At 37.7% G+C, this 60948-nt stretch overlaps 3 protein-coding genes across 6 annotated transcripts; all 3 read left to right on the forward strand.

Moving 5' to 3' along the window:
• The first annotated feature begins 2275 nt into the window (after nt 1-2275).
• On the forward strand, nt 2276-10698 carry LOC145781843 (ras-related protein Rab-28-like). 2 transcript variants are annotated; one of them, XM_082593523.1, is made up of 7 exons: nt 2276-2515; nt 3158-3254; nt 5639-5727; nt 6132-6255; nt 6835-6938; nt 8598-8675; nt 8942-10698. In XM_082593523.1, the coding sequence occupies exons 1-7, from the start codon at nt 2441-2443 to the stop codon at nt 9044-9046; spliced, it is 672 nt and encodes a 223-aa protein (XP_082449649.1). In that variant the 5' UTR covers nt 2276-2440; the 3' UTR covers nt 9047-10698. The 2 variants fall into 2 exon arrangements, with proteins under 2 accessions (XP_082449649.1, XP_082449650.1); XM_082593524.1 differs by lacking the exon at nt 8598-8675.
• A 16877-nt stretch (nt 10699-27575) lies between these two features.
• On the forward strand, nt 27576-35700 carry LOC145782070 (RING finger protein 24-like). The gene is made up of 7 exons (XM_082593805.1): nt 27576-27653; nt 28262-28326; nt 28605-28729; nt 29594-29633; nt 30187-30237; nt 30866-30945; nt 32525-35700. The coding sequence occupies exons 2-7, from the start codon at nt 28324-28326 to the stop codon at nt 32691-32693; spliced, it is 468 nt and encodes a 155-aa protein (XP_082449931.1). The 5' UTR covers nt 27576-27653; nt 28262-28323; the 3' UTR covers nt 32694-35700.
• Nucleotides 35701-52005: 16305 nt separating this feature from the next.
• Nucleotides 52006-60246, forward strand: LOC145782006 (selenide, water dikinase 1-like). Of its 3 annotated transcripts, none has more exons than XM_082593733.1 (13): nt 52006-52077; nt 52685-52787; nt 52980-53102; nt 53550-53653; nt 54401-54550; nt 54763-54875; nt 55085-55278; nt 56200-56412; nt 56604-56708; nt 56819-56940; nt 57711-57782; nt 58893-59021; nt 59743-60246. In XM_082593733.1, exons 2-13 carry the CDS (start codon nt 52715-52717, stop codon nt 59800-59802), a joined length of 1458 nt encoding a protein of 485 aa, XP_082449859.1. In that variant the 5' UTR covers nt 52006-52077; nt 52685-52714; the 3' UTR covers nt 59803-60246. The 3 variants fall into 3 exon arrangements, with proteins under 3 accessions (XP_082449859.1, XP_082449861.1, XP_082449860.1); XM_082593735.1 differs by having other exon boundaries at nt 52010-52077; nt 56819-56928; nt 59743-60245; XM_082593734.1 differs by lacking the exon at nt 52006-52077 and adding an exon at nt 52461-52557.
• The last annotated feature ends 702 nt before the right edge of the window (nt 60247-60948 follow it).

Below are 60948 nucleotides of genomic sequence, written 5' to 3' on the forward strand. Positions count from 1 at the left end.
GGGCATAGGCCTGACTGATGAGCACTTTGAAATGCTCGTATTTCTCAAAGGAAATAAACATATAAGCCACTGAGTATTTTTTTTAAATAAAACCTTGTTGGTTTTGTACTTGTGCTGTTATGTTAGCATGGATGGCTCTAACACTATATATCAAACATTGCGGTTAAACTGGACTTGCATGCAGAGCTGGCCAGGTGCAGAATTTTATGTTCAAATTTGTGAGTAACTGAAAGTAACTAGTAACTGTAATTACTAACTAGTAACGGTAACTAGTTACTTTTTAAAATCGGTAACTGTAACGGTAACTCAGTTACTATTTTGGCCAAGTAACTGTAACTGTAACTCAGTTACTTTTGAAAGTAACTTTGCCCACCTATGATAATATATATCTACAGCTTAAATGATATTCCTCTTAATTTTCTACTTTGAACAGGTATGTGTCATCCTCATTTTAACAGCACATCAATAAAAGTTTGTACACAACCTTTATATTCATAACATTATCAATAAAGGGGGCCCGAAAATAAATTGGTAACGGGCCCGAGAAATCTTGTCAACAGCCCTGCGTAGGCCTACAGTGTGCATCCAATGAGAGAGTGCGAACGACCGTAGCCCTGAAGGCGTAGGAGGTCGTCGAGTCTGCACTCTCTCATTCAAACAGTTATACGAAAGAAAGTATTGCATTTTTAAATATACTCTCGGGGTGTGCGCTTGAGCAACACATTCTAAAGACTGCTTTCTATTCAACGGCACCTAATGAATGGAATAATTTCCCAGTAACAACACTTCAACAATCGGAAACTTCACTCTGTCAATCTCGGTAACCGGCTCTGCGTCAACAGCCTCCACAAGTATGCGAAACTACCAGGAATAACCTATCAAGGCTTTGTCAGTCCGAGGATAAAGATTCAAAACCAACCAACTTTGAACCACTGACGTGGATTGGATTGTTAGATTTAAAAATAAAAGATAAAAACGTTCTGAGTTTAAGCAGTGTAAATACGAAATATTTACACATCAATTTTTTCTAAGAAAAGTGATGTTGTTAGAAAACTCTTCAAAACAGCAAGAAGCCGAAAACTGCCAAAAATAACCTACAAGTTTAAAAAAAAAGCCGGCAACATCTATTGCATTTTAACCACTTTGACTTGTTGTCAAGCTTTCAATGTTGCAAGTTTTTGTGGTGTTGTTTGCGTTGTCAACCATTGTAAAAAATTATCTAGTACTAGTTCACCACCGTCATAGTCCTAGTTCGATATGCAGTGCAGGCCTACTGATTTAACAGATCACCTTTAAAACCAAACTTCAATTAGCGCCAGGGGTACGTGGTAATGTAGCATGGATAAAATGAGACAGTGTATTGCAGTGGTGCCACGGCTTGTGTTTTAGCACAAGATCTTGTGTTTTTACTTTTGATCTTGTGTTCTTGTGCTTTCCGATCGATTTTTGGCCAAATCTTGTGTTTTTTTATTAAAGTGAAATTAATTGTTGCTATACCATGGTTTGAGTTTAGTGGAGAATTAAGGACCGGAACTAAAAGCTTTTGGTAACTACGGTAGGTTTCTGGTACCGTATGATACTTACTACTTAGGCATATTGACCAGTTTTTCTCTTTGAGTTATCATATCAAGCCTGACAAGATTAGCTAAAAACTTGATTTGAAGAGAGTACGGTATGTGCTTGTCCTCAGACTCAGAGGTTGTGTTGCTCGATGCTAGATAACAAGAGCAGAGAAAAGAGTACCGGTGCATCAGCATCAAATAATGACAGTCATTCACCAAGTCCCAAAACGAAAAAATGGTATAAATAGCCTTTTAATCGTCAATGGTTAAATGATCCTGATTTTAAAAGTTTGATACAAGAAGACAAAACTGATCGATATGTAGGCTAGCCTTTTGTGAGATTTGTGATATTAAATTAAAAACCACGAACTGAAAGAGAACAGTGAATAGTAAGCATGTATCTTCTCTAAACTGTTGATTTCAGAGTAATGTTAATCTCCAAATTGGCACAAAATGGGTCGCAAAGGTTCAATTTTGCAATCTTGTGCTTTTGTATCCAAATCTTGTGTTTTTTTTCTTAAATCTTGTGCTTTTTCCGATTTTGCTGTGGCAGCATTGATGTATTGTAGTTCAATGGATGTTAGGAATCTAGACTTTAAAATGCTACCGAACTTTCAGTCTGGTTAACTGTAAAGAAAAAGGCGTTTTGCCTGGTAGGTTATACTTGTGTCTAAAACAGCCTACAAGTAATATATTTTCTCATTCAGAATTATTTGAAACCACTAACAAAAAAAGTACCGTAATAATTAAACATATCAGTATTTAAAGGTAATATATTTTGGTGTTGGCATTCAAAAGAACTGGTTGGTCACATAGGTTGCATTTAAAAAAATTAATGCAACCATACTTTTTTGGTAAGTTCCACCAATAGAAACCATATGTCAGATTCAGAAAGTGACACAACGGAATCACGTTTAAAGTTTATTGTTGTTGGAGATGGTGCATGTGGTAAGGTAAGAGGCATACTTTTGTGAAGTTTGTTTTATTATTGTACAGCGAACATGCTACGTTCACGCTTTTCTAACTGCTCTTCCGCTGTAATGAATGTACTATTTTGCACGTTTTGTTTACCTATGTACTCCAGTCAACTGTAGGCCAGATACTTATCCTCAAGTATGAATAAATTGCGTGTGGCTTACAATAATGCATTTCGAACATTGCATAAATTACCGAGGCGTGTTAGCATTAGCAGTATTCAGACGTACCATCATATTCCTACGTTTCATGCCCTATTCCGAAATCGTATATTTAATTTTATCAACCGCTGTCAGGTCTCATCTAACAAGTGGTTAGTTGCAGTTTTTACCTCAGAGTGTTATTATGCTTCTTCTGACTATGCGTCCCACTATAACGTGACTATGTACGCATAGGTTTTGCTTATAACCTTGTGTGTTCTGTGACTTGTGTTGTGTTTATGAATATGGGCCTGTCTCTTTAGTGCCTGATGCAAATAAATAATAATTAATAAAGGCCTAAAATAGCCTGGATGAGTCTTGTACACCTAAAGTTTGAAAATAAAGTGATTAGACGTGACAACTTGTAAATTGTTTGCAGCATAGTGTTGCTTATTTTTTGACAATGGTTTACTTGTTTAGACGTCTCTTATTACTCGATACACTCAAGACCAATTTGGTAAACAGTATGACCAAACCGTTGGCTTGGATTTTTTTCTGAAACGAATTACTTTACCAGGTATGTGTTAGTTGCTGACATGGGAAGTGCTAATTGTAGTGTTTATTTGCCTGTGAGTGAAACAAAAACTACTTGATGCGCAAAACAATTTAGTACAGTAGCCCACGCACCATCTTGCACTGTTTTGATAACGTATTTCACTCAAGTTTAAACCCAAAAAAGACTATTTCAACACTTTAGGTCTTATTGTTGTCTAAAACTCGAAACATTGATTTTTGTTGTTAATTTTTCTAACAAATTTATCTTCGTAAAGCTGGTTAAAACCTTAACTGTATAGTGCATATCTTAGTCGTATTGGCAAAGTTGTCCACACAGATGCAACCTATTTCGTCCCCTGGACACTTTGTCCCCGGCCCGGATTTCGTCCCCTGCAAAGATCAAAAGAAAAAATAGAGCAAAGCCGAAGTCGCTGATCGGAGTTTCCACAAAAATTTTAATATTTTCCCCTTAAATTAATTATTGAATTTTTATGGGCCACCACAAAATAAGTGTGACTTTTTCTTTGTAATTTTGTCTAGAAGTGTTAGTTGGGAGTGAATAGACCATTTCAGTGTGGCATCTGGTGATCATTTGTAATTTGGAGGGGCTACAATCTTAATTTGATAACCCTAACCCGAAGTGAGGTTCGGTTTATCTTTATCAATTATTATTTCAAGATTCTTTAGCGTGCTCAAGTGTTTACCAACTTCGATCAGCGACTTTGGCTCTGTTGTATTTTTTTTCGGTCTTTTCAGGGGACGAAATTGGGGGAGGAAGTGTTTAGGAGACGAAATAGGTTACACCCGTCCTCACACTGTACTTCATTCTTATTTGAAACAATGATTGTTTGGCAATGATTTAAAGTATAGAAATCTCAATAAGATATTTTATAGAGTTCCATGGGTTTATGGTGGCCAGCACTTATCTCAGTTGTACAGTACTACACCCTTTCCTTTTGTATGTCTTACAAAATACTTTAGGTGTATTTCTGTAATCTACCACTTCAACTAATGGAAACAATCATTCCATAGGCCATGGGCATGAGAGGTATTCAAGTTTTTTACCTTATCTACCCTCCAAATACAATTTCAAAACTTTTTTCAACTCCATAGCCCTCCCCTCCCAAAAAAAACAAAAAGACACTGATACAAAAATTTATTACAACAAATATCCTTTTCTCATATGATATATATATGGTCAACCCACATTACGTGGCTTTGGATGTGTGCAGTGGCGTACACACGATTTTCTCAATATTGTAGCATTCAAAAAATTTTGCGAATTGAAATGAAAACGAATTGAAAAAACGCCCATTTACTAATAGCAACCAGTAAATCATTTTGTGTAAGATTAGCCTACCATGTACTCAGCTTGCATGAGAGTAATTTTTTAATTGGCAGCAACTAGTTTACTTGTTTGGATAGATTTTATATTGAAAAAAAAAGTGATAAACACTCGACGTCGCATGTAATGATTTACGTAGATGACATAGATAGCTTACTTAACCCAATAAAGCGTACGCAGGATTTTATTACTGGGGGAAAGAAGAGTTTGATGTTATCGTACTTGACATTTTTTTATCACGATTAGCCCAATGCAACTTCATAGTCTGACCAAGGTTTGAAGTAGGTAGCCGAGGCTATCTGTTGATAAAATATAAACTTTCATGGTCTTTGCGTATGTCACTGTACTTTTGGATTGAATTAATGCATATGTGAATCTGAAAAGCATGATGGTGGGCCTAAACGGATAAGTAATAACTGTAATAGTTTGATAACCGCCAATGTCTTCAGATTAAATCATAAATCGAACCTCTCTGTAAAAGTTTAAACATCGAATGCAATTTATTACAGTACTTCCAACAAAAATTATTGCACTCTGAACATATATTTATAATGAAAAAGAAGGCCTACCCTATAATAGTGCCTTGTGGGCACCATCTCACCCCCCCCCCTTCGATATTCACTAGTGGGTTTCAAGTTTTTAGTAAAAGTGCCTAAAATTTTTACAAACCATAGGTTGTGAATTCGGTTTAAAAACATCAGACTGACTCCACAATCTGTTGGGATCTCCATCTTTGACAGCATAGGTGTCTGAATGCCACTATTGAACACTGAACAGCTTTGTCGTTTCACAATTCACAAGCATTTAATTTTGGACAAGTTTTATGCTATCAACTGTTGACACACATTTTCCAAGATAGCGAGAGCGTAGTGGTATTCTTTTGTAAAATCCAACAAAATAGCATAGATTTTCTGGTTTCGCTGATTTAAAATAGTCATTCCAAATGAAGATCAACAATACGAAACGATGAATGCAGCCTAAGCAATATAATGTCAAGTTTCTGTAGCAGCTGGTCTGACTGGTTTGTGATATGATATGTGCAAACCAAAATTTTCTTTTAGGTGACAGAAATGTTACACTCCAAATTTGGGATATTGGTGGTCAAACACTTGGAGGAAAAATGCTTGATAAATACATTTATGGGGCTCAGGTGATTTTCTTGTTTGCAATTTCATTTTATTTTGCTGTATCCGTAAGTTTTGATTGGATTATTGGTGATAAAAGTTACTATTTTAAAACAGGACGATAGCCTACCTTCTGTAAGTGTGCTGGACAGTTACTATGTAAGGGTTCGTGCCTCACTTGGTACGTGCAGATGCCTTTAGTCGTATGTCAATAATTTATCAAAAGTGCTCTAATGAGTTTTACAGGAGCCTGGATTATATGCTTTACCATTAACGCAGATAGAATAATTTAGCCATAATGGAGAGGGTAATTATATGAAAGAACTTTTTAGTCACTCTGAGATTATTACTTTCAGTGAGAATGCCTATCTTGTCTGTAGAGGTTTGGTCTCGGCAATTTCAACATTTTACAACTCCACTTTGCGTTTAGGCTGTGCTATTCGTTTATGACATATCCAACAACCAGAGTTTTGAAGACGTGGATGATTGGTTCAAGACTGCGAACTCAGTTCTACAAAATGATCAACCCCATTATGCTCTTATAGGAAACAAAGGCGAGTGTGAAGACCGTGTTGTTATTTTGTCAAGTGTCGAAAAATCAACCACACCATACGTTTGAACAGTGTCTAACGATATTCATATCTGTTGCTTAAGTTAAGATTGAGAAAAAAAGAACCCTTTAAAAGATATCAAACCCACAACAACGCTTCTTATAATCGACCCGTTTGAACTGAATGAACATGCCTTGTAATACTGTATAATATAATTTTATTTGTACTGCTGAAAATTAAGTTTTGTGCGACTTTTCACATAAAATGTTGCTTTTAACATTATGGCATGTAAGTTTTCTGCTTTTTCTATCGTGAGACGGTTTTCTATTCGTATTAGATTTAACGCTTAATACACACAACGTAGTGATCAACATCAGTATACTTTTCGTCTGTGCTGGAGACACAAAATTAATTTCAGGCTTGAATTACTGCCACTCAAACCTGCTTTAACTATTTGTACCGTGTTCCAGTTTTTCTTTCTGGTTATTGCATCAATGGAGCTGGAACATGCTTTGCTGCTACTCATCAACAAATAAGGTTTCGAGGCCAGTTCAAATTATATATACTTGTTTTCTTTTCAAGGGGATTTGGAACATTTGCGAACTGTGCAGAAGAGTAAGCATGAAGCATTTGCCACCGAAAATAAAATGTCGAGCCATTTTGTATCCGCTAAGACGGGTGACTCTGTAAGTTTTTCTAACCTTGTTGTGTTCAACTGTTTTGCAATGAAGAGTTCTTAAGTGTACTGTGAACCACAAACACAACCAGCGTTCATCGTATCGAATTAACCAAAAAGGTTTTAATATTATAACTTAGCGCACGAAGCATTGTTCCTTACAGTTCGCACACAGGGAGGGCTTATTGAGTGAAATTTTGTATGCAGACGACCTGGTCTTGACAAGTAATAGTGTGGAGGGACTGGAGAGAAAGTTTGAGAAATGGAAAGAAGCATTTGAAACCAAGGGTATGAAGGTGAATCTTGAAAAAACAAAAGTGATGGTGAGTGGAGCAGAAGGAACAGTTGTTGAGAGCAAAGTAGATCCCTGTGGAATATGTGGCAAGAGAGTGATGAGCATTCAATGCAATGCAAGGAATGTGGAAAGTGGGTACATGCAAGATGTGCTAATGTCAAGAGAGCCGCAACAAGATTGGCGAAGTGTTTTGTTTGTGGGAAATGCAGTAAAGGAAGGAATGAAGTGGAAGGCCATGATGATGAGTTCTGCCATGGCATCGAAACAGTGACAGACTTCTGTTATCTGGGTGATCGGATAAATGGAAGTGGTGGATGTGAAGCAGCGGTGACAACAAGGGCAAGATTGGGCTGGGCAAAGTTCAGGGAATGTGGGGAAATGTTGTATGGCAGAAAATTCTCACTAAGGATGAAAGGGAAAGTATATCGGAGCTGTGTGCGGCCTGCAATGCTATATGGTAGCGAGACATGGATATTGAGAGAGAGTGAACTGGCAATCCTGAGAAGAACGGAAAGGTCAATGGTGAGAGCAATGTGTGGGGTGAAAACGAGAAGGGAAAAAAGGACTGAAGAATTGTTGGATATGCTAGAGATGAGAGAGACCATAGACCAACTGGCAAGGGCAAATGGAGTAAGATGGTATGGACATGTGATAAGGAGGGAGGAAGGAAGTTTTCTTAGAAAGGCACTAGATCTAAAGGTGGATGGGAAGAGGAAACGCGGTCGTCCAAGAAGAACGTGGAAACAACAAGTGAAGGATGAATTTAAAAAAGTCGGACTGAAGGAGGAAGATGCAAGGGACAGGGTGAAATGGAGAAAAGGGATTAAAACAATTGCTGCGCGGAAACAATCGGCCACCCCCACTAGTGGGGAACAAACCGACGATGGATTATGATGATGATGATGAGTTCACTTATACAGGAGCAACTCATTCGCTGTATCTGATTTGCAAAGAGTAGTGGAGCCTTCTTGATATCGTATCTTGTTTTTTTTTCGCTGAGACTTTTCGGTCATTTGTCCGAAATGACTTGAAAAAATTCGGTCATTTTTTATTTATTTCGGTCATTATTTCATCTGATGAAAATATTTCCTTTAAAGTAGCTGCTACAAACCAAAATTTGCACTTTCTGACCAGCTACAACATTAAGTTTCGCTGAGAAACGTTGTTTTTTTCGGACATTTTGACCGAATTGACTATATTTTTTTTCGGACATTTTGCTAAAAAATCGGTCAATGACCGAAAAAAAACACCAGGCCTCATTCCTTGCCCCGTATTAATCGTACGTTACAACCTGATTAAAATCATAGTTGAAACTTATTTATGTGCCATGTTATCTGGCTAGCTGCGATTCACACAGCAACGTTTTTCTTTAAGGTCAACCTTTGCTTTAAGAAGATCGCAGCTGATATTTTAAAAGTCAAACTCTCTCGGTCTCAGGTGGAAGAAGCGCAAGTATGAAACTCAACGTTATTGGAGAGATTACTTAAAATAAACTTTGCTTCGGTACCACAAACATTAAAAAAACGGCTAAACTGACCAAAAAGTGTGGTCTTCATAATTTTTTTGTTTGTGTTATTAGTTGTTTTATGTAACATCATTTTTGAACTACAATTGTTACATTTGAGATGTTAGTAATTAGTACACTACGAACTCTTTTAGTCCTCATTATTTTAAGATTACATGCGCTTAATCTTCTATTGCTGTTTTTTTTCCATCAGAGAGTTGTTACAGCGGAAATTCAAGAAACTGCCGAACCAACTACCTCGAAGCAACTCAAGAAAAGAAAGACAAAAACTAAAAGCTCTATTTGTTTGCTGCAATAGAGCCTTGTGTTTCATACTGATTGCTTAGAACACCATGAACACTTCAGTATTCTACTCTGCGCCGTGGATTGCGTAATACCTTCGCCATTTGGAGTTGGAGATTGAAACTTGTATAGTGGAAATGCAGCATTAGTGAGCGGGAGTCTGTGCTTTCTGCATAATATTGTGACGTCATTTGGCAACACTAGTATTTACATTGAAAGCCCAACTGAGATTATATTGAAACACTAGCATTGCTCCAATTGGCCATGTCAAAGCAATTTTGTATTTTATAAGACAACTTAAAAAATTGCGCTTGGAGCATGCCATCTATTTTGGGTAACATAATGTGTTTTTTTTATCCTATCAGCAAAATGTTAGCTCGACAAATGCTATGTTTAACTTTTTGATATCCGAAACATACAATCGTTTTTGACTAATAGCTTGCATGCTTTTTACTTCAAAAGGTATATCATTTTGTATTTGTATTGACTCAGATTTTGATGAAAACAGTTGAAATGCACTTTGTATGTCGAGTTTATGCCGTTTAAGACTTTACGCATTCCCTTAACTAACAACTAATGTAAAAATAATTGCCCACCCATCCTTAACGAATTTTGATAGCGAAATATAATTTTTCTACGCCTATCTTACAAGGGAGGTTTGTCATAACGAATCAAACCTCCTGTGACAAGATCGAGTTATTCTTATGAGCAAGGTCAAGCAATGCACGACCCAGGCAAAAAAATCCATCATTTTGCATTGATTCAACGTCTGCAGACGTTGAATGAATGTAAAACGACGAATTTTGCTGTCCGGGGACTTGTATGGTTCAAATGATTATGAATTATTTTTTCTGTCAACTTGTTTTTTTTTGGTTGCATTGTTTACCTTGTCCATTGTCCAATGTCCTTGAAGAGTTGCAGTTGGGCCTTTACCGATAACTTTACATCGTTAGCATAGTTTTTAATTGGGCAAATTTAGTGCATTTTCACCTTTTTTGTTTGATATAGTGTTTCACTGCAAGCATTGCAACTGGTCTAGCTGTTGTTGAATATATGTACTATCTGTAGATGAATAACCCTCTCCACAAGGAAAAAATAAAATATGATTGTGACTAACTAACTATTAAGGTTTATGACTAACTCACATTATGTTGTTCCCCACATAGGCTTCACGCTACAGATGTTGTAACAAAAATCGTACATTAATTTCAAAGCGACAACTTGTCTTCACATTTGTGCCAGGAGGAAAACTCATCGAAAACGGTTCCGCTTTGGTGCTAAATATGTTTAAAAGAGATCCACATTTTTCTTGTTATTGCCTGAGAAAATTTCTACTTATGTCCCCATGGCGATTCTCTTCTTGAAAGTATTATTGCATTTGCATCAGCTTTTTTATTAAACTTCACTGTATCGTGATAAATAATGTAGTGCTGGGAGAGGAAATTCACGAGGATTGTTATTCCACAGAAACTTGGAAAATGCGAAACTTTCATATGTTGCCATTACCCTGCATGTTGTTGCAACTTAAACGTGTATCCTTAATTTTATTCTGATGTACCGGTATTGCAATTGAGAATCTGTAAAAAAAATTATCATTTTATAACAAGACAGTACGACAGAGTAAATGTGTGTTTTGTGCATTGTTGTGTGAAAGTTTTATCAGCTTTTGACCAAGAACCAGAATGCAAGAGAACAATCTTGTCACCAATATATCTTCACCATAAGTCCACGGTAAAGCCCACCTAATTAGTAAGCTTAATTTGATCCGGTGCAAAATATGACTAAACTTTTTCTTGTAATAAAAAGAGTTTCTAAGCCTGAAACCAGGTATTTTATGTAAGCCCGACTTTCGATCGCATTTAGCTGCACTGACATCAAGCCTATTTCAGCAACTGTATCGTCATAAAAAAATCATTTGCCCCGTAATAGATGGTAAACCAGCTAGGGCTCGATTTCACACATAAAATGGCGGAAAAGATGCTTGGTCACAGCGGTAAACCATAATATCTTCGTGGGAAAGTTGTACAGTAGAATTCGCCTATGGTGACACTTCGCCTATAGTGACACCTGTTGCAGAGTGCCATTTGCGTACGCAACAGTTGAGTAGAATTCGTCTATAGTGACACTTCGGTTATGGTGACACTTTTTCCGCGGTCCCTTCGGATGTCACTATAGGCGAATTCTACTGTAACATAAAATTCCCGGATCCTTTCGTCTATATGCGATGACACCGGAAGATAAAATACTCTTCTGAAAACGTCTTTCAAGAATTGTATTTCAGCAAAAAATAGCCAACAGGTTGTCGAAAATGGGGTGCAACGCGATACGCCACTAAAACTTGTCACCACAATACAAATTGCTTGGATAAAATACGGAAATTTCGTCTAGTTAGTAAGCACAAGCAAAACAGACCAACCTTTCTAACGACGATTCTAAAATGACGAAACTGACTTGAGATATTTCAAATGCACGTAGGCTACCAGCTTCTGTGACGTAACAGGGATAAACATTTTGAAGCAATTTTCAACAGGTGTTCAAAGAAATTGTGCAATGTTTTACAAGTCTTACGAAGTATGTTGCAATCTCGGCTCATTTTTTAACAATTTCCATGACGTAAGACACCAGGTTCAGTAGACCATAACGGTTTTATATGACGTTTGATTTGGAGAACGATTGCCCGTAACAATGCTAAAACATTGAAATTGTCTGAAGAAATTGAAGGTTCACAGAAGGAAAGCTACTGAGCGCTGCCAAATCAAAATTATTGAAGGCTGTGCGATAACATTTGACTATAGCCCACCGAAGATAAAAATTGCATTGGTTTAACAGAAGTAAAATGATAATTCCAACAATCATAAAGTAAGTTTCTGGGCAGCCGATTTGTAGCAAGAATTGACAGCGATAGACACGTGTTTCGCCCATGAGGCTGGGCTCATCAGTATCGCACCCTATGTGTTCAACTGTTTTATTCGCATCAACAGCGCACGGGTACAAAGGATTGACACGGCGAGAGAGTACAAACAAACATAGCCAGGTCGAAGACTTTAAGAAACCGGCCTGCCACACCCGCGGCGGCGGGGAGCGGCGTGATTTAGGGGTGACGACGCACCCGGAGGGGTAAGTCCACCAGCTTAGGTCGCGGGGGCCAGGCTGGGGAGTCGAGGTACCTGTGGAGGGAGAGTGTGGATCGAAAACGTTACATGACCCGTCCGCAAATTTAGAATGGCGGGCCAGGGAGACAGGCTCTTTCTGCATAGCCCAGAAAGATGGCCTGCGACGGGCCAAGCGACCGTCGCGTGTGGACGCTGGAACCGCCAGTAATTGACCGCCGGGCGGCGCCCACGTCTCCTTTACGCGACCTCGGTGCAGGTACTTGACTCCTATACCCGGTCTGCCAGTAGGCAGAGCGGATAAAATTGGGGTCTACCACGAGGAAGGGAGTCAACTATTTAAGGATAATTTGGCTCTCGTGGCAGACGAAATTCAAATAAAAATGTGGAGCAGAGGCTCGATTAATTAATAGAAACAAAAAATATAGGTGGGAATGTAATACATACTCACTGGAGAAGAGTAAGCTTTGATTCGGCGAGCACGGATGTGCACTGGCCAGACATTGAGGCAGGTTCGCCCAGCTGGGTCGGGGAGCCTAGCGATCGAAACCAGAGGCACTGATAGGCTACATTACCAGGAAAAAGTAGAAAATAAAGTTGAAAATTTTGAGGCTGCATCAAGTTGATCAGGGGATCTTTTTTTTTTCGCGCAATTAGGGGATCGTGTTGATCAATGCGTTGAAAGCAGAGCGAGGTTGATCGACCGCCGCTTTACCAGTTAGTTTAACTCTTATCTTTGTGGAAAGAAAAGAGCCAACAAAACCAGCAGGTGCCCAAAATCGCAACTGCTGCTTGCTGTACTAGTGTACGAGTGCTCATCCTTGTGCTGACTGCCGGGAAGAACGCTTCTTCTTCAAATCATGAAGTAAAAGAGAAAAATAAAAAAATATTATTAACGTTCTTTCAACACATGGATTATACGTCACCCGTAAAAAGAAACGTATCAAACTTTCAGCAATCACACATTAAAACTTATGCTTCAGCAAGTCTGACTATTGTTGAGCTAACGTTCGCACAACTTTGCGTCAGTACTATAAACTGCAAATAATTTTAGCTTGAAAAATCGCTCACTTTAGCGGTATATTTTGTACTAAAAGTACTTTTTTGACTGAGTATTACAATTATTAAGTTGTCTATTTTTAGAAAAAAAATAGAATTTGAAAATATTTGGCAACCTTCTAAACTGAGCTGAATGAAATTTTAAAAATATTTGGCAACTCTCCTGGTTCTGGTCCAGTTGTTTCTGATGGTTCTTTCTTTGGTTTCACCGCAATCGCATAAATTTACCAGCAACAATAGAATGTGAAAATGTAGGCTTTGATAGTGCAGGCGCTTACTGTAACAGTTATTAGTAATTATGTAATTGTAATTATTATTAGCTTAACTGGTATTTGAGTTTTTTCTGCTGCACTTGGCCTAAGTTCAGAAAGCGAAGGTTAAAAAGCTTGCAGAATGCAGATCATTACAGTACGGTACCACAAAAGTCAGCAAAATTTGTCAAACACTCTTTGGAAACCAAACTATGGCACTGGGAAAAAATGAAAAAGTGAATTTCTAGACCCAATAACAGATCCTATAAACATTGTGGGGGCACCAAAACTTCAACAAAACACACATATCAAGAGAAAAGAAACAATGTAATAGGATGCATGTGTATATACAGTATATTTGCGACCATCCAGGTAATTGCGTCCACTTCACAAATTTGTAACTGTTTTGCAATTAAAAATGATTTGGCAGAAAAAAATTAACAGTTTATTTATCAATAATATTATCATAACTTGTGTAATTTTTATCTTTTTACTTCTTCTTCTTCGTCGTATGAGCTGTTCTTCCGGACTATATGTTTGGGCATGATGTCATCAGCCACTCGACAGTTTCGTCATCCAGGGCCTTCAGTCCAAGCGTTCCATGTGGTGGTTGATGAATTGGGCAGTCATGGACAACATGATCTACTGTCTGGTCTGTGGCGCCACACTCGCATCCCGGTGAGGGAGCCAGGCCCCATCTGCACATCTCTGAACGAAAGCGACCGACGCCGGTTCGTAGGCGGTTAAGCCCGACCCACGCAAGTCTTGCGAGGGACTGTAACTGTGTGACTTGTTTTTTGGTTTTCAAGTTATGTTTTTAGAAAACTTTTGTATTTAATAAAAGAATGGCATCCTATCCTTTAAGCAGCATAAAAATAAATATGTCAACAAGGAGTGCTTTTATCAGGGCTGTGTGTTGCTGCTGTCATCGTATTATTTATTATTTGTTTTTTTACGGATGCAACCTATTCCGTCCCTTGAATACTTCATCACCCGATTTCATCCCTTAAAAAGATTGAGAAAAAAATATGATGAAGCCAATGTCACAGATCGGAGTATCCGCAAACATTTAAAAATTTTCCCCTTAAATTATTGAATTTCTATGGGCCACCATAAAATAAGCAGGCCTCGAAATTCCGGCGGTCATGGCGGACATGACCTCCGGAAAGACTTCGAATGTCTGCCGAAGCCGACTCATTGGTCGGTCATAAATGACCGCCGCAAAATTCTTGACAAAAATAGATCTAATGCAGCAAAAAAAATTTTTTAATTTGAATTGTTACAATTGTTTGTTTAACGCGAACAAATACGGAGCTGAAACAATAATAGTACAGGCAATTGCTTTAGATCACATTAGAGTGGCGTGGTTAACGAGCTGATGGCAAAAGTAGCCATTTTTACATCATTTCAACGCCTTGCAATGTTGCCTTAAAATAAAGTTGTCTGAACTTTTCGGCAAGATATGTATTCTAATTTTAACAATGAGGATTATTGCGTTACATTGATCGTTTGTTAAAAAGAAACGTCACAAAGAAGCAAGTCTCAGCTAGGTTCCGCACGTGCTTAGGCAAATGTGGCGACCTTATTCACGCTGATACTGATAGAAATAGAATTTCTGCACATAAGGGAGGGTGTTAGACTAACACTATTGTGTTAGTTAGTTAACACTAACACTATTGAGAACGCACTGATTTATTTGCAAGCAAAAAATATGTCCGGTTGAGATATTAAATGTCCGCTGAAAGGGCCAGTCCGGTAGGACATGCTTGACCGCCGGAAAAAAGTACAAATTTCGAGGCCTGATAAGTGTTACGGTATTATACTAACCCTAATCTTAATTCGTTAACCCCAACCCGAAAGTGAGGTTCAGTTTATCAACTACCGGTATATGTTACTTCAAGATACTTAGCGTGGTCAACTTTTCGACAACTCTGATGAGCGACTTCGGCGCTTCTGCATTTTTTTCTTGATCTTTTTAAAGGAAAAATTTTGAAATGTTTGCAGCAACTCCGATTAGCAACTTCGGCTCTGTTGTAGTTTTTTTCTCGATCTTTTCAGGGGACAAAATCGGGGAACGAAGTGTTCAGGGAACGGAATAGATTGCACCCTTTTTTATGGATTGTTTTATTAGGTATGGTAAATCGCACAGAATTATTCCTCCAGAATGACAGTGGTGTTTGGACGCATTTTGGAATTAAAGCAGAGCGCTTGTAGGTTTTAAGTCGCATGCTTAAGGATTGGCAATGTCTCTCCTGTATTGTTCTCTCTCATAAAGTTGCGGTCGGCTTAAAACCTATAAGCCCCTAAAGCAGCAATCACGTGTGCTTGTAATGTTAACACTACACTACCACAAAATTATTAGGCTACACACTTAAGAGAATGAAAATATCTTTCTAATAAAAAAAAGAGTAACTGTTTAAGTTAACAAATACGATTTTGAAGAGCTGATGTACAAGTCTTCTCCCTGGTCATAAATGCTATAATGTGAATATATGTCAAAGACTGGAATCAACCAGGACATATCGACAGTCGAAAACAAAAAGTTGTAAGTGCATTTTTACACTTTGGAGTAAAAGACAAAAAACTCATTTTTTTCTTTTTTTAATTTTGTTAATGCTTTTACTTTGAGCATTAATATCTGTAAATATTAAATGAAGCACATTTCTATACTTTACTGATTGAAACAATTCTTTTTCGATAAAGTTTTCAAATAAAAGGAATAAGACCAATTTCATCTCGATATTATATTAACGTAACTGCAAACTGTTTTTTTTTTTCGTTGAGTCTTTTCGGTCATTTATCCAATATGACTTGAAAAAATTTGGTCATTTTTCATTTATTTCGGTCATTTTTTCTGATAAATATACTTCCTTTCAAGTAGCTAATACAAAAAAAAATTGCACTTCCTGACTAGCTACAACATTAAGGTTCGCTGAGAAACGTATATAGTGTTTTATCTGAGAAAAGTTAAAACAGACAAACGTTTCCTTAACGTTCATCAGCAAAATTCAAGCTTGAATCACCCGGCCGTAGACATATTTTATTGCAAACTAACACACGTTCAAAAATAACGCAAAACAAAAATACAGTACAACGGAAAGGAATAAAAACAAGTAAGAATGACCAAATAAAAAAAACACGTTACGCTCTAGTGGTTCGCAATTACAAAGTGAATTAACTCCTCAACAACTTCACCGCTCACGTTGTAGCGTGCTGGCTTCGCGTTACTGTGCCAGTGCGCGTATGCCACGTCATAATTGAATGTTTTGTATGATGCAGCATTTAACCTCAAACGCACAAGTTTACTGGTATCTGCAGTTAAACAACGCAAGCGATTTCTTGTTGGAGTTCGCAACCGAGAAAGCAAACTGAATCCACGTTGTACGGTTGCGTTCTCTGCATTAAAATTCAGCAAAGCATTAGCAATAGCTGCCAAACTTGGCCAATCTATGCCACGCTTCGTAGCTATTGTTAAAACTTTCCGCCAATTGTCACCTGGTTTGCAATCAATAATGTTAACAATTCAAGCGTAGACAGTGTGTATTGTGATTTATCGGGTGCTTTGACTGCTTTCTAATCCTTTGTGATTATAAGTGGCAAAGTACTTTATTCACAAGACCGCTTGCGTAAAATTTTCTCGGAACTTCATGGCGGACAAATGTGGCCGACGGAAGTGTGAGACCTGGCGGACAAATGTCGGTTTTTGTAGGTTAATCGCGGCCATGTTCGCGATATCCGCTTTCAGTGTCGAGGCCTGAGTTGGAAGCTGTTTTAATTGGTATTCAGGTTAAGAAATTACGAAATTGTTTTACTGAAAAATATCATCTTCTCTTTTTTCAATTTTGACAGGGTTTGAGGCTTCCCTTGCTTCCATTGAGGATACGCCCCTGAGGCTACTCAATACTTACCGAAAACGAAAAAATTCCAGCTAAATTGAAACGATTTCCCACCTGCTCATTAAAAAGTTACAAACAGTTATATTTTTGTAGGGCTTTTTGTGTCTACTCAATTGAGTACAACGTTGCAAAAACCATGACACAAAATCATTATCTATCGATGTGGAGTCAAACATTTCACAGAGGTTATCACCAGCTCCAAAGTTAACAACATATGCAATATGCTGGGATAATTTCCCGACAGACAGATCAATTTTTTCCACGACTCGAAGGAAAGATTTGAAAACACAGTGGCATTTCTAGAAAGTTGAAGTCTTTGAGTGTGTTATTTTTATGTTTGCATTTATTACAAGCAATGAGACATTGGATCAACGTACAAAGGGATACTTCGTTGTTTATCGAGGTCTGGTCAATAACATTTCGAAAGGGTTGACCACCAGCTCAAAAATTGATAATATATGCAACATGCTGAGAAAATGTCCCGATTGACAGAACAGACCGATCAATCTCTACCAAGCGGTTTGACAAGTCTACGTCTTGTATTTCCGATTGACAAAAAATCGTAGAGTGGCGCAAGAAGCTTCTTTGCAATCACTGAAATCGATGTGCGTGCGTACATATTTTTTCTGACATTTTGACCGAATTGACTATATATTTTTTCGGACATTTTGACCGAATTGACTATATTTTTTTCGGACATTTTGCTAAAAAATCGGTCAATGACCGATAAATAACCGAAAAAAAAAAACCCAGACTGCAAATATGTTACATTCGTCTTTTTTGTTTTTAAATCTTTTATGAATGACTCGGGCTATCTCATTATACAAACACAATAGAAACAAGCTGAAAATAGTAGTAGATAGCACTAAATGCATAGGTTTTGAAAATGCAAAAAAGGGAAATTTTCAAAAATGTTACTTACGACTTTTTTGTTTTCGACCGTCAATATAGGGTGAAATGTGTGGACACTGAACAGCATTTAACCAAGCAAAAGCTGTTTGTGAATACAGGGTCTGCTACTATTCGGTGAGTTCCTAACCTCTAACCCCTAACCCTAAAACAGCAATGATAATTAGGCTACAGTACCCAATAATTTAAAAAAAAGATTGAAAAAATCCCCCGTTAAGGGGTCGGATTCACCGAAACGGGCCATTCCGGTAAATACATTACACAATACACAGGCCAACAAAAAAGATAAAAAATTTTGTGTCTGCAATGTAAGATGTGATTTGGGGTATATTGAGGCTGCTGATTTCAAAAATCACATCAGATTTTATCCATCACATCAGGTTTTTGTAATTTTTGCATGATATTTTTTCTCATAATATTGGCTTTTTGGCCGAATTTTCTCTTACTGTTACCGTTTTATAAAGACCTTATGAGCCAATAGTGTTTGAAAATTTGTCATAATCAATGAAATGATTTTATTTTGTAACATTTGAAGATGTATGATGACACCATGACCATTGGAGTTCGACCGACCTATCTTCAGAAGGTGCACTAGTCAGAAGGCCCCCTAGATAGATGGTCCACTGGTCAAACAAGTCACCTAGACCATCTGGCTAGTGGACCATCTGTCTATAGTAGACCATCCAACTTATGTACCTTCTGAGAACTATCCATAAACCACCCCTTACAGGCAGGGTTACATTCACTTTCGCCTGAATGTTTAGTACTGTTACGGCCAATCTCTATACAAATCAAACGTCATATAAAACCGTTCAGGTCTACTGAATCTTACGTCATGGAATTTTTCTTAGAAATGAGCCAAAATTGCACCATCGTTCGTAAGACTTGTGTCAAACCTGTTTAAACATGAAACATTGGATCACCAGCTTTGAACACCTGTTTGAATTGCGTGACAATGTCTTTCACTATTGCGTCACAGTACTGCGTACGTGAGTTTGAGATATTGCTATCCATTCTGGTCATTCGTGAAATGGTTGCTTGAGAGTTAGTCGCACATTTAACTGTTTGCTTAGTGCTTGCTAGCTGGACAAAAATTCCGTCTTTATCCAAGTAATCTGTTCTGTAGTGACAAGTTTTAGTGGTGTACGGCGTTGCATCCCATTTTCGACAGCCAAGTGGCTAATTTTACAGAAATACAATTTTGAATAGACGTTTCAAAGGAGTGTTTCTTTTTCGGTCATTACATGCAGATGAACGGATTCGGGAATCTTATGTTACAATTTTCCCACGAAGAGATTATGGTTTACTGCTGTGACCAAGTACCACTCCACTTTTTGATATATAACATCGGGTTTATCTTTTTCGCTGAATGGGAAGATTTAAATGTGAAACTTGTCTATAACTCATTCCTATTTGAATTTTCATGTTTTCAATTTTTTTCATATTAGCAACTTGGTGTTAATTCTGTTTGTGGTGTGAATAAGTAGCAGGATGGCATCTTCAAGGAGAAAGTGTGAAATGATCCTGATGATTTTTGTTACATATGTGGCAGTTATACTGTTCCTAACCAAAGGCAAACCATAACAAGTTTTGTGAAACAAGCATATCTTGCATACTTTAAAATTCGCCTGGGTGATCAGGACAAATCATGGGCTCCACAAACTGCATGTAAAGCTTGTGTGGAAAACCTAAGACGATAGATCAACGGTGGGAAAACTGCGGCTCGCGAGCCACATGTGGCTCGACAACATAAATTTTGTGGCTCTCGTATTGAATCGTAAGATTATTATAAATATGTTATGTCGCGCTGTCAACCAAGCAGTGGCGTAGGCTACCTAGGGTATGGCAGGCATGGCTCGAGTCATGTGCACCACATTGATAGGGGCGCAAAAATCGGTTGGTAAAGATTGAAGTTTGTGACTTACACTGCCTTCAAAATCTAATTTGCGCCCAATACAATACAAAGATCAAAAAGGAGTCTCTCTTTCAATGTAGTCATTGCTAAACAATGGAATTGTGACGTTGCAAATGTATTAGTCAAAACCCAAAGCAGCTACGGTAATGTATTAGTCAAAACCCAAAGCAGCTACTTTACCCTTGGTTACAATAGTAGGAGCTTAATCCTTGCCAACAATCCCTCCTTCCTGTCACAACTTTGTTTTGATTTATTAAGTCTGAAGTGGGGATAACAACCTGATTTTTTGTACAAACGTCAAAACGATTAACTCAAATTCATAGTAGTCTACACATCTCGTAAAGGCGTTCTGGCATCATCTCGCTTGTTTTACCTATACAGAGTCTTAACACAAGGTAAATACTAAATAGTCTCTCCACACACATCGGCTCCCGGCATGCCACAAAAGCGATAATTAAGAATGAAACATCTGGGTCTGCAGGCAGGCCTGATCACAGAAAGCAAAGAAGCTATGCAAATTCAACGCAATTACAAGTCAAGAAGGCAATTGACTCACGGAACAAACCTATATTTTCTTCACCCTATCTTTTTGTTCAGTTCCAATCTATGACATCATGGCATCCTTCATGAAAGCTTCAGGCTTTCTTCATCGCGGCTGAAATCAAGACGCCTCTTTGTGCCTGCCGCACAACAACTACTTAAGAACGCAGAAGAACTTGGTTTAAGTGCGGCACACTGGACAAACCACATGTGGAACACGGAGTGGCAAAATCACACCTCCATGCTCCGTGACTTCATACCCGATGCCGATCCCCGTCCACCAGGGATGTTCCTCGCAAGGCTTGCGTGGGTCAGGCTTAACCGCCTGCGAACTGGCATAGGGCGCTTTCGTTCGGACATGCACAAGTGGGGCCTGGCTCCTTCATCAGAATGCGAGTGTGGTGCCACGGAACAGACCGCAGACCATGTCATCCACCACTGCCTAACCCACCGGCCTCCACACGGTGCGCATGGTCTGAGGGTCCTGGACAACGAGACTGCTGAGTGGCTGAAGATTTCCTGCCCTCCAATCTAGCCTGGAAAGATCGCTCATACGCCATCATCATCAGGGAAGAGACTTGTACACCAGCTCCACAAAATCTATGTTGTTTTTTTTTTTATATTTTTTTTGATGAAGTGAGATTAAACTCATGTGCTCAATGCTCATTCCTTTTCAACAGTGATCTTTCTCTTGAAGAAGACACTTGAGACTCTTGATGAAGACACACACGATATGCAGTTCCCTACACATGTTTTGGCCACATCAGGGATTCTGTTTTATCTAATTTAATGAGTAGTAAACACAATTTGTTATACAGGGTGGTCCACAAAAATGTGACATATTTTGTTTATCAGTCATTTCCATAAAAATTAATTTTACCTCTTGATTTTCAGGTTAGTTATAGAGTACAGCTATAAGTTTTATGTGTAGCAGTATGGAGCCGGGATATCAATTTTCAGTGGCTGAGCGGACAAAAATCATTGAACATTACTTTTCGACAAAATCTGTAATTTTGACCCAGAGACATTTTCGTCATGACTTTCCTGGAAGGAAAACACCGTCTCGGAATTCTATCAAACGCTTGTTGGAGAAGTTCAGAGACACTGGCAGTGTGACTAACAATAATAAGAACCATTGTGGTCCACCTTCCACCGCAAGAACCCCCGAAAAAGTTCACGATGTTCGAATTCGTGTGGAGAAGTCTCCACAGAAATCCACCAGAAGACTTTCTCAGGAAGTGGGGATTTCAAGATCTTCTGTCAATAGAATTATTCATGCTGACTTGCAACTTTTCCCATACAAAATTCAGCTTCTTCAGACTCAAAGTCAAGCCAACAAGGATGAACGATTTGAATTTGGTCAGCAAATCAGTGAACGGATTGAGAACAATCCTGGTCTTTTGGATGTGCTTCTCTTTAGCGACGAGGCCCACTTCCATTTGAGTGGCCATGTGAACAAAAAAATATGAGATTTTGGGCAGAAGCACAGCCTCATGCGCATGTGCAAGCACCCTTGAGTGTAACAAAAGTCACAGTTTGGTGTGCAATAGGACGTAATGGCATTTTTGGTCTCTACTTTTTTGAGGACGACGAGGGATGCCAGGTGACTGTTAACACTGAACGTTACATCAAATTGCTCAGACGACAATTCATTCCAGCAGTAAGGAGGAGAAGGAGGACCGACTTGAATACAGCTGTATTCCAGCAAGATGGTGCCCCACCACATTGTTCCAATCGTACCCTTGAGTATCAGCATCAATACTTTCCTGGGGATCGATTGATTTCAAGGAGGACCAACAACCCCTGACCGCCATATTCACCTGATCTTAACCCTCCTGACTACTTCTTCTGGGGATATCTGAAGGTTAGAGTCTACCAGGACAATCCTGATACCATTGACAGACTGAAGGAAAACATTAGAAAAGAAATTAGAAGAATTCCAAGGGACATGTTAGGGAGAGTAATAGACAATTTCAATGTGAGAGTGGCAGCGATGATTCAGCAGCGATCGAACATATTATCAAATATTAAAATAACTCAGAAACCGGTTCGTTTTTACAAAAGCGCTTTTGAGGGCAAAAACTTATAGCTATGACCCATCTCCGGCTGAAAGGATTTTGAAAAATCTTCAGATTTGTAGAAATTATGAACAAACGAAATGTGTCACATTTTTGTGGACCACCCTGTAAAAAAATTGCTTTTAATCAAAATAAACTAATTGCTGTACATAAAGCTGAACGATGTAATTAACGGTTGAGTTCAACTGCAGCTCACTTAAATAAAGAACTGCAAAAGTGGCCAGGTCATGGTGTTTTTTCATTAAAGTGAAATGAATGAAGATTCCAAATGGAACAAATAAAAAAGCTAGACTAAACAAAGCCTACACAGTACACAAGGTGCAAGTGCAACAGTGCTTAGTTATCTTTGAGAACAGAAGTTATTTTAATTACACCTTTTTTCAAAAATTTATTTCATTTCTAAAATAATACAATATGACAACCATTGAAATGTATATAACCTCCACATCTGAAGTGGTTCACACAAACCTGTTTAAGAACCGTTTTCCTATAGTAGCCTATGTCAGCCACATTTCATGATAACTTTATTTAACTGATAACTAGTTGAGTGAGCGGCATACTTATGTGGAATATTGTTAGAGATGTACCGATACCAATATTTTGGCCGATACCGATATCACTTTTTTAGGCCGATACTGATACCGATACTTTGGCCGATACTTTGGTGTTACAAAAAGAAGCAATTTTGGTATTTGCAAGGAATTATGTCAAATGCTAAGTTTTACCTTATTTGCATAAAACTATTAAAAAAATAATTTATTAAAGATTCAAGAATCCAATCTCAACCGCATTGTTGTGTCATAATAATAGGTTTTAGTAATGAAAGGTCACCGTAATTGAGGACTGGGGTATGGGGGAAGAAACATTACATCATAATAAGGGTTTCGGAAAAATTAATAAAGTGTTTGCCCAAACTCTCCAAATGGGCTATCATAATTGATAATAAGATGTAAAATGTAAACCAAGTGATTTGTGTAGTCGTACAAAAACTATTCGACAAGTAATGTGCAACCTAAGGGCGCTTGTCGTTTGGTTAAAAAGCTTTTGCCAGGCCAAGACTACCCAGGTAGCAAAAATGTATAATTTTGCATCGTTTTTACGTTGCTAAACGTTTAAAAAACCTGTGTAACTTGGTTGTTTTTAGTAAGCTGGTTCTATCAGTTTGTGATTTATTTTCCACCTTTTGTTGTAATAAACTCACCACTGCTTAAATAATGTCATGGCAGAATAAGTAGGCTCAAAATGAAAGCAATGGGACTACGAATCCTCACTAAACTAATCAAAATGGTCTTGTTGCTCCTAAGATGACAACCTCAATGTGAAGAAAGGAGTGTTCTTCCCGGCTATCAGCACAAGGCTGAGCACTCACTAGTACAGCGAGCTGTTGCGATTCGCTAACCACAACGGTGTAGCTTCCACACTAGCCATTTCAATTCTTGTCGATGTCACAATTTTTGCTACAAAACGGCTGCAGAGAAACATATAGTTGATTGGATGGTCTAAATGACTGTGGAAGCGTGGAAGCTACACCGTTATGGTTAGCGAATCGCAACAGCTCGCTGTACTAGTGAGTGCTCAGCCTTGTGCTAATAGCCGGGAAGAACGCTCCTTCACATTGAGGTTGTCATCTTAGGAGCAACAAGACCATTTATTGATTAGTTTAGTGAGGATTCGCAGTCCCATTGCTTTCATTTTGTGCCTACTTACTCTGCCATGACATTGTTTAAGCTTGGTGAGTTTATTACAACAAAAGGTGGAAATTAAATCACAAACTGATAGAACCAGCTTACTAAAAACAACCAAGTTACACGGGTTTTTTAAACGTTTAGCAACATAAAAACAATGCAAAATTATACATTTTTGCTACCAGGGTAGTCTTGGCCTGGTTTTATCCTCTGCTGAAAGTAAAAAAAAAACAACACAAATGATAAATATTGAAGAAATTGAGTCTCCTTCACAACTTAAGAATCGAACAACGCAAAACTGCTGAAACAAATCGTTTTGTTTGAGTGAAAGAATTGCTATAAGCAAACAATGCCAAAAGGTGCGCGCATGAAGTCATGGGAGTGTGAGGTATCAAAAATTTGAACAGGTTGTTATTTTTCTACATTAATGTGACGTTAGTTACTACTTTAAAATATCTATATCTTTGTTTCTGCAGAAAATCCGCAGCAAACGCATTTTTTTACATGTTGAGTATCGGCCAAATTTTGCCGATACCGATACTCAAAAAATGGCCGATATTGCCGATACCGATATATCGGTACATCTCTAAATATTATTTTCATAGTTTTTGTTTCTACTCTTTAAAATCACTACTGAAAACATGTGTGTCTAATAATGTCATTTAGCTGATGCTAATATTGAACGAGCAAGGTCTTCAAGAAACTTTTGTAAAAAAAGTAGACCTACATGTTTTTCTCGGTTTTGGGGGCACATGACCGAGTGCTCCTTGAATTTGGAACTACCAAATTAATGCCATAAACATTTAAAAGAACTACATTATGGTGTTCGAATATGCTCAAATGGATGATGATGAGTTAATTATGTTTGCTGTATTCACCAGAAAGAGTTGCAAAATGTTACTTTTTACATCACCAGTAAAACAAACAGTGCCGTTTTTACATTTTCATGGCAGATAAGTAAAAAAAAATGCAGCTAGAAATGTGATAATAACAAACAACAAAGCTACTTGCCTGTATGTCCTGTATATGTAGGTTTTCAGCAACCATAACCTGAGACACAGTGTTTATTTGCTTGCTTTAATGTGGCGGGAAGCTTAAAACCTACAAGGCCTGGTTGGGCTAGTGTTACATATTATAAGGATGTACGATATAGATAGGGATGGGCAATATAGAATATCGAATAGTTACAATCCGAATATCTAATTATTCGAATTGAAATGACATTTCTAATCGAATTTTCCAAACCGAAATAAAAATATCCACTTTTCAGACTACCAAAATTTTTTACCGATTTTTCGCCGACCAATTACATTCGGCTTAACGACAGCTAGCCAGCTCTCTTTACCAGTGCGGTTTGTAGGCGTCGGAAGACCGTTGTGCTGTGGATTTGCATCTATTTTTATCGTACACACAAAACATGGAACACAGTTCAATTCTGGGTGAGGCTACCGTTACACCTAGTGTCATAATTGCCGCAACAATGCACCAATCCAATAAAATGGATGAGAGAGACCATAGACCAACTGGCAAGGGCAAATGGAGTAAGATGGTATGGACATGTGATAAGGAGGGAGGAAGGAAGTTTTCTTAGAAAGGCACTAGATCTAAAGGTGGATGGGAAGAGGAAACGCGGTCGTCCAAGAAGAACGTGGAAACAACAAGTGAAGGATGAATTTAAAAAAGTCGGACTGAAGGAGGAAGATGCAAGGGACAGGGTGAAATGGAGAGAAGGGATTAGAACAATTGCTGCACGAAAACAATCGGCCACCCCCACTAGTGGGGAACAAACCGACGATGGATTATGATGATGATGATGATGATGATGATCTATTGAGCTCCGGTGTTGAGGCGACAAATACTTCAGCATCAAGTAACCATGACAACAAACAGCTTTGAGTTGCCGTTCGAAACCGATCCTACCTTAAGGCAAAAGTGCTATATAGCGATGCAGTTGAATGGTGGAACAAAAATCAAGAAAAGTTCCCCCTGTTGTTTGATCTTGCAAGGAAGTATTTAGCCACTTCTGCATCCTCAGAAGACCCTTCTCGAGTGCTGGATTAACAGCATGAAAACTGCGATTACGGCTCACTGGCGAGCATTTAGAAGCTTTAAACATTCTTCACTGCCACAAAGATTTGCTCTCCTAGGCAGTTACTATTGTTTTTCGTTTTGTTGCCACTTTCCATTATGTGTCTTCAATAAAACCAGAATGAAAACAAAGCTTTTTGACATTTTCTGACATTAAAAAAAATTATTCTAGAATAGGTATTCTAAATTCGAAAAATTATTTTAGAATAATTCTAGAATAGCTTACTCTTCTATTTTGCCCATCCCTAGATATAGATGTATTTTTTATATAAGATTTCAGATTTACTTTAGATGCAATAAAATGATTAATACATTTAAGCATAATACAGTTAACAAATCTTTTCTTCTTCTCAACCCATTTTTCTTCACTTCTCCAAGAGTCGAAGCACTTTGCATTTTACCACCTTTCAGCAGTAGCCATTACTCACTACTCAGGGCTAGATATTTGAGCATGTGCCGAGAAGCCATTGTACTGCCTGGTTATTCAGTTCTCACACACAGGTGGCGCAGTTGCAGATGGTGTGGTATGTTCCGCCTTGTCGCACGCAAATATTGTGGGTGGTGCTATCCCCCATTTATGCATGTTGGAATGGAATAGTTTGATGCCAGTAATAGTATGCACTATGCAAGCAGTTAAGCCGCGCTCAGGCCTTTCTTGGCAAAAGTATTTTCGTTTGGTGCAGGTCTGTGTTAGAGACAAAGCTTTGAAGACTTGTGAAGTTGTTTTTCCACTCCAAGCCCCATTGGTGGTCCGCCGAATTAGCTGCGCGGATAGATTGATCTTCAGTAGCTTACATCATGAATTGTGCTGCCTGTGCAGATGGAGGTCTTGATTTCAATTGTCAGGGCTGCTAGTTAACTGCTTTTGTTGAAACACTGTAAATTCAGTCCAAGTATTTATGAATAGCCAACAACACTGTTTTAATTGTTTCAAAAATTAAAACAGTGTTGTTGGCTATTCATAAATAGCATTGTCTGAATCAAGAAACATCATTAAATACATTCTTTCTTCCATACTAGTTGAAACATATTGAATAATTGATACAGTATATTTTTGTCTTCATTGTTAGTGGAATACAACATAACTTTTAGGTAAGAAAATTTTTGTTGTTGTAACTTTAAAAAAGCAGTTGTGCATTCATAGACTTTGTGATGTTGTAAAATGTAGATAGGATCAGTATATAATACAATGTACATTGTACATAATGGTGTAATTTGTGGATGTGAGCATGGGCCTACTGAATATAATATATTATACATTACAATGAAATGTATGAATGTAAAGACAAACAAGTAATTATATTTAGTTTTTAGAATAAACGTTGATTGACCTCCGTGTTTTTCATTTGTTATAACTAGTCGCCTTAAGAACTAGAAAAAGTTCAAAGAATTACTGTTAACCTGGCCTAGATGTCACTTGCTTAAAGCTTCTACAAACTGATGCAACCATAAACCTTGTTTTGGTATGCTTAATGCATTTTTGTGTAATATGTTTTTTGGGTAGCAGCTGACTTTGGCAACAAAACACGGTACATTACTCTAGGAAACTAATAGTTTTTTGCATATACATATGGTGTAGCTCTTAAAAGTTGATTAACTGTCACTAAACTTTTAACCACTATTAATATACTACGACTACTACGTGTCCTATAAACTAATTGTTAAACTAACTGAACTGATTTATTATGTTTATTTTGTAGATTTAATTTGTTTTGCTGGAAGGAAGAAGATTTTGTGTCAAACTTGTAGATTGTATTGTAAAATGGTAGGTAGCCCTAAGGACGTAACAATACTAGTTGTGAATAAATATTGTTAATGGGTAGTCAAGATTAGGATACAGGTACTATTATTGTTTCAAAGTAATGAAAAAACGTTGCAATTCAGTTTTTTCTGCAGCGTGTGTTTATTGACTGTTGTTAAGCCAAGATTCTTCGTGCTTTTTTTATGGTAAATGCACTTTTCTATAAAAAAGTTTTGTTATCATCCTAACGCTAATCAAGTTGTGCGTATTTTCCAATTGTTGATTTGTTTACACTTTTTCAGGACAGTGACAATGAAGAGACACAGGAGTCATTTGATCCGTTTTCAATCAAAATGGTATTACCAATGGTTATTGTTGGAACTTTTATTCTTGCAATAAGTTTTTTGTTTTGTTGCTGTCTTACCAGGTTGGTAACTCTTGTTGCTCAAAGAAAATACAATATCATTTGATTTAGTTTTCACAATATTATCTCAGTAGCAATTTAACAGATGTTTTGTGTTGACATCTTAAAGTTTTTTCTTCCACAATAGAGAACGTTTGTTATGAAAGCTGAATGTAAGTAATGGACAATATGTTTTCTTTAGTGAACTAGTAACTAATTTTGATGTATTTTTCATAAGTTAAACGATCATCATCAATAAATCACTTTTAGTGTTTGGACAGACCGTGTTACAGTTCGGCCCAACTCTTTCACGGTTTTGTGAAGTTTAGGTGATCAAGTGAATTGGAACAGAAAATAAAATATCTGTCGTATATATATATTGTTTTCTAGCCAGCCATTTATTTTGCAGAGTTACTGTAATTATGAGCGAGACTGCCTACAGCTAATCATCAGTCATAAGTGCCACTTTGTCTGGCTCTCTCATAAAACGTTAGCCCACAATTTTTCACTTTGAAGACATGTTATTTCCTGAGTCATTAAGTCACTGGTACTTCAAATTTCACATCAATTATATGGCATAATTATATAAGGTCTGCATGTCCGTACTTACAACCTCTTGTAGTATTTGGTATCTTGGTCATCTACTCTATGATTATCACAACATGTTAGTTATTTTAGGTTGAAAGCTAGGCGGTATATATGTATGCTTTTGTTACCATTACATGTATCTTCATCAACACATTCTGTTCAAGAATAGATCCTGAACCATTCATCTTTATTGAAGAAGATTCTACATAAAATGTTTAACTTTCTTCAATGCAATTTTTATGACAGCAACATTTTCGATATGTGAAATGTCTGTTCGAAAACCAATTTTTTTTGTTTCAGATTAAGAAAGCGTGGGCCGAAAGTTTGCGGTTACAGAAAAGTGAGTTTCTCATTTGTCAGAAATAGATTTACTAAAGGAAGAACGGATTACAATAACATGGCATCAGAAAATACAGTTCACCAATCACCAACATAATTTGTTAGAAACAATTTCAATGAGATTTTGATGATTTTATTTATTTTTATCTTAAGTGGGCTAACCAGAACCCAGCCAGCAAAATTTGTCCTTTTTACACTGATTCAACGGCTGCAGACGTTGAATCAATGTAATAAAGGACGGATTTTCCTGGCTGGGAATGCCGTCAGTTTTACACCTGGTAATTTTGTTCCCTTCCTGTCATTTAATTTATAAAATTCAGTTAAGGTTCATTATTATACTTGGTGCCACTGGCAGTGTTGTTCTCAGCAGAGTTATTGCTGGACCCTGTTTGATACTTGGTCAATTAATCATGCAACTGGTATAGCGTGCATTACGCCGTCAATTTGCTTCGACAATTGCAGCTACGCATTTTCGCAAGCTTTATTTATGACATTGCACAAGGTGTTAATTCATTGCTTCCTTTTTTCTTACCATTGTTATGATTTTTATGCAGGTTACCTTAAACAAACGTAAAGATAATCCCTTAGAAGAAACCAAAAACGATGTAAGGTTTTCAGTTTCTGAACATTTTGTTTTATAAGCTTGCTCGCATAGTAATTAGCTGACTGGTCATAATAGAAATATTTTACAAACGAATTTATGTTCACACGAGTCAGTTCAATCATAAACAGCTAAAAATCAATTTCGATCAGCTAGTAGCTAGATTATCTTCAGTTAAGCTTATTAAAATAGAATCTATTTATTCAAACAGCTAAAATCAGCTAAAAATCGATCTTCAGTTAAGATTATTCAGGTAGATTCTATTGGAATAAATAAACTCAACTTTGTACTGATGTTCTTTGGCGGATAGCTCAACATTCATGAAATTCCCTTAAATCTAATGTGTATTATTTTTTGAAAAACATGTACAGTTTACAGTAGGCTACCAACTTATCGCCAATGTGTCAGTGCATTGCTTCCCTAGCGCTATAACTTATCGATTTATTGCAATTAACAAGAAGTCTAGACGCACGTCAATCACGAGTAACTGGCTTTTAATCCGAAATCTTTAAAGTTTTCAAGTCAAATTGTCTTGAGTGGAAATGCACGCAGTATTATATAGTATTGGATTTTGCAATAAAGTATTGTAACTGTAAAGTTTGTTAACCAATCTAATTTATATTAACTGGCAGATATGTCCAGTTTGTTTGTGCGAATTCAAGAATAAGGAAGTGTTAGCAATTTGCCCATGCAGTCACGTTTTTCATAAAAAGTGAGTATTTGATTGTCAACATTTACATAACGTCATAACACTGCTGGCAGAAAGCCTTCACATTTGGTTCCCCGCTCATGTATCTTTTGCTGTTCTCATCCAAGTGATACCATCGTTTCTTCTTCTTGCATCATGCCGCCATGTTCTGTTTGGACTTTCTCTTGTTCTACTTGAATGTCTCTAATTTTACACCGTAATTGTTCTGGCACATTTACTGTCCTTCATTCTTGCTACATGTCTACCAGCTCATTTCCAATTATGATTATTATTATTGCTGGCCATTTTAAAGACTTCTTTGTTCTTGTAATTTAATTTCTTATTATTCAGAACGGTATGCTCTACTTGTCTCTGGTCTGCTGCCAGCTTTATTGTTTGTCTCTTTGTGTTTAACCATGTTTTTGCTCCATATGTTAATATGATGGAAATAGATCAATTATAGATCAATAACATAGTCATCAGTCAATTAAAGCAGTAACATTTACATATCAACTTCTAATCTTGTGGTGAGCTTTTTGCAATACAATGTAACCTGTGACACAAATGAAATAGAAGCTTCACTTAAGCGTTCACGTCATGATGTTAGAGTTTGTGATAGTTTGTGACGTTTTATGAAATCACATCATACCAATCAAAAAATAAAGAGCCCAAAATGTAGATACCAAACTCATGTTCAGCAAACAAACGTTTGGAAAACTATACTGTCTTCATCTTCAGTGTTATAAATGTAAGCAATCCCTGATGCCGCTTAGGTTTAAATTAAATTGCGGCTGACGTCACAAAGACTCATCAACAAGCTATTATGAGAGCGAAAAACGTAATAGAAGTCAGGTTTTTTCATGAGATGATGCGTAATAGAAGTCAGTATTTTACGATAAGACTTTACGAAAAAACAAATTACAATTTACTGGATCAACGAGATGGGTTTGACAAGTCAGAATAAGTGCTATACGGTATATCAGTTCAACAATTAAATAAATATAATGGTGCAGATGCCAAGTCCAAGTTTAATTGCGGAGATTTTTCTTTGATAAATAACGTTTCCAGAATTTTCAATTTCCTTGATACATCATACCAGATTTATAGAATTTTATATTAGTGATTGTTTGTTTACGGTAAAAACTAAATTTTAGTGCTTTAATCAATATTTGAAAAATTAATCCTGGTCAAAGACAATTGTTTAATGTAAACACTTAATATATACGGTAAATAACAAGTTTGTGAAAGGCCAGTGTTAACTGTAAACAGCAAGTTCCTAGGTTTCTATCTAATCTAACATAATGACGGAAGTTTCTGAACGCTTTCTGCTTACACAATGCCAAACTTCAATTAATATCTTCCCACTTTTAGAGTTTCCTAAGGGCAGTTTTGTCCCTTAATAAAAATCTGACTAATGAAACAGTTTGTAATGGTATGGGAAACCTTTTTATCTGTGTAAAGAGCAGAAGGCTTTCAGTCCAACAATGATCTTTGAATGTAGAATAAACATTATGAGGTTACCTTGTTGATTGTTGAAGTCGCCGTATGTTTGTCTCATTTTTCATGTTTGTAATTATGAGCCTTTTTCAATTGTCTTGTTTAGGTGTTTGTGTAAGTGGTTAGAGGTAAGATTGGTCTGCCCCATATGCCTGGCTCAAGTACAAGTCAGCCACCACCGCCGCACAATCAACACGGTTGGAACGTCAGTGGCTTCGTTCGCTTTGTCTTCCAACACTGGAAACGCGACGGGAATCTTTCCAAGTCAAGTCTGAAACCACAACCTGTTCTAGTCGAATAATGTTTTTCCTTCTGCCTACTTTTTTGTCTTTGAACTATCGATTTCTATTTTTCTTCTCGTAGTCTGTGGCTGCATTCGAACTTTCGATATCGACTTTATTAGCGTTACTCATTATGAACAATTTTGATTCATCGACTACGATCGCATCTGAACCTCGCCGCACTGCTTGATCATGTTGCTGAGGAATGATGTTTCTAAAGGCGGTTGCATGTTATACGATTTTTGTGTGTAAGCCTATCATTGATTTTTTGGGCAATGGTATTGAACTAACGAAGCATATTTAATCTATTCTTGATGATACGCAACACCGGCCCTTTTTGGTGCAACGTTAACAAATGCATTGACTTTTGTTTTAATCTGATACAAGGGAAATCATAGTTTTTTTTTCAACTTGCCACCGTGCTGTGAACCTTATTACCATGGCAGCAAGTCGGAATGCTCTCAGATTTCAAAGAAAGATCTCAGGGGATGTTTGTAATATTTTCTCCCGATTTCCTTGGTCATGACATAATCGGTTTCGAAAATTTGTGTCAAAGATGAAAAAAAGAGAAACTGCTAGAAAAGTCTATTCGCAGCCTATCACCGTCAGTTAGTACTGTATGGATTGCAAAAACATTTTCATTTTTCGCATCAAATTTGTTTCAAGTCTGTTGATCAAGCTGCTGGAACCCATAAATATTGATATAGGCACTGAGATCGATTCTGTGCTGTATGACGTATGCAGTTTTGCATACAATATATTTTTCATTCTAAAGCGGAGACTGTCATCCAAATCAATGCACGTCAAATCACCTAGAGACACTTATCTCCAGTCTTTGTGCAAATGCAGTTTTTCATGGAATTGCAACTGGTTTCGTTTGCATGTAATTCGAAGTAATGATATGGTACATCACACAATCTCCATGCGTTGTGTCGCACTGACTCATGGATTGCGACACAGCTGAATGTTGCGGAAGACACACTTCACTGGCTATTCAAAATGTATTTTAGAACGAAAACTGCGAAACAGGTATTAAAAAAAAAAACGGTTGTCAGGTTTCATTCTCATAAAACCGAGCTTCCGTTGTGGCGTTCCATTGTTACAGTACTTGACAAACAAAAATTTCCATTTTTACGCCGTTTCAACTCCAAAAGAGAGAAAATGATGCAAAACATGGGGATTTTTGCTGTCTGGGTATTGTGCTGTGTTGTTTACTAATGCACTGCTTATGTCACTGGTTTTCATGTTTGGTTTGGCTTGGAAAACTTGCCATTTTTACATAAGTTGAGCCTTGGCAAATTTTGATGTGGTGTAACGGCTTGCATTGTCGTCTCTAATGACTATGACGTCAGTATCTGCGTGAGTGGTCGCACGGAATGGTTTAAGTGTGATTAGCGGGGCAAATGGAACAATTTTAATATTTACGTCACGTGGATGCAGAATCCACCTCATAACACATTCAATAGCCAATAGAAAAAGCCTGTCTTGTGGCGCACCTACTCATCGTTTGTTTCTTGCGAAGATTAGGGTAAAAGTTACAAGTTTGCCATCGATTATTGTAAACTAAATTACTGTAGATCCGTTCTATAATGATTCAGTTGCAGCGGCTATTCATGAGAAGGTACCCAGCCAGCTAAAAATGCATTTTACATCGTTTCAACGTCGCCAGACAGTATTTACATGGCTGAATTGTCTATACAGTACACGATAGGTCATCTCAAATAATAAAACTTAATTTCTCTATGACAGTCATACGTTTGGCAACGCCGGAAGCCTATTTTCTTTGAAAGTAAACTTTGCTTTGTGTGACTTCTCATGTTGACTATCGATCTTATAGTCAGCATTACAGCTAGCAAAATTCGTTGAATCTATGTAAAAAGGACGTCGTTTGCTAGCTGAAATTTGCTCTTGCCTCAATCGTATTGTCACAATATTTAGTCTCCGCAAATCACCTGTTTTGCAATTTTCTAGCCATCATATCGATGCTTTTATTCATTGTTTCAAAGTATGCAGACGTTTTAAAGAAAAGACTGATTTTCTACCCGGGTTCTGACATCGGTCATGATTTCTCATCAAACAACGTTGATACAATGTGCGATTTGTGCATTAGAGAAACAATTGAAAAAGCTCAATCGGGTTTTCTTACACAGACTGTTATTGAATTCACGGTACCTGTGAATTAGTTTTGTGTTGCTGGTTGTTTCTAATTAAGTCGTGGCGACATTACCGGAACGTTTACGATTAATCGGTTTTCATGACGCCACATATCGACGTCATTTCTACGAACTCCGTTACATGTCACTTTGAAACTAATGCGTTCCTGTCTTTAACGTTCGTATGTTGTATGCTTTGTCTTGTGCAGTCAACTAGACAGCCAATCAACCGTTTATTACATTGAATTCAACGTCTGCAGACGTTGATTCAATGTAAAAACGATTGATTTGCTGTCTGGGCATGGAACACTTTTCATACTGCGCTAGTTGTTCCTATTAGTATCACTTTATTGCTCTTATTCTTTTCATCACTGTACATTCTTTTTCAATTTCTAAAGTGAATAAAGCACAATATCTTTTCAGCACCGGCCACCTTTGCACTATAAGCGAGCGTTGTGAAGTTTTGACAACTGCTTAAAAGTTGTCAAAATGATTAATGGAGCAATGCTACCGGAGAGTTGTACATTGCTTTATTATCACTTCGGCAGCATACCAGGTTTTATGAGTACAAATCAAATCAGTTTTATCTATTTCAATGTCTTGATTTCCTCTATAGTATTAAGTTATTTTTTTAGTGCACAAGTTTTTTAAGAGAAAAATTTTGAAATGGTATTGTAATTTGCCTGCTACACACACACTGACTTAATGTAATTTTATTTTCTGTTGAAGTATTATTTGTTTATATACCTTCTTTGTACTTTTTATTTTGTTCCATGGTATTACACATAATGTGATTTTTTGCTTTAACATTTAGACTCTTGTTTTTGGCTGCCAAATAAAATTGGTTACTCGACAGTGTGAAAAGTTGTCTTTGCTAAATGTTAAAGATAAAATGTTTACATTTTTCATGTTAGCGTCTTAAGTGAAATTTCATCATTTTAAGCAGCTATTACTCAAATACTTTAAACCACTTATCGTGCACTTATTCCTATAAATGTTTTCTTTTCTTACCGTAACTCAAGTTTGCAATTGATAAAACTCAGACACTCTTAACTAGACAGTAGACACTCTACGCAGCATCTCATCTCAGTAGCAGCAAACACGTTGAATGCATTTTGATGCTGTTTCAACAAGTCTAAGGAGGAAATCTGTTGCAGTTGACTTGCCCGGAAGGTTTCGACAGGTTTAAGTATTTATACTAGGGTGTCCCACTATTAGGCGACTTTTCAGGAAAATTAGGTTCGGGTCAAATTCTGAATGGATTTTCGTCACTGATTTCAAAAATGACGTTATTTTTTCATTATGACGTCATCTTGATGTGCCAGCTAGCGGATTTTTGCTATTTTGGCCTTATGACAAATATGGTAAGAGCTAGAGAGTTGGAACTTGCGCCAAAATGACCGGAAGGGACGATTTCCTATTTGTTGTCAATACAATATGAAACGCTAACTGCAACAGAAAAGAAGTTATTTTGAAAAAACATGTTTTTGCTTATTTTTGGACAAAAAAACGAGAAACACGGCAATTTTGCTTGGGCTTTACTACAGTGATGCTTTTATTTTGATTGTTAAGTTGCTCCACCTTGTTTAGCAATTAAGTACAATGGTAGTAGTAGTAGTGGCACTCACTCTTGAATGTCTCTTCCATGAAATGAGATTTATTTTACACACGCAAAAAGCTTTTTGGAAGGCAAAGTGAAAGGCCCTAATGCATACGAAGATGGTGGTTTGATGAACATAATTCAGAAAAATGCAGAGGATTTCCTGGACTGACAGAAAAAGCAACCAAACTGTTTTAAATCAAGTCAAACAAACAAACAATCTTCTAAAAAATATCAAAGAAAAACAACTTCAATTTTTAGGACACGTGCTGCGAAAAGGAAAGTTAGAACATCTCTCTCTCACAGGCAAAATTGAAGGGAAGCGTGCCCAAGGCAGACAAAGATTAACATACTTAAACCAACAAACCGACAAAACTAACACCAACATATACCTAATACACAAAGCAAACAACAGAGAATCCTGGAAACTTTTCATACACGAGGCAGTCAATGCTTGGAATCAAGTGCGACAATAAAAGAAGAAGAAGAATTAAGAAAATACCAAAACTTAAGCCCCAACATCTGAAAATCCGACAATATTGTAAAGTTTCATCACAGCTATAGCCGCAAATCATTTAAAAGCCAAGATCTTATGGTTTTCTGAGCACAAGAAAGAAGCTAAGATTCATCTTTTCGGAGCGACCATATGTGTCTTCATGCTATGGCAGTTCATTTAGTGATAGATGTTCCAGGAAATTTGAAACCCCTACTTTTATATCGTCAAGAAAGCGTGTCCCATGCGCGTTGGATAACAACAGCGAGTGGTTACTTAAAATTGCTGATTTTTGGGTATTGTGTTGGGCCTCAGGATATCCCTAAACTTCAACGTATGGTTTCTTTTATTGTTTGTGTTTATTTGCCAGCATTTTTAGTCATCCATCTTAAACCTTCCGCTGCTGAAGGTCCCTCAATTGGTACTGCTTACAAGAGATTTATTACTTGCATATAAATCTGTGGATGAACCAGTATTCAACGCTGTTCTAAAACATTTCGTTAAGCATGCATCCCAATGGTTGAGCCCTAAAACGTTGCTTTCAGTTCTCCACGCTGAAGCTCCGCCTTTTGCTGCTGATGCGGCAAGACAGAAAAGTTTTCCAAGAAACGTTGATATCGAGCAGACGCTTTTGAAGTGTGGCAACTTACGTGATTTTTTCTCCGAAGAAAGAAAGATGGCTCCACGCATTGCATGTTTTTCATCTCCATCAGTGTTTTTGCGTATGATCAACAACAACAATCGAGGAACAGAGCGCTTTATTGGCAGACTAAAACGCGTTGTGAACGGCTTGATTCGAGATGACCAAGATGATTTGGCCAAAACAGACTTGCGCATTTGTGCTACTTTGCACGGTATGGTGTGATAAATAATCCCATTGAACTGTGTTGTGTTGTTGAATGGTGGTTTTGTTTGATAGATCTTTGAACGAAATGATCAAGGGTTTAAAGTTAGCTAGTATTAGTAATTGCAACATGCATGTAAAAATCAATGCTGAGGTATATAATCAATTGTAAATACAATATGCTAGACTACTACCACTGTACTTAATTGTTAAACAATGTGGCGCATCACAGCAACTTAACCGAAATAAAAGCGTCACTGTAGCAAAATTGCCGTGTTTCTCATATTTTTGTCCAAAAATGAGCAAAAACATGTTTTTTCAAAATAACTTCTTTTCTGTTGCAGTTAGCGTTTCATATTGTATTGACAACAAATAGGAAATCGTCCCTTCCGGTCATTTTGGCGCAAGTTCCAACTCTCTAGCTCTTACCATATTCGTGATAAGGCCAAAATAGCAAAAATCCGCTAGCTGGCACATCAAGATGACGTCATAATGAAAAAATAACGTCATTTTTGAAATCAGTGACGAAAATCCATTCAGAATTTGACCCGAACCTAATTTTCCTGAAAAGTCGCTTAAAAGTGGGACACCCTAATTTATACAGTATATTTTGGAACAAAGTGATAGGCGATAACTTTATTTCCCTTGGTTTTAAAAAAGTGGGCTACATCCCAGACAACAAAACAGGCGTTTTTTACAATGACTCAACGTCTGCATACGTTGACTCAATGTGAAAAACGACTGACTAGCTGACTGAGATCCTAATTTCTTGTTCGAATACATTAACACAACACGGTTCATGAGAAAATTGATATTAGTGTAATTACAAACTTAGGCTTTGTTATGCGTCACTTCCGCTTGTTTTTCTGTGCTTGGTCACTTATATCTCAATGCAACGTTTTACCAAAGATAAGTTCTGCTTAAAAACGTGACAGCAGCAGTTCGTTGAAACGTTTTCGTGCTGTTGCAACAACATTGTTTTCGGTAAACATGCATGGTAATCCTGAGAAACTCGTGTGATGTTCCAGTCAACAAATCTATCATATTTTGCATCTATTCAATGTCTGCAGATGTTAAACCAGTATCACAAATGACAGATTTGCTAGCTGGGATGGCGTGTTGAGAATAAGCACGCATTTGTTCTATATAAGTGCAGGGTTGGAAGTAACGACTAGTTGTCACTATTCGATAGCGTTATTCGTTGCTTTCTGAATATCGAATACTTATATCCATTCCTTTTAAAAATAAATATCGAACGCGCGTTATTCACTGCTTTTTTATGCAAGCAACGAAATCATTATTCGTTTTTCACTAATCGATATTTAGGAGAACTGCTGAATCATTTTTTGTTGTCGTCGTTAAAACGAATTTACAAGATTTAGTTTTCTGATTACTATCCGACCTAGTCCCCTTCCGGTTTACGATTTTACGAACTTTAAAGGATTAAGGAAAATTTTGCGGCAACACAGTTCAGAAAAACCATGCCAGTGAGAGTCGTTAACAGGGTAGCCACTTTAACAAGTCGAAATTCTGCCACTAAACTTGACTAGAATGAAACCGCCAACCAATCATAAGCTACGGTTTAAGTGACGTAAAAAATGGCGAAAAGAAGATGATAGAAAGCAAATTAAGTGATGGATTTTTTGTCAGCTGGTTGGCTTAGGGGTTAAGGTTAGGGCTAGAAAGTAGTCATTTCATTGACGCGGGTTCGATTCTCACCACTGCTATTGCTCTTTCTCTTCTGTAATTACCAAATAAAGTTCAAAACAAGCATTAACTCTCTGGATGAGTGCTAGAAGGGTCACAATTGGACGGTAGCCTCTTATAACATGTTCTGATTGGTTGGCGGTTGCATTGTAGTCATTCGCAGTGGCAGAATTTCGACTTGTTAAAGTGGCTACCCGTTAACAGTGTTGTCAACCTTGCGGTTTTCCCTCAAGTTTGGGCTTGTTTTTTGTTTTCGAGTTTGCGTATTTTTTTTTTGAGTTTGCGGGTTGCTCGTTATTTTTTTGAATTGTTTTTAGTAGGCTAATTGCTATTCATTAATTTTTTTACGTATCGATAGCGGAAAGTCATTGCTTTTGAGTTTTGACTAACGACTTCCAACCCTGTATAAGTGGGTAGGCTACTTCAATTAGGCCTGCTTGGCCTGGTCTTTGCCAAAGTCCTTTCTTTGAAAAAGTTACCTTCGCGTTTCTTTTGACGAAGTGATCGTTACTTCATTTTGTCCATTTATGCGCTCATTTACAAGTAGGCTTATGCAAAGTAAAATCAAGAAATTTTGTTGTAAAAATTTTACCAATGTTTGAGATCGCCAAATAAAACATGATCATTATCCTTACGTATTTTTAATACTGATGTAGCTTGCTCTGTGTGGATCACAATAGCAAGCCAATGTGGCCCCAAACCAAATGGTGGCAAACTTGAAACACCCTGAGTTGGATCATGGTGCAATCAGCAGCCAGCAATGACAACTGGGGCCCATCTTGGTGCAAAATGGGCAATGTGTTGGACCTCAACCGGGGTGCCTAACTGATGGCCTTAGTAGCCTAATCTGGGTTGCAGACAAATGCGATGAGCCATTGAACCTCAAGCCAAAAAACTTGCGATGCGATGCCCAAATTGAACCCACATGAGATATCACATTTAACCCTTGCCATAAATATTGGCAGTATAAAAACAACATGGACAAAGTTGTTCTTATACAGCCAATAAAAATATTTTTTGCTTTGTAAAAACATTTTTTTAATATTGAGAAATTCACCTACCGGTACCACCCATGTTTGGATGATTTTACAACTGGGCTACCCAGATTCAACCTACTGTACAAGTGTACATTAGTGCTCATATTTCCTGCTTTCGTTTTAGACTAAAAAAAATTAATACGAAGTTAAGATTAAGATATGGGGCTTTTGGGCAATTAATTAAACAAACTTGAAAAATTGGATTTGTGTTAGCACATTTGTGGCCTATAAGTAACCCACATGGTATACCCAAAAGCCCAGATGCCCACTTGAATTTTCAGTGGGACCCAGTTAGGCTTGCTATCTTTGAAGTTGTACTAAAGTGTTGAAATTCCTTTCATAGTCTCAAAAGCCATTTCAATTATTTCTTTTGTCCACTGACTCAGTATCATCATCATTAAGTTCCTTCTTCTCGTCGAGGGTTGGAGGCAATGAGACGCCAAGTTTCTCTGTTGTGAGATTCTTTTACTGCAGTTTTGTAATTAAATCCTGACCAGTCTTCAATATCATTAGTCCAAATTTTTGGTGGTCTGCCCCTATTTCGTTTGCCGTTCATTTTTCCTTCTAGTAGGCTAGTTGTCTTAGAATAGAATTATTGCGAATCATGTGGCAAAATATTTCAATTTTCTTGATTTAATTGTTTGTATTCTGGATAGTACTTCTTTGTTTGTGATTTTATCCTTCCATGAAATTTTAGGCATTCTTCTATAAATCCAGATTTCAAATGCCTCAAGTCGTTTAACCATTTGTGATGATAGTGTCCATGTTTCTGCATTGTAAAGTAACGTAGTCCATATAGGCCTATAGCATTTCATAATTCGTTTTCGAGTGTTGATGTTAATTTTGCGTGTTGTTAATGTCTTTTTCATTTTTACAAAGTTGTTTCTTGCTATTTTTATTCGTCTCAATATTTCCGTATCGCATCTGCCATTTTCAGTTATTGTGTGTCCCAGATAGGTAAAGCTTTTGACTTGATCGACCAGCATTCCATCAATAGTAATATTTACACTTGGTACATTTTCTTTTTTTGTAATAATCATCGTTTTCGTCTTGTTTGTGTTGATTTTCATGTTATATTCCTTTCCAATATTGTTCACTTTTTCTATTATTGTTTGGATTGGAGAGCTTCTGCTGATTCCGCCAATAAAACAGTAGCCTATCGTCAGCATACCGTAGGTTGGATATATTCATACCTCCTATGTTGATACCCTCCATTCCATCAATCTGTCTGAAAATCATTTCAGTACCGTATACAGGTTGAATAGACATGGAGATAGTATACATTCCTGGCGAACTCCACGTTTTATGTCCATTGCACCAGATAAACCATCTTCCATCTGAATAAACGCCTTTTGCGTCCAATATAGATTAGCTATCAGTCGCAGATCTTTTCCATTTGAACCTATAGCCTATATCAGTCAAACATTGCATCAATTTTTCGTGTTTAACTCGGTCAAAGATCTTAGTACCGTTGGTCACAGCGGTAAACCATAATCTCTTCGTGGGAAAATTGTAACATAAGATTCCCAAATCCGTTCGTCTGCATGTAATGACCGAAGAAACACACACTTGAACTTCTTTTCAAACAGTGTATTTCTGTAAAATTAGCCCGCGGCTACCGAAAACGAGGGGGTGCAACGCCGTACACCGCTAAAAACTGTCACTACAGAACAGATTAAAAAGATAAAAGACGGAACCTTTGTCCAGCTAGCAAGCACTAAGCCAACAGTTAAATGTGCGGCTAACTTTCAAACAATCATTTTACGAATGACCAGAATAGATATCAATATCTCAAATTCACGTAGAAAGTAACTGTGACGCAATAAATGAAGACATTGTCACGCAATTCAAAACAGGTGTCCAAAGCTAGTAATCCAATGTATTCATGTTTAAACAGGTTTCAAACCGAAACAGGCCCAAACAGGTCCAAACAGGTTTGACACAAGTCTTATTAACGATGGTGCAATTTTGGCACATTTTCTAGCAACTTCCATGACGTAATATTCAGTAGACTTGAACGGTTTTTATATGACGTTTGAATAGGTGAACCATTGTCTGGAACATAGCGGCCCCTAGTTATGACAGTCTGACATGGCATAACTAAAAAAGAATTGACGACAATTGTGAGCCAATGAATAAAAACACATGATACACTAATTGTTTGAATCACTCACGTTTAAGTTAATACGCAAATACAAAGGGCATGCAAAGAATGAACAGCAATAAGAATAAACACGACGATACATGAAATTGGTACCATAGGTACACGCTAAATGACGCTATATACAATAGTTGCGATAATAACCGACTGTTCCGGGCTCAGACAAGGGTCGGCCACCGCAGACAAAACCAGGCTCAAACCCTAACACTTAGGTGTTCTTTACGGGGGCGAGGCACGAAATATCTCTCAACACGTAGTCTACTTTCACTTTCCCCGTACTCTCATCATAGTTGCAGACGACAACTTTGGCTCTACGAACCACAGGCTTCCCTTTCCTAATTTGTGGAACTACCTCATGCACCCTCCCAAGTTGATACTTCCCACGTTTACCAATGTCTTGGAGAGAACCAACCACTACAAGTTGACCAGGCTCCAAATTCTCGGCCATTTTTAGCCATTTTTTCCGGCCCTGAAGACCTGGCAAGTAAAAATCGATCCATTTACTCCAATACTGCTGAGAAAGTGACAAATTGAACCGATAATCCCTTCTTAATTGGTCACGATCATGTGGTTGCCCAACAGCACAGTATGGGTCTAAGTATGGGGTCAAAAGTGAGGCAGGGGTGATGACAGTAAAATCCCTAGGGTCGTCACTCAAAGGTACCAAAGGGCGTTCGTTCACGATCCGAACGGCACTACTGGTGTACGTAAGCAGTTCAATGAAATTGGGCTTACGAATCGAAGAGTCCAAAATGTGAAAAAAGTACTTGGTCATATCGGCCACGAAACCAAATCTACCAAGCCGAAATCTTGCCAAGACATCTACAAGAGGGTTTAACAAGTCAGGACCCGAAAACATTACATCATTAACACAAGCTCCTCGAAATTCAGACTTGCCATCGTAAACAATACGCTTTTTTAATTGTGACGCCACAAAGTATGGTAAATACCATTCAAATCCCTTGACATTTCCTGCTTCACCAGCACGCTCAATATAGCCATTAGATTTAAGTTCTTTCATGGTGTCAGTAAGGAAATCACGAAGTTCAGGTTGTTTTAAAGCTTTCTTTCTTAAAGCAGCAGCTCTATCTGACGCCAACACAAAATTGTTAGGTAGATCAATATCTTCCTTCAACGGAACAGGTATCTCAAATCGACCATCTTTCAACTCAATATTCGGTTCGACAAGTTCTCTAGCCAAAATATCATTGCGAGACAATTCACAGGTTTCATTTTGCAAAGTCAAATCCTGAATGACTTTATTCAGGTCTGCTATTTCCATATCGCGAGACTCAATTTTACGCTGAAAGCCAGAGATGACATTCGACTCTGAAGACGTCTGCACTCTGCACACTTTAGCAACGCTTTCAACTAAGGGTGACTTACCACCACAAGCCAACCAACCGAGAGGAGTGAGTAAAGCATGCGGTTCACTGCGATTTTCACCAACACGTTCTTCTTTTGCCCACATCAAATAGGCTAAGCGTTGTCGTTTCCAATCAGTACATCTACAGTACTACAATCATTCAAATGAAACATATTCACGTCATGAAAATGACGGATACTACTTAAATCCTGCTTATGTGGTAAAGTCTTAACATCGTCAGCCCAAGCTGGGTTAACCACCGAAGTTATATCACAAAACAGTTCATTCGTCTCTAACGACTGAATGTTGAGTATAACAAGTTCAGCACAAGTAGGTTTCTGACCAGCCAGAGTATCCATTTTAAACGACGCTTTATCATACGGTTTAAGACCAAGTTCGCACACCAAATCACTCGAAACAAACGTCAACTGCGAACCAGGATCATGCTGACAATACACCAACTTCGATTTGCCAGTCATTGGATCCAAAACACGAGCAGCAGTAACGCGGTTAAAGGCTGCTTTAACATTTCCAATCTTAACATTACGCACAGGAACTCTGGCACCAGCCTCATCTTTATCGACCAAATCCAGAGAATCATGTGACGTCACATAAAAATCATGCAGAAGAAAATAGTGTTTCCTATCGTTGGTAGGTCCACACTTACGACAGTTATTTGCATGATTACAGTCTCTAACCATATGCTGGCGCAAACAATTCAAGCATTTGCCAGCTTTCACAATGACATCTCTCCGATCTTTAGGTGTCAAGCGCAAAAATTCTTTACAATTAGACAAAAAATGATATTCAACTTGACCACGTGACGAACAACAAAAACATGCCGGCAGGTCTTTACGTCTAGCCTCACCACCGCGCGGTGCGCCAACAGCAGTCGAGTACTGCGAACTTCCTGACATGACATTATCATGGGGTTTTACAGACGTCTGCCTAACCGGACATGAAGGCAATTTTCCTTTGCCAAACTTTTTAAAATGCTGCGACTCACCAGAATCGCCCATTAGCATAATGCTAAAATCAGTCGACTTGCGCGTTTCCTCCCGTACTACAAAATCAAACAAACTCTGAAAAGTAGGTTCCTCAGTGCTACCATACTGATCACCTAAAAAGTCAAGATAACGCTGCTTAGCGTCAAACGGGAGTCGCTTAGCCAAATCCAAAACAAAACGTCCTTCTAATTTATCACGCTGACCATAAGCTTTCGCGTAAAGCAAACACTGCGACAATTTATCTTTAAACTCTTTCAAATCACTGGAAGAGATAGAAGTCAATTTGCTACCATAGCGATACTTTCTAATTTCTGGTTCTGCGAAAAGACCTCCACGAACTCCAAAACGTTGGGACAAGCGAGCTAACGACATTTCTATCCTGTCTTCCTCTGACAAGCCAGGAGTGTCGGAAACCAAATTAGCAATCGTTTGTGCAGCTGTTCTAACACAAGCTGCTTGCAACAAAGTCAAACGAGTTCCCTTAAAGGGCGAAGCTGCCATCAAGGCCGTAACACGATTTTTAAAGAAGACAAATGGCATATTATTACCATCGTAACCAATCAAGGCCGCCTTATCGAAGAACGTCCTACTATTTTGGTATTCAAAAAAGCAATCCTGCTGTTGAGAACTCCATTTAGCGGGAGAAGACAAACTATATCCCTTAAGGGGCTGAGTGGGCTCAGTCACATGCACAGCCCGATCACGATCCTCACACACGTTAAAATCAGGAGACGCGATACGCCTCTCACAACCACCCAAATTACGTGTAGCTGGGCGATCAAAAACTAGCGGCGCTAAAAACTGTGAAGGGGGCAAAGCATTACTGCTAATGGCGGCCCCGTGACCTGTACGCTCTGGGGGAGGAGTTCGGTTGTAATTTGTAGACCTTGGCTCTACAGCCTTCGGAAGACCCTTAACCGCGGCCCCGAGACCTCCTGAAACAGCTGGAAAACATGTGGATTGTACAGGTCCACTTACAGATTGAACAGGCGTCTGGAAAAGGTTAGGTAAATTAAACTGCGATTGATGTTCACTTCTGGAATGCCTAGAAGAGCCCTTCCTAGAGCTACGCCGGGAGCCCAACTCAGAACGATATTCAGCTAAAACTACCTCTTTACGTTGTTCGGCCCTCAACTGGGCGTCTTTGAGTGCGAACTCAGCAGCTCTAGCTTCAGCTTTCGCGGCGGCCTCAGCAGCTCTCGCTTCGGCCTCAGCTCTCGCGATGGCCTCAGCTCGTACGGCCTCAGCAGCTCTCGCAGCAGCCTCAGCTCGTATGGCCTCAGCTCTCGCGATGGCCTCAGCAGCTCTTGCTTCGGCCTCAGCTTGTATCTGGAGCTCCTCTCGTTTTAACTGTAGGTTAATTTGTGTAACTATCCGTGACGAGCTCTCAGACATCCTAGTGCTTACATTTGAGGCGCTATCCTCAGGATGTATGTCAGCATCCAACCTATCTGAGAACTCACTTTCTTTTTGTTCGAAGTTATTTTTTAACGAGTTAAATTCGGGATCTACCCTATCACGAAGTTCTGCCAAGATTGCAGAGTTAAAGATTTTAGTCAAAAGAGCATGGAAATGCCGTAATTCCTCTTCTAAAGTAGATAAGTTAGATCGAAAAATTAACAGTTCCTGCTTATCACTCAAAGAACCTAGGGCCACAGAAAGTTTCCCAATTTGAGTCAAAATATCCCGTCTAAGATACCGGGCCTCTCGAACTGACTTAGCCTCATCGTTAATGGGTCCCTCCCCAGAATGGCCTGCCCGACCGCAAAGAACATCATCAGGCTTAAACTCAGTCGAGTCGACGGCGGTCGAGTCCCTGTCACCACCGAGTGTAGACATATTAAATGTTAGGGCTAAATTTAACAATTAAAAAATTAAGTTACACAAACACACAAAATTACAGTAGTTATAAAAAACTTAACTGCAAAGACCGTAAAAAATACAAAAAAGAATTTAAATGCACGATACCGTAGCTGTACGAGTATGTGAAGTCCAAACGTCCACAAAACTTGCTTGGATTCTTCCACTTGAATCTTCAAGCACAGATGGATTGCCTTTAATCTTCTTTCTTGCCAATAAATGTCAAAGTTATTTTTCTTCTGTACCAAACTGAGAAGAAATGTCTTTACTTTTTAGCTTAAAGTTCTTCAGTTGCCTACAGAGAAGAAATGTCTTTAATTTTCTTTGCTTCTTTAGACTACCAACCAATAAGATCTTCTTTTATTATTTCTTTGCTTCTAAGTGCTTCTTAGCCTACCAACTAACAAACTTCGTCTTTTATTTTTTGCTTCTAAGTGCTTCTGTGCCAAACACTAGACAGAGAATCGTCTTTTATTTTTTATGGTCACAGCGGTAAACCATAATCTCTTCGTGGGAAAATTGTAACATAAGATTCCCAAATCCGTTCGTCTGCATGTAATGACCGAAGAAACACACACTTGAACTTCTTTTCAAACAGTGTATTTCTGTAAAATTAGCCCGCGGCTACCGAAAACGAGGGGGTGCAACGCCGTACACCGCTAAAAACTGTCACTACAGAACAGATTAAAAAGATAAAAGACGGAACCTTTGTCCAGCTAGCAAGCACTAAGCCAACAGTTAAATGTGCGGCCAACTTTCAAACAATCATTTTACGAATGACCAGAATAGATATCAATATCTCAAATTCACGTAGAAAGTAACTGTGACGCAATAAATGAAGACATTGTCACGCAATTCAAAACAGGTGTCCAAAGCTAGTAATCCAATGTATTCATGTTTAAACAGGTTTCAAACCGAAACAGGCCCAAACAGGTCCAAACAGGTTTAAACAGGTTTGACACAAGTCTTATTAACGATGGTGCAATTTTGGCACATTTTCTAGCAACTTCCATGACGTAATATTCAGTAGACTTGAACGGTTTTTATATGACGTTTGAATAGGTGAACCATTGTCTGGAACAACCGTATATAGTGTATATGTAAAAAAAACGTCCAACATTTACGTTGTGACGTGCCACCAGTAGCGTTGACAGAGGGTACTTTTGGACCCGTTCCCGGGATTATTTTATGGGTCCGTGCCTTTAAAAAGGCTGGGAATCTTGAAAAAATCACTGCATATTCTCTAAATATAGAGCGTTTTTCTTGTGTCTTGATTGAGGCCTCAATGATCTCTTTGGTATCGGGCCAAAATTATCCTTTCAACGGCCCTGGGTGCCACAGCCAGTGGCTCAGAGAGGGGGGGGAAGTCGGGCCAGTTTCCCCCCTAGCAAAACATTGTAAAGGAAAAACGAGTAGTTTTTTGTTTTTTCATTTTTGAGAGGGGCCCATTTTTAGTACTAAAGTAAAGATGTACCAACTAAATAATCAACAAATTCTTAAATGAAGTGCGTAGTTCCAAGTATTTCTCAATCATTGTAAATGTCACTCTCGATGCTTCTCATCAAGAACAAATCATTTTCGTGTTAAGGTAGGCGATGTTGAACAGCTTCAAGACGTAAAATCTGAAGCTGAAATGATTTCTGTATCACTGAACGGTTTCGATTGTATTGATAGTTTCAACTTGAAAACTGGGGCTGTTTTAGCTAAGCGGAAACTATTTTTGCTTGACAACTGAACCTTAACTTCAAAATCTGCGTTGGCCAGGCATAGGAAGTTGTATTCAACATAAGTTATCTGGGAAAGTTAAAGGTACCAGTCCAAGCAAGATTAAAGAAAGTAAGTCCTGTATATTTTTTGTTTATGGATTATCATCAGTCATAATCTCCGCCTGCAGCAGATTGTGCATCAACATGAGTTATTTGCTTCCAAGAGTGGCGATTTTGAGCCAGCTCGCCCAGTGTCGCCAAGTTGAGTCCGGTCCAGGATTGGATGTTGTCTTGCCATCGTTTTAGTTGTCTGCCACGTTTTCTTTTTTCTTCTACTTTTCCTTCTGTGTAAACTTTGCTGATTCCGAATTGTGATCTTTTAGTGTGGCCGAACAGTTTTAAAACTTTTGATTTTATTATTGCTGCAATTGGATGTAATTTTGTCATAGTTAAAAGATCTTCTGTTTTCGTGTAGTCAAGTAGCCTTTTGGTGGTCATGCTTCTCATGATGTGATTTTGGAAGGTAGTGAGTTTTTTGTTAATGGATGTTGTTGCTTAAATCTAGTTGGAATTCATAATGTAGCCTACAGACAGAGTTGTTCAAGTGTCTTATCATTTTTGGAGTAATTGATTATCTGTAAGCTTGTGGCATCTTTAAAGTTATAGCCCAGTCAGAGGAAAAATTCTAAAAAATCTAAAGAAAGCTGTCTTATCATTTTGCAAAGAAATTGACTTCGAGAGGGTAATCAAGGCGTGGTGCAGTCAAACCCAATGCTTTACAATACCCTTTTGCAATTGAAGCTCTAAAGACGTTTCTTAAATGCATCAAGTTGGATCCAACAAGAGCTTGATCGGAAGCTGAGTCAATGCTAAAGTAGCCTACAACTAGCAGTTTTAAATTTGTGACTGCTTTGCATTATATGGATTACCGGTACGGTCCTAAACAAGATTCACTGATGAATTTAATGAAATTAAAGGAAGATGTAATCTAAGTAAGAGTAAGCTGAGAAGAGTAGGCTAGGCTACTACTCGCAAGCTAAAGTTGCAATGGCAATTATAAATTTAAAAGAAAATGATTTTCTTTTCCTGAGGACAGAACGCTTTTATTACTCCACTTAACTAGCTGAATCATTTGAAGGAGATGTATTCTACCTACCGTACATTGCAAAGGGGTTTCGATAGTTGTTGGAATTGACAAATGTATCAACAAACTCAAACATATCGTCGATGAGTTTGAAGTTCCAAGAAAATTTCATCGTATGTCCGTTATGCAGTTGCGGGCATGTGGGACAAATTTTAACCATTTGTAGGCTACACAACAATGACATTTTTCAAGACATTTTGGATGAGGTGGTACTTTTGACAGAAAGCCACACAGCAAACTTCAGCTGCAAACCAGAACGAACCACCCATATTTCGAAAGGTTTTTCCAAATAGTTTTGTTATGATTTTTTTGTGTGTTCCGGTAGCTACCTCCAACGGTTGCACTTTGAGAACGTGGTTTTAGCAATTACTGAAATTTGTAAAGAATTGTTTGCGCTCCAGTAGGCCTATGACTCAAAACCGATTGAAAAGCCTAACTATACATGTTGTGCATCAATTCCGACGTCGCAAAATTTTATCATTTGATGCTGTGATCCGTAACTTTGCATTGCAAAAGTCCAGAAAGGGTTGAATTAAATCAGGGATGTCCAAAGTCCGGCCCGCGGGCCAACTCTGGCCCACGAGACGTTTTTTTATGGCCCGCGCCTGTTGTTATACAATGTGTTATTTTTGGCCTGCAGACACACAAAAATCATATAAATTCAACTTTGCAGTTTTCAGAAAAATTATTGTGGCTGTTGGCCCGCGAACATTTATTATCAAATCTGGCTCGAGTGGAAAAAAGTTTGGACTTTCCTGAATTGAATGCTTGGTTGAACTATTTTCGTTGCTTGTAGGCCTATTGTGTGTTTACAAAGCTTTCTAGACAAAATAGTTTGCCTCAATGGCATTTTTGCTGCAAGTGTAATCCAGTGATTATTGATAATTTTTACATTGAACGAAGTTCTTTTCATGCTGAGGAAAGTAGGCTAATTTCAGCTTAACACGAACATGCAACGCAAGATACAAATTAGTTGTAGGCCTATATTTGCTAAAAAATATTATGGGGCCCATTTTTCGTATTTTTTCCCAACCAGTGCTGATTTCTCTCGGAGGCCCTGGCCACAGCAAGGAAAACCTGGGCATGGAAACGCAATAATTGTGTGTCTGACCATCTGACGCTCCCTCAAAGACGCGCAGTGTAGGCTAAAGCACAACAAAAATGACAAAGTGCAATAAACGAAATTCAATTGAAGCTTAAGTGCAAAAGCAAAATAATTTATAGTTCACAATCACAGACTCTAAAGCGAGGTTCTTAATCTTTTTTGTAGGCTATGTTTTAACCTTTGAACAAAGATGAATATCAGATTACCCCCAATAGATAAAATGGTACCCTACTCATTTATTAAAAAACGAAAGTAACCAATTCCATCAGTTATATTCAATGCGACGGCTGCCCTTGCTTTTTGGCAACGAGTTGTTCAATGTCTGGTAAAGTACGTAGTAGATAATGCTTAATGCACAACGAATATCAGATTCAACATTAAAGCGGTTTCTTGCTTTAGATTTGATAGTAAGCAATGCAGAGAAGCCGCATTCGCATAGGTAAGTTGAAGAAAACGTGACCAGAACATTCAGAGCTTGAATAGCCTACCTATCCTTGGATAGCCATGTTATATTTTAACCCAAAACTTTTCTAGGTTGCAAGAGTGAAACTCATCTTTTGCAAAAGAATCGTTTGTTAATTCTATAAATTCTTCTTGGATTGCCTCAGGAACATCTTTCACTTTACATACAAAAGGTTTTTTTGCTACTTTCATTAAAACGCTGCCAGTGTTTATCTCGGGAAAATATCGTTCAAACTCCTCCTGCAAGTTTTGAAGATAGCTGATGATGTCATCCTTCAAGTTTTGATTGAGATCATCTCCAGTTATCTCTGTCAAGCGGTGAATATACCACAATGAATATACCACAAATAATTTTTGAACAACCACAAGTTACTGAAAAATTTGATTGAGATTCGGACGTTATCAAATGCATTTATAACATTTTCTTCACAATAAAAACTATTTATCAAAAATACTTGGACGCCTGTAATGTGTATGTGAGAGTTTCATACCCGGCAACACTACCAAGTATCTACCAACAAAAACACCTTTTTTCAATGAGTCTATTTTCCCTCTAAAAAATAGCCTTTGCACACTCCTAGATTCGCTTGCTTGATTCCAAGTCAAGAATTTTCTAAATATGCTCGTCTGATTGGTCAATATATATGGAGTGTGGCATTGTGGGTAAAATTTTGCATGTGCGGATTACTTTTGTTTTATGTGAAGAAGGAAAGGGATTGTTTCAAGTTTTTTGGTAAGTTTCTTAGGTATTGAAAAAAGTTTTCGCGTGCAAACATACCCTCAAATATGAAATCATCGGAAATTATGTTGAAATTTAATGACCATTATAAACACGGACACGTTCATTTTTTAACGGCATTCACTATCCCAAAGCTCTGCTCCAGTGGAAGAGGTTTCTGTTTAAGTTTTTTTTGTTAAAGTGAATGATTCTTGCTACTAATGCAAATATTTACATCATTTTTACTTCGGATTTAAATCTTCAACTTGTGGTTTTCGCTTGTCTATTAATGTTTTATGTTAACAAATTGTTGCTTCAGTGTGCTATGTTGAACTTCAGCTGAATTGACAAACAATATTCTTTGATGAGGTTATAAACTATCTGCAACATTGCTATTATAAGGTTTAGGAAGTGAGCATGTTAAGTTGTGGTAGCCTATTCAATTGTTCAAATTTTCAAGAATAAAGGACAGCAAAATGAAGAAAAAGTTTATTGGTATGATGACTCCAGTTGTAATTGATTAAAGCAGTTTTACTTTTGAAACTATGTAATATAGAATCACCTTGGAGCAAGAAATTTGTTAAGCCTATTCTATTTACTGTTATTAATGTTATATTTTTAGTTTCGTGCAACTACAAAGACCATCAAAACTATGGCAATGCGACCAAAGTTTGATCCTGAAGCACATGATTTGGATCCAAAGTTTCGTCTCACTAAATTCACTGGTTAGTCTTGTGTCTACAAAGAAAGTGAATATCAATGAACTTAAAAAAGTGCTCAAAATTTGCATTCAAGTGTTTATATGGCTTCATAGCACAAAACTTGATAGGACAGCTCACTTTTGAAAAAATTATTATGATAAAGCCCCACTCCTCTAATTAAAGAACTGTTTTAAGATGTTTATTCATTGCTATCAGGGCTTCATGGTGGAGGATGCAAAGTCCCCAACAAAGTCTTAAATGATTTGCTTGAAGAACTTGGTGGAACCAACCAAGTCCAAGAAGAGCAGTTTATGAGTGGAATGATTTTGCCTCGATTGGGTATGTGTTTACTCAAAGTCAACTTGATCAATGAATATCTGATAGATCAAGCCTAACAACAATGTCGAATTTGAAGACTTAATTGTGGGAGTCTTTATGCTAATGCTTTTTTTCTAACTTTATCCTGGTAGCTTTGCATACTTGCATTTGAGATAATCATTATTGCAGACCTGGTCACCGAAATTGACAGAGTAAAATTGTCGTTTGTAAAAATGTGCCGGTAGTTGTCTTTGAATCATTTCTTCCACTTGGTGTCGCTTAATGAAGACCAGTCTTTAAAATGCATTGCTCAAGCACACACTCTGAGAGATAAACCACCAGTCCACCACTGCTTGATCTTGCGGTTTCTTCATGCATTTAAATTAGGTGCTTGACCAACTGAGCTATCGGGCGAATAGTTAGTTTGTTGTGAATTAATTGTTTATTTAATTCTTAAATATATTTCAGGTATTGGTTTGGATTGCTGTGTAATACCTTTGCGATTCAGTGGCCTTTCACTGGTTCAAACAACTGACTTCTTCTATCCATTAGTGGATGACCCATACATGATGGTAACAATTTTTTTTTTGGACAGTTGTAACTTGTCTCAGTTTTTCTTTAAGTAATAGATATATACTGTTTTAATTCAAAGTTTAAAAAAATGTATTTAGAAGAATTAGGATGGCCTGCTTTATTCATTGTTACTATTACAAAAATTCCCATAAAAACTCACATTAAGTTTGGGTGACCAAAAATTATAGCACAAAATAAATTTCCAGTTTGTTTCCTGGTGTCTGGTAAATTGTCAGTTTGGAAGCATGGCTTGCAACACTGTTAATATAGCCAGTTTAGCCACTGCTGCTATAAAATATTATCAGCAATATGCTGTAGCACTCAAAATTTCACTTTATTATGTATTTATTTATTATTGTTTGTGCAAGGTTTAGAATTTTTTGCTTGGTATTTATTTTTCGACTAAATAGACTATTTTGCAATGCTGTACTGAAAATGTTTTTTCTTTTGTTATTCATTTGGTTCATTTTGTTGTCAGCTGAGTGATAAGAGCCCTGTTTTGAAAGGGGGCTAGTATGAAACGGCTTAAGAGCTTGTGGCTGTGTCTTTTTGGCAAGACACTTAATGGTAATCCATCGATTGCGGAGTGGTGCCTTTTCGACTATAGCTCTTGATTTCTCTCATAATTAAGAACAGTATGCTACTCTAGAGAGATATGTCTATGGCCCTCCTGAGGGCTATGGCATACCGGTACTGAACTGATGCTTTGTAAATATATTTCCAACTGTTGTTTTTACATCATTCAGGGCAAAATAGCTTGTGCCAATGTTCTCAGCGACTTGTATGCTATGGGTGTCTCTGAATGTGATAATATGCTGATGCTTCTCGGAGTGAGTTCTAAACTTACAGAAAAAGCTCGGGATGTAGTTGTTCCCTTGATGATGCGAGGTTTCAAGGTACTTTTGTTATATTACTGCTTATTTTGCTTTGTTAGTGAATTTTAAAAATTATTAAATAACAGAGAGTTAAAAAAGCTTGAATAGTTTCTTGATTTAGTTTTTCTATTGTATCATATGTGCTTTGTACTTGTGTAAAAATTGCTAACAATATTATGATTGAGGAATGACAATTTAGATGATAGTTATCGATTTGCAAATGCTTTTCTCAGGATTGTGCAGAAGAAGCTGGGACATCTGTCACAGGTGGACAGACTGTTTTGAACCCCTGGTGCTTAATTGGTGGTGTGGCCACTGCAGTCTGCCAACCAAATGAATGCATCATGTAAGTAGCTTATATTCTCTACTTACTTTGCTTTTGAAACTTGTCATCGTTGTGAAGCTGGTTGAAGCCCAATAAAATATTGCTTCTAACGACTATTAGGTCAGTATAAAAGTTAACTTCACCACAGTATTTTCAAAACTTCTCCAGATATATTATAAACTTTTTTTCTGAATAATGCGACAATTGAAAACAAGTTTCAACCGTTATAGGCCGTGCAACGCTGTTCCTGGTGATGTATTGGTGTTAACAAAGCCACTTGGCACTCAAGTGTGTTGCAATGCTCATCAATGGCTGGAACAGAAAGGTGAAAAGTGGAATCGTATAAAATCAATCGTCACCGAAGAAGAAGTGGAGAAAGCTTACCAAGATGCAATGTTCAATATGGCAAGACTTAACAGAAATGGTAGTTTAAACAAAACTTGTTGTATGCTTGGGTTAGATCAGTGTTTCTCAACCTTTTGTGGATCATGACCCCTTTTAGGTGTTTAATACAGCCTGCGACCCCCTTCCTGTTTTGTTTTCTATAGACATATAAATTAGCACAAAAATACATTTCAATAACATTTAATTTATAGAACTGGTGAATGTCACAACTTTTAATGCGACGGTTGACTCTGCAACTGCTTGGCCAACTTCGAAATTTGTGGTTGAGTGCTTGTATCGCCAATCTCATATCATCTTCAACTGTCCTTCGATTTCTTGCCTTCGTTTTGATGTGGACAAGAGCTGAAAAACCACTTTCGCAGAGGCATATTGTGGCAAATGGAAATAATATTCGAAAAGCTAGTTATAATAGTTGTGGGTATGATTTACGCATAGCACACCAGAACTGAGAGGGCATTTCATGAAAAACGTCACATGCGGAAGAATCATTTTGAAGAACATAAAATTGGTCTTGTAATTCATCTGCAATATCAGCAACATCCAAAGCAGTAGAGAACGGATTTCGTACAAATGCGGTATCTCTTTCTTTGAGCTCAAGGAAATATCATTCTACTTGAACAAACGATGATAAATTGGCCTACAACCGAGCTACGCGTTCTCTTTCGTAGCAGTGCAACCAATTAGTAACTGCTACTACATTACTGTATACTAAAGTGATTGCTCCAAAGATTTTTTATGTTTCCGGAAATTTTTGCGATTTCGAAAATTTTTTATGAATATCTTTGCAGCCCCCTTAAAATGACCTTCGCGACCCCCAGGTTGAGAAACGCTGGGTTAGATCAATCACTGTGCTTCTTTAATGCTAAAATAAAGTAATGCTTTTGTGCTGACTAGTAAAACAATGGTTTGTTTCAGTAAAAAAAATTCTCTTCATTTATAGCTGCGCAACTGATGCACACATTCAACAGCCATGGTGCTACGGATATAACAGGATATGGCATCCTTGTTCATGCTGAAAACTTAGCCAAACAACAAACCAATGAAGTCAACTTCATAATCCACAACCTCCCCATCATGCATAAAATGTCTGCCATCGCTAAGACCTGTGGAAATATGTTTGGCCTTTTTCGAGGAACCTCTGCTGAAACTTCAGGTACAGTATATTGTAATTGTTTAATGTTTATGTTCCAGCTATTTTTTTGAAAGAGTACTGTATTCATTTTTAGAGCCATTAAAGTTGATAATAAAGTGATTCAATAAGACTTGAGTCAGCTCATTGCTGTTTTAAGATTTTTTAAAAAAAAATTAGTCTTTTTGTAAAGTTACTTTATTCCATCGTTTCAGGTGGCCTGTTGATATGTTTACCAAGGGAGCAAGCTGCTAAGTACTGCGCTGAAATAAAGAAGATTACCGGACATCAAGCGTGGATCATTGGCATTGTAGAGTCAGGTAAAACGTCTCGACGTGTTTTGAGTGTTTTATGACAAAGAAAGCAACGTTAGCAACACATTGGTTACTTCTCCGCCATAAAATGTCTGACTCGCTCGAATTTTTCCCAGGAACCAGAACGGCAAAGATCATTGAGAAGCCCCGCGTCATAGAAGTTCAGACGTTGGAGGATGGCACGGTGCAAAGTGTCCCACCAACATCAGCACCACGAAGGACCATGGTAAGAACACAGGTGATAGATATTTTAAACACTTACACTTTTTGTTTTCGACTCAAATTTATAGATATTTTTCTCGTGCATAGATTGCGGTATTGCTGCGCCGAATACTGAGCGGTTAAGCACTGTATTTTAATTAACTTTCATAGTTTATTGTTTTACGAGCGGGGCAAGCAAGTTATCTAAACTTAAACAACTAATAAATTTTCGCTTTTGCAACTGTAGTCCAGAGCATAAAAATCACACTTTTGATAAAAAAAACCTCATATGTTAGTGCTGCGGTGTCGAAAGCACTATTAGTGTTATGCAACGAAAGTCACCCGAGTAGGCACAAGATTAAGATGCGATTCCTTTAGTTATTTTAATTTCGATATTTTCTGCTCAATGTTGTGCAAGCTTTTTTCTCCATCAATGTACCTTTTGCGAAAAATTGTCGATGTTCGACATGTCCTCAAGCTGAAGCTGACAAAAAAAATTAGGACAAGCGATGGATTGTAATTTTGCTGACTAAGTTTGAAACGTTATATGGAAAACGTTACCCGAAAATAAAGATATTACACGTTCCGTAAGTTTTAAACAAGGCAGAAAAAGTTTAACTTGAATGCTGCATTGGCGTGTTGTCTCATGAACGTTATGTATTTGTATTGCACACAAATACTTCCATATTGTGGAAGAGAGTGTAAAGGCCCTTACATAAACGCCATTATCAATTGAGTATTGCTGTAACAGATGATTATTTTGTAGTCGTTTTGGGAAAGTTTACTTTGATTGTTGTGCATTTTCAGCCGCCAACCAGGTCGGCGAACGCTGCGCACCAGGCTCAGAAATCTCCGCTTAACGACGAAGCCACATCACAGGTAAGGGACTTGTCAAATAGAGAGCTTGTTTAAGCATGGAAAGTGTTTTTGAGAAGTCATTTTCATATTCATCATGATATGCTATTCCCGTCCACTTTAATGGCTGTGTAATATGGTTTGCTGAAAAACGCGGTTTGCCGTATCATACAGGGCTGTGGAGTCGGGCGAGAAATATTTGACTCTGACTACAGAGTTGCCAGATTTTTTTGATGATTCAAAAAGTGTAATCAGTGGTTTTATGAAACGTAATGAAATAAAGTTGTAGTGTTGTAAGTTTTCATTTCTCATATCGCAAGCAGTTTGAAATTGCAAACGAAAATTTTATTAAGTGAATAAAAACATAACAGTAACCTCAAGTGCATGTAGCTCCACACACAGTGAAATTTGCATGACTTTTGACTCTTGTTTACTTTAAAAAATAATGTCTAAAAAGACATTATTAAAAGTAACTACGGACAGTGGCCAGTGTTTCACTCTTCCGATCTCTTCAGCGTAGTAAAATGAAAGTGGAAAGTTGTCTTGAAGTTTTGAGATGATGGTTTCTGAGAGTGATTTTAATATGCCAATGAGAATTGATTTAATTTCGGACTCTAGCGAAACGCAGTTTTACCGCCAATTAGAAAGTGATTTTTTTGAGAAAAGTTGTGCAAAGCAATGAATGGAATTTGTTAAAAATAAAAACTTGAGAAAAAGACAGGAATTTGTCACTAAGCTAGGACATAACAATCATGTGAGATGGATCTAAAATACAAGAAATTAGATACTAGCGGCACTTATAAGTATTAAGATTCAAAGGAAATGAAGTCATGCAAATTTCACTTTGTGTGGAGCTGCATGTACGTGAGAAGTTACCGGTACTGTTATTTTTTTTATTTCACTTGTTGATTCATGTATATCAGTTTGTATCCTCTGTGGATCCTTCTCTTGTATCATGGGCCTATCCTATAGATGTTTCCTGGTACACCCCTCAATTTTTTTTGAGTCAAAAGTTTATTGTTTATAATTTTGTATCGCCAAGTAACGATCTTTTTTACGATTCCGTACACGCCCCAGACAGAAAAATCCGTCTTTTTTACATTGATTCAACGTCTTTTATATACTTGTTACCAGGCAGGTGTACCTGTGCAGCAACACGACGTGACGACCATCATACAATCTAACGTTGTTCAAGAAGACATTCAACAGCAACACTGCCATCTCAACAACGTCACACTTGAAGAACCGCAAGAAGTCGATCAGGTAACCTGATGGTGGGCGATTCGTTACGATTACGACCTCATTTGTAATAAGAGGTCGTTGTAATAATAAGAAATTTGATTATTACAACGACCTCTTATTACAAATGTAATAATTATTTGTAATAATATTAGCCTACAATTTGTAATAATAAGAAAGCACAAGCGAATAATGCAGTGAAAAGTTTTGTAAGGACTGCAGTGTGTACGAGTGATGGCGAAAACATCATCTGTTGGCTCATATTCACTTATACCGAATTCCGTATGTTTCACTCCGGCGGTTTCTATGTCGTCAGTTGAGCGTTAAACTCGGTTCTATTTTCATCACGCCTCATGTAATCTTTTCCTCGCTGAGTTGTAGAACTTTCGAAATGTCTGATGTTGCCCTGTTCAGAAGTATTGCTTAAGTGTTGGTATTGCGAAAAACCTTGTCTTTCACGGTCATATTTTTCTTTTATGTACCATAGCTAAATTATTAGTAGGCTATTCTTGATAAGGGCAGTGTTGTACCAAAATCGTTCAATTTACGTACATGTATGTGCGCTTAAATAAATATGCCCAAATCCTGGAGTTGCTTGTGGCACCGGTACAACATCGAAAACTTTCTACCAAACCTCTATTAGCTATTTTTGCTTTCTGTTTCATCACATGAAAATTGTTAAACGGATACCCTGATCTAGGTTTTCGTGTGGTTTTGTTCGAATTCAATTATTTTTCTTGTTCAGATTATTGTTCAAGACCCCCAGGAATACCAGCAACATACGACGTTTCAGAATCACCAATAAATATCTGCACAGATTTATCGAAATATACTCACTGCCTCACCACAATCAAGTTCAAAGAGAACTCGTGCTGAACCAGTGCTTTTGTTTGACTGAACCCTGTTGCTATGATTGCATACTTCGCAGCTAATATTACGCCTTTTCTTTATTGTAGTTTCGTTGAACTGTAAATTGTGTGCCAAATTCATGGCTTCGCTTTTTCAAAGATTTTAATAAATCGACAATTTTCTTGTGGTACACGATTGTTTGGCTTCTACTGTATGTTTTCACACTAGTTTATGGCTCTACTAATATATCTTTTGCTATATTAACACCGTAACCTGGCTTGAAGATTGGAAAGGTTATTTTTAAGACTAACTCTGTTCTGAGAATGTACATAAAGTTAGTGTTTAGTATCTTTATAATCAGTCACTCTGAAACATTAAAACTGAACAAAATCAACATAACGGCTCGTGGGGTTCATACAAATGTAATTGTACAATGTACATTAGGGTGTCGCACTTTTAGGCGACTTTTCAGGAAAATTAGGTTCGGGTCAAATTCTGAATGGATTTTCGTCACTGATTTCAAAAATGACGTTATTTTTTTATTATGACGTCATCTTGATGTGCCAGCTAGCGGATTTTTGCTATTTTGGCCTTATCACGAAGGTAGCCACTTTAACAAGTCGAAATTCTGCCACTAAACTTGACTAGAATGAAACCGCCAACCAATCATAAGCTACGGTTTAAGTGACGTAAAAAATGGTGAAAAGAAGATGATAGAAAGCAAATTAAGTGATGGATTTTTTGTCAGCTGGTTGGCTTAGGGGTTGGGATTAGGGCTAGAAAGTAGTCATTTCATTGACGCGGGTTCGATGCCCACCACTGCTGTTGCTCTTTTTCTTCTGTAATTACCAAATAAAGTTCAAAACAAGCATTAACTCTCTGGATGAGTGCTAGAAGGGTCACAATTGGACGGTAGCCTCTTATAACATGTTCTGATTGGTTGGCGGTTGCATTGTAGTCATTCGCAGTGGCAGAATTTCGACTTGTTAAAGTGGCTACCTATCACGAATATGGTAAGAGCTAGAGACTTGGAACTTGTGCCAAAATGATCGGAAGGGACGATTTCGTATTTGTTGTCAATACAAATAGGAACTATCAGAAA

This window comes from Aplidium turbinatum, chromosome 13 (assembly GCF_918807975.1).
Source record: "Aplidium turbinatum chromosome 13, kaAplTurb1.1, whole genome shotgun sequence".
Lineage (NCBI taxonomy): Eukaryota > Metazoa > Chordata > Ascidiacea > Aplousobranchia > Polyclinidae > Aplidium > Aplidium turbinatum.

Coding starts and splice junctions, on each gene's coding strand:
- LOC145781843 (XM_082593523.1), top strand. CDS start 2,441: ATGTCAGATTCAGAAAGTGACACAACGGAATCACGTTTAAAGTTTATT. Junction 5,728..6,131: donor AATACATTTATGGGGCTCAG/GTGATTTTCTTG, acceptor CTTTGCGTTTAG/GCTGTGCTATTCGTTTATGA. Junction 6,256..6,834: donor TGCTCTTATAGGAAACAAAG/GCGAGTGTGAAG, acceptor TTTCTTTTCAAG/GGGATTTGGAACATTTGCGA.
- LOC145782070 (XM_082593805.1), top strand. Junction 30,238..30,865: donor TAGAAGAAACCAAAAACGAT/GTAAGGTTTTCA, acceptor ATTAACTGGCAG/ATATGTCCAGTTTGTTTGTG. Junction 30,946..32,524: donor AGTCACGTTTTTCATAAAAA/GTGAGTATTTGA, acceptor TGTCTTGTTTAG/GTGTTTGTGTAAGTGGTTAG.
- LOC145782006 (XM_082593733.1), top strand. CDS start 52,715: ATGGCAATGCGACCAAAGTTTGATCCTGAAGCACATGATTTGGATCCA. Junction 56,413..56,603: donor AACCTCTGCTGAAACTTCAG/GTACAGTATATT, acceptor CCATCGTTTCAG/GTGGCCTGTTGATATGTTTA. Junction 56,709..56,818: donor CATTGGCATTGTAGAGTCAG/GTAAAACGTCTC, acceptor AATTTTTCCCAG/GAACCAGAACGGCAAAGATC.